The 70,203-nt window shown below is 49.9% G+C and overlaps 2 protein-coding genes and 1 pseudogene across 3 annotated transcripts; 1 reads left to right on the top strand and 2 right to left on the bottom strand.

Moving 5' to 3' along the window:
• Nucleotides 1-6,817: 6,817 nt before the first annotated feature.
• On the bottom strand, nt 6,818-16,999 carry LOC309890251 (adenylate cyclase type 10-like). The gene is made up of 16 exons (XM_082783937.1): nt 16,930-16,999; nt 15,824-16,013; nt 14,822-14,874; nt 13,972-14,125; nt 13,549-13,741; nt 13,155-13,241; nt 12,415-12,698; nt 11,611-11,747; nt 10,825-10,956; nt 10,002-10,256; nt 9,519-9,857; nt 9,250-9,301; nt 8,780-9,002; nt 8,302-8,409; nt 7,983-8,164; nt 6,818-7,322 (listed from the first exon to the last, which is right to left on the bottom strand). Exons 1-16 carry the CDS (start codon nt 16,973-16,975, stop codon nt 7,142-7,144), a joined length of 2,616 nt encoding a protein of 871 aa, XP_082640063.1. The 5' UTR covers nt 16,976-16,999; the 3' UTR covers nt 6,818-7,141.
• A 1,763-nt stretch (nt 17,000-18,762) lies between these two features.
• Nucleotides 18,763-22,796, bottom strand: LOC309890252 (adenylate cyclase type 10-like; the record flags this gene model as incomplete). The annotated part of the gene is made up of 6 exons (XM_082783938.1): nt 22,608-22,796; nt 20,420-20,458; nt 19,910-20,053; nt 19,594-19,799; nt 19,038-19,131; nt 18,763-18,899 (listed from the first exon to the last, which is right to left on the bottom strand). The coding sequence occupies exons 1-6, from the start codon at nt 22,624-22,626 to the stop codon at nt 18,763-18,765; spliced, it is 639 nt and encodes a 212-aa protein (XP_082640064.1). The 5' UTR covers nt 22,627-22,796.
• Nucleotides 22,742-50,219, top strand: LOC309890253 (delta-1-pyrroline-5-carboxylate synthase-like; annotated as a pseudogene). Its single transcript has 13 exons — nt 22,742-23,116; nt 30,364-30,501; nt 30,585-30,635; nt 32,878-33,022; nt 35,274-35,347; nt 35,575-35,683; nt 36,785-37,011; nt 44,985-45,122; nt 45,232-45,427; nt 45,676-45,797; nt 47,581-47,767; nt 49,313-49,399; nt 50,017-50,219. The product of its transcript is annotated as a delta-1-pyrroline-5-carboxylate synthase-like (transcript).
• The last annotated feature ends 19,984 nt before the right edge of the window (nt 50,220-70,203 follow it).

Below are 70,203 nucleotides of genomic sequence, written 5' to 3' on the forward strand. Positions count from 1 at the left end.
GAGCAAAGGGGCTTGGAAAAAGCAGAGCGAGGTGTGTATAAGGGTAGTAGAAAGTGAAACAGGGCCAACACGCAAAGAAAACATTACACTGGGAACAATGACTAGGCCATCCTGGGCAGATCAGAATCTTCCCAAACAACCTGAGGGTCTACTTCTTTGCATTTCAGACAAAACAAAACAAAACAAAACAAAACAAGAAACACTTCCAAAAAGGTACAGATGCTACCCCTACCAACCACCCATATTCCCTCCCCACCATCCCTCACCTACCAGTAATTCCAGGTCATTAGCACCAAGGTCCAACTGTTCTAACTTGACAAGGAATGAGAGTGAACTGCAAGATACAAGGAATATAAAGGGGAAAAGAGAGGAAGAGGAAGAGGAAGAGGAAGAGAGAATGAGAGAGAGAGAGAGAGAGGAAGGAAGGAAGGAAGGAAGGAAGGAAGGAAGGAAGGAAGGAAGGAAGAGAGGAAGAAGGAAGGAAAGAAGGAAGGAAAGGAAAGGAAAGGAAAGGAAAGGAAAGGAAAGGAAAGGAAAGGAAAGGAAAGGAAAGGAAAGGAAAGGAAAGGAAAGGAAAGGAAAGGAAAGGAAAACTAATAATACTGTGTACAAACAAGTGATGTACAATGCACCCGCTGACTGATGCCCAGGCTATCCCTAAGCAGCCAGACCCCCCACCCTGTCCAGCCCCCCATATAATTGTTCAGCATGATGCCATATGGTGTGGATTAGCCCTTTGGCCAATTTGGGTCAGCTGTCCTGGGTTTGTCCCCTCCCAGCTTCTTCTTCACCCCAGCCTGCCTGCTGGCAGGACGGAGCAAGAACCTGAGAAGTCCTTGGCTTAGTGTAAGAACTGCTCTGCAACAATTAAAACATCAGGGTGATACCAACGTTAGTCTCATACTAAATCCCAAACACAGCTCTGTAACCTGCCCTGATACTGACATCAGGCTGACGGGCCTGTAATTCCCTGCAAAGTCCTTCCAGCCCTTCCTGTTGCCTGGAGGCACGTCTGCCAGCCTGCAGTCCACTGGGGCCTCCCTCATCCCAGTGGGCAGCAGAAGAGACCTGCTGCGCTCCTCTCTTGCCACGGGAGCCCCACGGCTCCCACTGTCCCCCCAGGCCACAGTGAGCTCCACAGCCCTTCCAAGGAGGCAGGAGCAGCTGGTGCAGCAAGGCTGCCTCTGCCCTCCGCAAGCAACCTCAGGGCCCCATATACAACAGCCTGGCAGCATGGCTCTTACCCTCCAAACCGTCACACAGGTAGTCATTGTGGGCTTACATATGATGTTACAAGCACCCTGAAGTCCATAGCACTAATATCTACCTCTCTGTGAATATAACAGGCCATCAAATTATGGTCCCTTCATTTCGTATTTCATGTTAACAGTTAGTATGTCACTCAGTAGTCATGTAACCTATTTCTCTTGAGACCTAAGACAATATTAAATTACATCTCATGCTTCTTCTATATTTGTCAAGGTGGGTGATTTATGGACTAATGAACACATTTCATGTGAACTTTTACAATATTCACCTCAGTTTCATTTCCATACTCAATATGATGTTCATGAAGGTGCATGACTACATGATTGCTTTTCTCCAGTTAATTAGAATTCAGAGCATTTCTCTAGGTTAAAAGCAAAGAGTATGCAGCCACTTATGTTAAAATTGTTGCCCTGATTTTCACTGCTAGTGGTTTCAAACTCTTTTCAGGCTAATTGGTCTGCTTTTCACATTACTTAGCTTTCATCATCCCTTTGCACTTCATTTGTAACATATTCATTTTTTATATATCAGAATCCTACTCACTGCACTTTAGAAAACAGTCTTCCTGGCAGGGGAGAAGGAACAGAGGTCTATGAAATAGGATATAGCTAATGATGTAATTAGCAGTATACCAAGCTAGTACCAGACCCAAAGGATTATAAAGTTTATAAATGTTTATAAATCTAGTTATCTGATTAATTTTATATTTTGGCTTTTGGTTTTGGTTGGATGGTTTATTGGTTGGTTTGGTTTGGTTTAGCTTGGTTTTGTTGTTGTTTTGTTTTGTTTTTGAGAAAGCCTGAGAAAGTCATAATTTTGATGAGGCTGAAACTCATGAGTGGTATATGGATAACTTTTCAGCCCAGGGAGGTTTGCATCTCTTTTTCCAGTGAGCTATTCATTCAAGAATAGCTCTAGAATAGTTGAGCTATTGATCAGCGTCCAGGTGATTTTTTATATTGTTTTTGCAGATGTGGAGGGATGAGGCATGTGCTACAGGGTAATGGATGCAGTGGAGTTCTCTGTAAAGGTGATCTAGTGTATAGTGTTGGAGAGAAGGCACTACAGTTGGTGACTACATGAAAATAGTTTTTGCTTGTTTGGAAGCTCTCTACAGGTACCTCAAAGGAGGCTGTAGCAAGGTGGGGGTTGGCCTGTTCTCCCACGTGCCTGGTGACAGGATGAGGGGGAATGGGCTAAAGTTGCGCCAGGGGAGTTTTAGGTTGGATCTTAGGAAGAACTTCTTTACTGAAAGGGTTGCTAGACATTGGAACAGGCTGCCCAGGGAAGTGGTGGAATCACCATCCCTGGAAGTCTTGAAAAGACGTTTAGATGTAGAGCTTAGGGATATGGTTTAGTGGGAACTGTTAGTGTTAGGTCAGAGGTTGGACTCGATGATCTTGAGGTCTCTTCCAACCTAGAAATTCTGTGATTCTGTGTGATTCTGTGAAGATGCAAAGCAGGGCATGAAGTGGAATGTCAGCACCAGAGCCTACCTGAGCAAGTTAAGTGATGACCATCATGTTGAAACAGAGGTTATTTATTTGAGGGACTGGTGTGGCAGTTGTAAGTATTTCCCGTTTGGGTATTACAGGTGATGCCCAGTCCTCAGTGTGGGAGAATTATCCTTGGGGCAGGTGAATGGTTTGGGTAAAGGAGTGGGAGAGAGGAATCGCGGGAGTTAGATGCAGAGAATAGTCAGACTTGCTAGTGTCTCTGATAAGCACTGGCCTTGGGCAAGGTGGGAGTTGAGCAGCCTGCTTCCACTTCTCTCTTATACAGATGTTGTGGATGGAGGTCTGTAGGCTTGGTATGAGAGGCTACTGAGGGACGGTGTCTTGCCATATGAGGATGGTCCTTATCTGGCAGCAGAAGAGAATCTTGAAGGCCATGGTGCCTGGAGTGAAACCTTTCATTTGATTATTTGTAAAATGAATCTTAATGAAATACATGCTAAACATACATATCTTTACTATTTGACTCTCCACACAAATCATGCTAGACATCACTCCAGGGAAGGGAACAGATAATGTAAGGATATAAAGGAAATGGTTTTAGTGTTAGGAAAAAGCGTTGGTGTTAGCATTAGTTGATAAAGTGAGAGGAATGTCATAAAAGAGCTGGGGGGAGAAAGAAGAGATTGGAAAGCTGGAAGAGGTAGGTGAAAGGCTGGGCTCCTTCGTCTCCACCAAGACAGGGATGCCTTGTTGGTAAGCTCTGCACCTTCATCTTTTGGAGAGGAATACCTGAGATAGCATTTTGCTAGCACTGTTATCAGATATGAGCGCTATTGCAGAAAGGGTGTTTATCAAAAACAATTCCAAATCTCATATAGAAAATAGAATCATAGAATCATCCAGGTTGGAAAACACCTCTAAGATCATCTAGTCCAGTCCCATCTGTCACCTTATTAGAAGTTTTCAACTTTGTGAAACTGTCTCAGTGAAAGTTGTTGGCAGGGCTCTTAAACAGAATCACAGAATCACAGAATTTTCTAGGTTGGAAGAGACCTCAAGGTCATCGAGTCCAACCTCCAACCTAACGCTAACAGCCCTCCACTAAACCATATCCCTAAGCTCTACATCTAAGTGTCTTTTGAAGACTTCCAGGGATGGTGACTCCACCACTTCCCTGGGCAGCCTGTTCCAATGCCTCACAACCCTTTCAGTGAAGAAGTTCTTCCTAACATCTAACCTAAAACTCCCCTGGCTCAACTTAAGCCCATTCCCCCTCGTCCTGTCACCAGGCACGTGGGAGAACAGGCCAACCCCCACCTCGCTACAGCCTCCGTTGAGGTACCTAAAAAGAGCGATAAGGTCACCCCTGAGCCTCCTCTTCTCCAGGCTGAACAAGCCCAGCTCCCTCAGCCGCTCCTCGTAGGACTTGTTCTCCAGGCCCCTCACCAGCTTTGTCGCCCTTCTCTGCACCCGCTCAAGCACCTCCATGTCCTTCTTGTAGTGAGGGGCCCAAAACTGAACACAGTACTCGAGGTGCGGCCTCACCAGAGCTGAGTACAGGGGGACGATCACCTCCCTAGCCCTGCTGGTCACGCTGTTCCTGATACAAGCCAGGATGCCGTTGGCCTTCTTGGCCACCTGAGCACACTGCTGGCTCATATTCAGCCGACTATCCACCATTACTCCCAGGTCCTTCTCTGCCTGGCAGCTTTCCAACCATTCCTCTCCCAGCCTGTAGCTCTGCTTGGGGTTATTGCGCCCCAGGTGCAGGACCCGGCACTTGGCCTTGTTGAACTTCATGCAGTTGACCTCAGCCCATCGGTGCAGCCTATCCAGATCCTCCTGCAGAGCCTTCCTACCCTCAAGCAGATCGACACACGCACCTAACTTGGTGTCATCTGCGAACTTACTGAGGGTGCACTCGATGCCCTCGTCCAGATCATCGATGAAGATATTAAAGAGGACCGGCCCCAGCACCGAGCCCTGGGGGACACCACCAGTGACCAGCCTCCAACTGGACTTGGCTCCATTCACCACGACTCTTTGGGCCCGGCTATCCAGCCAGTTTCTAACCCAACGAAGCGTGCGCCAGTCCAAGCCAAGAGCAGCCAGTTTCTTGAGGAGAATGCTGTGGGAGACGGTGTCAAAAGCCTTAGGCAAGTGTTTGACTTTGATAGGCACCTTTTAATGTGACACAGATCCTACTCCCACTCCACCTAGGTCTCCCACAAAAAGTTATTTACAACAGAAGCCATTTTATATCTCATGGTATATCTCTACTTCCTTTGGCAGTGTGAGAAAAATCTCAATTAATTTTCTTCAGACAGGATCTTCTGCAAAGCTATTTTATTTGTGATTGGAATGGCGGAAGTCCTGTCAATTAAGAGTGCATTTTAGTAAACAAATCATAACCTTTTATTCCCTATTACCCGACGCCTGATCACCTCCCCTGTTTCCTCATTGACTGAGTACTACAGGTTCACAAGCTACTCAACACTCCTCTATAGCATATATGTACAATTTTCCTTCCTTTCTTTTTTTTTTCTTTTTTTTTTTTTTCCAACCCTTTAATTTCTCCTTTCTTATGTTTTGAGAATTTGTGATCTTTGTTTTACTATTCTCACACTGCTCATCCTATTTTTCTCAAGCTTCTACCTTGTTCTGGAACAGTGAGGGGCCTTCTACTGTCCACTTACCTACTTTGCATTTCTCCTTGTTATGACTCCACAACTACCTTTGAATACAGAAAACTAGTTCTCTACTGCAAAAACACAACTTAGTTTCTCACAGCAGCCTTTTCACACACTCACTCACAACGGAAGTCTGTACTCTCTCTATCTCCAAATCCTAACCCTAACTCTGAACTTTCTGTGAAACAAAACAATTTGTGGACTTTGACTGATTCCAAAGTGCTGCCCATACAGCAGGGCCCCACGTGCCCCAAGGCTCCAAGAGCCCTGCTGGCATATCATAGTGGGACTGGCTCTGGTCTGCACTCAGCTCACAACTACAAGATGTGTGCTGCTGTGTCCCCAACCCCAAAGGCACATCCTTTGAAAGTCCCTTCACAGTCACACTAACAATGGGAGTCTGTGTTTTCTCTCTCTCCAAACCCTAAGCCTAACTCTAGACAGTGCCCAGGTCCAACACACACCACACACAGCACTTCCATGAAATGCTGCTTGCAGTGGAAGCAATTTATTTAGTAGCCCTTGATTTCCTTTGGCAGCCTTTTAATGAAATTGCTCACAATGGGAGTCTGGACTTTCTCTGTCTCTCTCTAAACCCTAACCCTAGCCCTAGACATTGCCTAGATCCAAGAAACATTTCACCTAGTGCTCCCAAGAAAAATTGCTCGCAACAGAATCTTTTGGTAGCCCTCCACTTGCTTTGGCAGCACTCTCACAACTTCAGTCTCAAGGGGAGTCTGTGCTTCCTTTCTTTCCAAACATAAGGACAGGGCTAAGACAGCTCCCAGGTCAAACATTCGTCCTAGCAAGAGCTCCCATGAAAAAGTGTTCACATCTGAAGCATTTGGTAGCCCTCAACTTCCTTTGGCAGCCCTTTCACAACCTTAGTCCTAGAGAGAGTTTGACCTTTCTCTCTCAAAACCTTAATCCTAACCCTAGGCAGTGCCCTAGTCAACACCCTCTTCCAATACCCACCCCACCTAGGCTCCCATAAAATAGTGCTCACAACAGAAACCTCTTGATAGTCCTTGACCTTCTTTGGCAGAATTTTCACAAACCCACTCAAAAAGGGAATCTAGCTTAGAGCTTGGGGATATGATTTAGCGGAGGACTGTTAGTGTTAGCTCAGAGGTTGGACTCGATGATCTTGAGGTCTCTTCCAACCTAGAAATTCTGCGATTCTGTAAATATTAATTCGGAGAAGTTTTAGCATCTTCCCCATCTCAGTAGCACATATGAAGCAAGGAGTGTTGCCTACATATTCATTCTTAATCCATCGCTCTCTAATTTCTAATCCCATGTTTCACAACGAGGAGCAGCCCAACGATCAAGCGCAGCAAGGACCTGGGCCAGCACCCCGGAGCCCATGTGGGCACGCCTCGGGACGGAGCAGCCCACCTGACGCTCCCCCACCGTGGCCCTCCCCTCCTCTGCTCGCTCTGCACTATGGCAGCTTCCACCGTCCCAAACTGCCCATGCTGTCTCTCTCCAGGTGCCCACACAGGTTCCGAGGGAGCCTTCAGACCGCCTCCCTGGTAAGGCAGCTTGTGCTGACGGGCCTGCTTCAGTGCCCCGCGTCTCTTGCTGGGGGAGCAAGCTCTCCTTTTCTGAGAAGAACTTGCTTCTTATTTCCAACCTGAACCTTCCCTGGCAAGGCCTGACAACCACCACCATAAGAAAACAGATGTTTTACTAAGACACACTGAGAAAAGCAGGGATGGAAAGTCAGTTGTCGGGGTGGGAGTCTTCTTCCTGAGAGGAGTCCATTCTCCTGTCCACGTTGGCTTTCATGCGAGCTGCCAGGCGGGAGAACCTCCGTCCTGCTGATGTGCCCTCCAGGCTGTAGAGGTGCCCCAGTAAGGAGAGGCAGCGGGTCTGCTGAAGCATCCAGGCTAGCTTCTTCCTCCTGACACACAAGAGAAACTGCTGAGCCCAGAGGCGCGGCTGTAGAGCACCAAACCAGACTGGGCAGGGGAAAGTGGGGTGGCAGCTGAGACACGTACACCTCCTCAGAGGAAGGGAGCTGGTGCTGGAAGGGCTGCAGGCACGGAAGTGGGCAAATGAAGAAGTGCTGCCAGGGGCAGCCAACCGCTACAGAGGGTGTGCTGGCACTACAGCACGGGGGGGGGGAAGTGATGCCAGGCACCAGCAGGAGAAGGACTATCGCAACTCTGAGCCTTCTCCTCATCACGCCCTTCCCCCCCCCCAACCTTAACCCAACCCCATCCCATCCCTTGAGGTCACTGCCTTCCTTCCCCTGTTAAGCCCGTCCTCCCTGTTCACATCTCTTCTCTGTTCCCAGCCACCCCAGCCTCATCCGAAACGTGCCAGCAGGTGCATCCCTCGGCACAAGCTGCTTTCTACGCAAAGGCCCAGGGACTGCACAGGGGGGCAGCGTGAGGCTGCACTGGCCCCTGTTTGACCCACATGTCGTGCTTTAATGCCTCGGTCTTGCTAATGAGCTATGGCACAGCTTAGGCGTGGCCTGAAGTCCAGGCAGGCCTGGGCCTGAATGCCTGGCACCAGAATACTCTTCCTTTCCCACGCTCTCCCTTCTGCTGCTTACCGAGCCTCTAGCAGAAGAGAGGGTGTTCTTCTGTTTGTGGCACAAAGAGCACCCTGAAACCTTTCCCACAGAGACTTGACAAAGGCTCCGGCGCGTGTCTGAGGGAATCGCTTTTTCAGAAGGCTCAGCGCCTGCCTGGTCGTTTTCTTGGCCAGCCCCACGCGTCCTAGATTACAGCAGACCTGCACAGGAAGAGGAAGCCATGCAGACATGGACCGCTTTCCCAAGCCTCTCCTCCTGCAGAGGCTGCAGAAATGTATAAGGGGCTGGCCATAGCAGGGACACCCCCTGCAAGAAGGGCGTCACCCTGCCGCTTTACCTCCGCTTTGAGGCTGAAGAAGGTCGCCTCCTCAAAGCAGTCTAACACAGTTGCTGTCTTCCCCATGGAGTTCCTCAGGACCTCCGCTTCGTTGAGCTTCATAAGGGCCTTTGAGCAAGCACACAGGCAGCAGGTGAGCATCGGTGCAGAGCCCCCAGCTAGCTCCACCCTTCCCTCTTGCCTCCTGTGGCACCTGCCTTAGGAGGGCCCGCATCTCCCCATGTGATCCCTGCCCTAGCACAGTGCCCTGTGGGCTCAGAGCTCAGGCACCAAGGGAGCCTTCAGACTGCCTCCCAGGTACTGCAGCTTGTGCTGACGGGCCTGCTTCAGTGCCCCGCGTCTCTTGCTGTGGGAGAGGCAAAGCGCAGGAAACAGTCCGGCTCTGCCCCCACTGTTTCTTTTGGGAGGCCCCTCAGCGGGCGTGTCCTGTTGCAGTGGACTCCAGGTGCAATGTGTGCTGGCAAGCAGGGTCACTCACCATGTAGCTGTTGGAGACGTGCAGGTAGGCAGCCGCACACTCCAGCAGGTAGTAGAAGGCTCGGGAAGCATTGCCTGTTGCCACATAGTGGCGAGCCAAAGGCATAAGCACTGATTCAATGACGGCTTCGCATTTGCAGGAACACTCGCCACCGTCCTTCTCTTTGGTCCTGCTGGGCTGCACACTTGTCCATTTGCCCTCTGGTGGAAACCGCTCTGACGCTCTGGTCAGAGGCAGGTTGCCAGGAAAAGAAGAGAGCAAAGAGCAGATGAGCATCACCTGAGATGACCCTGCTCTCCCTACGGGTAGCAACAAACCCCTATTTCCTGCTGTCTCATCCCAGCTCCCACCCCACAGCCAGCCTCCTCCTCCCAAAGCTGGAGTCCCAGCCAGCAGCCAAATGGCAGAGCTCCATCTGTCTCCTCTGGAGCTCGCTCGTTTCCACAATCATCAGAACCTTGTCTCCTCACCTGAACTCCTCCTCCGAGAAAGCCTGCTGCGGCTGCAGGGCATTTGCACTACCTGGGAAGAAGAGAGCGTGTCAAGGGACTCCCCACATAGCCCGGGCTAAGAGCTGCAGGCTTGCAAGGGTCCTGTCGAGCAGACCCAGGGCACAAGAGCTGTGGTGATCGTCCTTGTCCCCTGGCTTATCCCTGGTGTTGGGGACCCGGTGGGCCCCAGCCTGCATGGGCCTGGACTTCCAGAGGGAGGGGGCTCCGCTGCACGGCACACAGCCTACCTTCAGGGGTGTGAGTCCTGTCCTTCTTCAGGTGTTCTCCAGCGAGCACCAAGGCCTCCCAGCTGTGCCAGTCATCCTCGTCAGCAGAGCCCCGGCAGTTTTCCCCATCCTGGGGACTGGGGACAGCGAAGCGGTGGAAGGCCACAAAGTCCCCTCCGTGGCAGCTCCGGCATTTGTGCGCGTGCTTCTCCAGGAAGGCAGCACACTTGCGCTGCGTGCTGGCCCTCTGTCTCTTGGGCCACAGCTCGTAGGCTGCCTCCTGCAGCAGCGGGGCACAGAAGGCCAGAACGCCAGCCTGCTGCTCCGTGGTCTCCTTGCTTGTAGACGGCCTCTCCACCCCTGCAAGGCAATGGATGGTGGCCTCAGCCAGAGTGGTAGAGACATTCCCAACAGCCGCTGGGAATTTCCCTCTGCACAAAGCTGGTGGGGGAAGGCCTCCTTCAGCTACAGCGCTCCTGGGTCTACGTTACTGCCACCACTTACCGCTCCCTGCCTGCTGAGAGGTGGCCGGCCCCTCTCGAGCATCTTGGATGTCTCTGGGCACCCCTGTGTCCTTCAGCCACTTAAGGATGTTGTCGCTCACCAGCATGTCCAACAAATAATTCATCTGCTGCCTGGTGCAACTGGGAAGGATGTGAGCCAGCAGCTGGGTGGTAAACACTGGCCCTATGATGGCTGCAAACTTCAAAACCATCTGCTTCTGCAGCGTGATCCGGTCCAGCTCAGCCAGTGCAATATCTGTCAAGAAGAAGCAAATCGTCTCTCTCTTTTGTGTCCCGGAGCCTGAGCTTGGAGAGGCTGGACGGTTCCACCACAGGAAACAGGGTAGACTTTGGCCTCTCTTCCTCAGGATGGCACCTGGTGGGCAATTGGAGCCCAGGGGAATGTCTTCAAGATGGCTCCACTCCTCTTGCAACCACAGGCCACAAGGCCCAGGGATAAGAGCTCCTCCACCACGGATGGGGAGGGCACGATCCTGCGGGTACATGCGACCCGTGATGCGACCTACCGGAGCTGAACTAGGCTGATGCCCAGCAGCGCACACAGAGAGCAGAGAGCGCTTTCACCACCTCAGAGCTGGACTTGGAGCTCCCCACAACTGCTGTGGGCCTCACAGCCGGCCCACAGCCCGGAGGGGGACATCTGTGTCCTTAAGCACAGAGCTCTGTCTGCTCAGACCAGAGTCGCCTTCCTGGCAGGGCCCCCCAGGCTGAGAGGGTGCTTCTGCAGCATGCTGATGCCCAGCCCCTCTCTCACATGCACCCCAGGAAAGGACCCCAGCACAGCCACGAACTCAGCCCCTCACCTTTCAAGGCAGCCGGCAGCACGGTGGTCTCCAGGCTGACATCTGCTCTGACGGTGCAGACCCTGCCACTGTTATTCCCAGCACTGGAGCTTGAGGTGGCTGAGACAATGGGTGAAGCCTCGACTGCAGAAGCTGGGAAGAGAGAGAGAGAGAGCATGAACAAGGTGGGGCAAGTCCAACCTGTCACGGTTGGGTGCGCTTCATGGCCCGCACCGAATGCGGTCAGTGAGCAGGGCAAACCGGTTTCCACCGCAATGGTTTTGTCTGCATTGCCCTTGCAACTCTTTTTCTGCCTTTGGACCAGCTGCCCAGCTGTACTGAACGAATATCCCGCAACAGAACGCAGCGGTTGCTACCTTTGACAGCGCTCCCTCCCACAGCCAGGGAAATTGCCAGTGATAATCCAAAAGGCAAAGCCCATGCAGGCTGTCCCCAGGGCAACAGCACTCTGCTTGGCATTGCTCTTGCAATTACTGCTCTTGCGTTACTGCCAAGCTCCTCAGTTCCCAGCGCCTTTGCGGGCATTTCTGGTTTTGGATTACACTTTCCCAGGTCTGACCCTCTCCTGCAGAAGGGCTTTCTTCTCGAGGGAGCTGGTGGCTTGCCAAGGTGACAGCAAGGTGTGCAGGAGCCCACACCTCAGCCAGATCAAGTTCTGTCCTGCTGCCAGATCGGACTCTGCCCAGACTCACTGGAAAGCCACAGGACACGGTCGTGTGTGTGTGTGTGTGGGGGGGGGGGGTGACGTGCAACAGCATCTAGCCAGTCCGCAACAAGAGTGCTTACCGATCAAGCCCTCCCAGTTGTCCTCTACTATTTTGTCCTGCCTCCCAGTGCTGAACAAGAGCATGTTGTTGCGACGCAGGCAGCGCAGCAGTTCCTCACAGTAATATGGGATGCCAGAGCTTCTTTGGATCAGGAACCTGGGCAGGAGCAGACCCAGCAGTGACCAACACCAGGGAAGTATGGTGCAACACAGTTCTGATGGGCGGGTGGCGAGTCACTCAGGCCTCACAGGGTAACCAGCCTCTTTGTCACAGCTACGGCTCACTTCAGAAGGGGGCGGTCCTCCCACTGGCTTGGGCGTTTGGGACCCCTGACCCTACACTGTTTGCTGGAGTCCATGGGGAAATGGTCGTGGGCAATGTCCAAAGCACAACACAGCAAGCCTGATCTTCCCTGTCCTCAGGAGCCCAGATCTGCTCTGGCAGCTGGCTGGACCCCTGCTCCTGGGAATCCCTACTGCAGCCTGGCTACATTGGTCAAAGCCTTTTTCACACCTCAGCCACGCTGAGGCTTGGGTACCCATCTCCCTCTGCTCTCCTCTCTCCTCTTCTCTCCCTTTTCCTCCCTGCCTTGCCCTCCCTCCTCTGCAACAGCAAAGGGCTGTCACTGCCCACGTGCTGCGTCCTGGGAGCTGCCTATTTTTAGCTCACACCTGCTGTGGCGAGTCTTAAGGAGAAACCCAGGTCCTTCCTGGAGTCAAGGATGCTGCCAGAAGGCCCCGTGCTTCCTTTCCTGCGGGGCGACTTCCTTCCGTGGCAGCATAGGTCCAACCCCTCCGGAAGAGCTCCGTGGCCTGCAACATACCTTGCTAGATCCCTGGGGATGCTGACCACTCCAAGGTCCTGGCAGACTTTCTGCACCACAGCTGCAGGTTTCAGCTCTTCCAGATGAAGACAGCTGATTCTCTGGGACGTTGTGCTGTCTGCTGCAGCTTTGAAAAAGCTCTCCGTTCTCTCGTGGCCAGGAGCTAAGCTCATCACCATAAAGAGCGTGACGCTTTGGAGCACGGGCCACATTACAGTCCAGGAGGCAGGGTCGATGAAGTGGGCGTTGTCGATGACAAATATGCCAAATTCTCCTCCAAGGGTCTGAAAAAAGCAGATGGATCTGTTTGGAGTCTGGCGGATTCTCAAGCATCCTCTAGGGGAGGAGATGCAGCCTCTCTCTCCGGAGACGGAGAATACTCAGAAGTCTCTCCCCAGCCGCTTCCCTCTTCAGAAGCTTACTGGCTTTTCATTTCTGCGAGACTTTAAGGCCTCCTGGAACATCACTTGCCCTTCTGAAGAAGGGAGCTTGGGCAAAGGAATGCAGAAGGCGTCAATCCTCCTCCAGGGCACATACCCTCCAACTTAACAGGAGGCGAGCTACGACGAGGCATATGGGGAGGGTGTGAGAGGGGCTTCTGGGAGGAGGGGCTCCTGGGCCCTGAAGGGCGGTGACCCTGGCACATCGTCCTGCTGCCCACTCAGGCTGTTCTGATGTGGAGCCTGCAGCGGGCAGGGTTGTTTTCTTTCTCTGACCCAGGTAGAAGGAGGAACGCTCACCTTCTGTAGCACTTTCCTACAAGTCTTCTGCAACTCCCTTTTCCTTTGAAGGTCATGCATCTTGCAAACCTCGTCTGAGATGGCAAACTGGACAGGAAAGCAGAGTCAGAAAGAAACATCATCCTGGGACCAGGCATGCCTATCCACCAAGCTAGACGGCAGAGCAAAGCGCCTCTGCTTTTGCATGAGGTCAGCGCAAGCCTCTCTTCACTGGCCTTTCCAGGGCGCTGACCAAGACACCTGGCACATGCACAGGACATGAAGTCACCACAGACAAGGAGCCTCCCTGGACCCACGAATCAGAACGGGGTGCTATGAGCACTGCAACTCCCAGCCCAGCAGAACACCCAAACAACCACCAGACTACCTCAGGAGGCCTCCCTCTCGCTCTCACCTCGACGAGGAAAATGTTGTTGAGGAGGCAGTAACTGCTCTCTTCTATCGCCCCTTGGAGCTTGGCCTGCAGGGTGCGCTGCCGGTCCTTGCACGTTTCACCCGCCTGCAGTCCCAGGGCCCTGGCCACCAGCATACAGACGGCAGAGAAGGGCTGCCTCATGTTGGCCTTGGTCAGTTCCATGGTGACAACCCTGCGGTGCAAAAGCAAAAGGCAGTTGAGCTGCAGAAAAGGCCCCCAGTAGCCCACGCCTGCCAAGACAGGAGAGTTAGAGACTCACTCTGCCTGGTTCTTACTGCAAAGGAACGCAGGGTGCACAGTCCTGGGGGTGTGGGCGGAGGGCCAGGCACAGGGCAGAGGCATCGCAGTCTTCCACGAGCGTCAGGGGACGGGCATGGGAAGGGGCTCAAAAAACCCACTTACCTGTGCCCAGTGGCCTGGCCCAGAAAGGCCAGCTCAGTAAGTAAGTGGCTCTTTCCAGAGCCCAGAATGCCTGCGTACGCCAGGATGCGCGGCTGTCCCAAAGTCTCATAGGCCTTCAAGCTGCGTTCAAAGAGGTCAATCTCCACCTCCCGACCTGTGAAGACCAACCAGGAAACAAGCTGTTGCAGCATGCTGAAAAGCAGGGCAGCATTCCCTTTTGCTGGCACGGCGGCTTCCCTCCACCACGTCAGCAAGCCTGCCTACACCCAGGCCTCCTTCCAAGCCCCTCATCTCAGAGCCGCCTGCCTGCTGGCCACACGGCGCAGCTCCTAGGAGCTCTTTCCCCTCCGCTTCTCCTCCCACAGGCAATGAGATTCAGCCAGCTGGACGCAGCTCCCCACACTGATCCAGCCCAAGACTGGAGGGCACACTTTGAGGCACTGCAGGCAGCTGCGCCCAAAAGGCATGCCAAACATCTCACTGCACCCTGAGCCCCAGAGCTCTTGCCAGCACCCTGTAGCTAAGGTGGCGTCTTCGGGCCTGTTGTGGTTTTGGCTGCGATACAGCTCCTTGTCTTCACAGGAGCTTGGAGTGTGCTGTGATGTGGTGGACTTGCCACCAAAGGAACGCCGAGAACACACTGAACTCTTGCCGAGCAGTGCTGGCACAGTGTCAAGGCCTCTGCAGTTTCTCATGCTGCCCCACCAGCCAGCAGGCTAGAGGAGGGAGGAAGGGAGCGAGCGGCTGTGTGGGGCTCAGCTGCCTACCGGGGTTAACCTCCCGCAAGGTGCACTGCTTTGGGCAAAGGGAAGCAGCTGGGGTTCTGAAGAGCGAGGACTTCTCTACCTACCCAGCAAGGGGCCATAGTCCGACCTCTTCTTGGTAAGACCCATGTCAAAGATGCTAGAAGCGGGAGAAGACAAAACATGAGTTTCACTTAGTTGTTCAGAAGCCAGGGAATATAGAGCCTGCTGTGTTAGGGGAGGAGACCCGCCGCAGGTAACTGCTTTTCTTTCCAGCAGCATGCTGTCCGGAGCATGCTCCCCGGCCAACGTTCGAGTGGACATGCCAGGACAGCTTCAAGCACGAAGAAGGCCAGCAGCCATGGCGGGACAGCAGAAGGTGTTGGGAGTCCCTCGCCAGAGGCCAAAACCAAAGAAAGCCCAGATGCGGCAAAGAAGCCAGGGTGTGCTGTTGGCTAGTAGACTGCTCTGCCACCCTGGACAAGCAAAAGAAGCCTCTTGGAAAGGAGGACCTGTGTCACTTAGTGGCTCAGGACACCAAGCACCTGGCACCTTTGGCTCAAGTCTTTTGATAGTTTTCAAGAGACAGCAACGTTAACATCCAAAAGGTCCTCCAACCCTGGCCCGGAGGGACAGCTGAGAACTGAGCAGGCAGACAGGAGGAAGAGTGGCCCAGTGGCCCACCTTTCCCCAAGGCGACATGACTGACCCAAAGCTTCCTGCGCAGAAGGAGCTGGGAAAAAATTCCTCCTTGCATCAGAATGACCTCTGCCTTAGCCTTGCACATAGTGGAGCAAACACAGGGCAGGGAGGGAGCCCAGCGGAAAGCCGCTTGGACAAAGCCTGCATGGCTAGCGTGCGTCTCCAAAGCCAGGACAACCTTCTGCACCCCACTGGCGTCACTCGCAGCTCTCTTAGCAGCAGGAGACACAAGGGCAGAAAGGCACAAAGCAGACCCATGCCAGGCCTTTGGATCTTCTTGGCCACAGGGAAGGGATGTCTGTGGGAGGCCAGGCTGGTCTCTTGCTGCACAGCTCCTCTTTACCGGTCAAGGTTGCACCCCTGGCTTCCCCTTGTGGCCCCATCCAGATGGCTCGGAAGACACTCACCACTTGTCGGTGATCCCCACATATTGATAGATAGCGCCGGGATCTGTAACACCTTTCAACTTTGTCTTCGGCAACTCCTTGAAGAGGTAACTGGGCAGGCGAGAGGCCTTGTAGGTGTCTTCATCACAGGACACCAGCCTGGGGTAGTGCACCATCAAGCGGGCACCCAAATTCACCTTATGGCCAATCACTGCCATGGAGAGAGAACACATTGACATGGTTAGGAAAGCAGCCTTGCCCCACCCTTTAAGGCCAAGGGCTACTTCCCCTTGTTGTCCATAGGTGCATGCCTAGTGCACTGCACCAATGAGCACACACAGCAAAGATCTTTTAATTAATTCATTATATAAATATATATATATTATATAATTAAATATTTTATTATATAACTCTGCAGAGTCAGGTGCTTGGCGATCTTCCGCAAAGCCAGCACACCTCTGACTTGAATCACCGTTACTTGTACACAGCAAACTTGTGAAAGCTATCTCTTTGGGTACTTCTGATTGGCTATTACAGCTCACCTAACTTATGTCTCCTGAGTTTGCACATTACAGAGAAAGGCTGGGGAAGTGGGGACACATCAAATCCCACATTAGCATACGTTAGCATTTTGATGGGTACGATTTTTAATACGTTTATGACCCTTAATGAGCAAAAGGTTACTACAGATTAGTCTGGAGCTGTTGTTCTCCTCCTTGTTTTCACCTTTTGTCCCTTATCTCCCTGGCTGCTGCTAGCTCAAGGCTACCTGTCTCTCTGTTCCCTTATTCTCTCACCTAAAAGACTATACAAGCTATAGAAATACTACACAAGCTACAGGACTCTCTATATTCTTCAAGGTTTCCTTGTTTTTCCCAGCTTTGGGACTACACCCTCAGGCACAGGTCAACCCCGCAGCAGGGCAAGCTGACCCAGCGGGAACCGCAAGTCTCTGAGCCCATTCTCCCACCTCAGGTCGAGACCTGTGACATCTGGGCCGCTCTCGGCAGGCTGTAGCATATGTGCTTGCCCCAGCCTTCCCATCTCTTCATGACTGATGTGTGTGTGACAGGTGTGCTTAAGCACACCCACGCCAGCCTCCCACTCTTCAGACTAAGGTGCGGTACCTGTATGTTCAGCCCTCTCCGGATGGCCACAGAGGCCGTAGAACATCGTCCCGCTGGTGACCCCAATAGACATTGCCCTGGCACACAGGGAGAGAAGTGCAAATTCAGTGGTGCCCCAGGCGCAGTCCTGCTCGCCCCGCTCTGCCACTTCCCACGTCTCCCCTTGGCACCAACCAGGGACACCTGCTGTCCCACAGCCGGTGTGTGCCTCGGGGACTTGGAGAGCTTGGGGCACCACACACAAGGGACGTGGGGAGGGTGCACGCAAGACGGCTTGGACCCTTCCCCTGAGGCCCGATGGCTGTGACCTGCAGCAGGCCACAGCTCCTCTCACTAGTGGAGGAAAGCAGGTGCTACCCACAGAGCACCTACAATGCCAGCGACTTTGAGATTAGGCCAGAGCCCTGTTCCTGGCAGGCTGTGCTTGGAGGGACTGCGCCTGGCTGCCGTGAGCTAAGCCCAGGGGCCACCTGCTGCCTCTCAGGGTGCTGCCTCAATCCTGCCAGGGACAAAGGAGGCCAAGCCAGGAGGCCACGTCTCTTGCTGGTCAGCCCCCTTGCGCTGTCCCAGGCAGCACGCATGCCCTGCAACACCGCCACACACTCACTCAAGTTTCCTCAATGATCTGGAGCACATGCTGAAGATCTGAAGAGCGCTGTCCAAGGCACGGGTGCTCTCGTCATGCAGCTTTGCTCCAGACATTCCGAACACACAGAGGAATGTACAGCCCTGCAGAGGACAGATGCAACACATCTGGTTACAGTGCCTATGGCCAGCAGCTAATGCCGTTCCATTGCAGTCGCCAGGGAGACCAGTAGAGCTGCAGGTCAACACAAAGCCACAGAGGACTGATCCCACCAGCAAGGCAGAGCTGCTCCTCAGTCCCTCTCCACTAAACAGACACAGGCCACCCTCTGGGGGTGGGATTGCTCCCCCACGCTCACCTTATCAAACAGAAGGCTTTTGTTGATTTCACCCTTGTGAGGACTGATGATTGTTGAAATCATCCTGTTGGCATCACGGAGGCCCCTCTGAAGATCCAGTAACCTGGCCTCTGCAGAAAACTGCAGCTGGATAAAGAGGCTGGTGACTGGCCGTAGCTCAGACCACAGGTGCAGCGGCATATCCACGTCTAGCTGGAAGTGAAGAGCACGACAGCTTTGCCAGCCTGTTCTCCCGGCGGTTCCTCTGGGCCCGTGCCACGTACCGAGGGAGAGCAGGCATGTTGGCAATACCAGGTACTACTGGAGGAAGGGTAAGTCCCCTGCTCGGTGCCAATCGCAGGCCAGCCTGCGGCAGGCAGGTCATAGCAGAGTCATAGCACAAACGACAGAGGGGAATGTTCCAGCAACACTGCATCTTGTGGCAAGTACGGATGCGAGGGGCGACCCTCTGGCACATCCCAGGGACTTGAGCAGACTCGCCCCCTTGTCCTCGCCTCGTGCCCACAGCACGTCCAGAGCAAGAGTCATGGAAAAGACAGAGGCAAGTCCACCTCCTGCCACCCGTGCCTCTTTGAGGAGCAGCACAAAATGGGCAGTTGCCTGGCACGTGCAGCACCAGTAAGCCTGGCATCAGGTCCCCTGGGTTCCCGCCCCAGGGTGCTTTTTCTTCCATTTGTCTGTTTTCACGAGAGCTCCACCCATGCAATGCACACCTTCTTCTGCCCTCCCAAAATGCAGCCTCCAGCAGCAGCGGCCTTACCTTCCTGAGAGGAGCTGCTGGTATGTACTTCTGCATCTCTGCTGCCACTTTAGGACCATTGGACACGAGAAAAGCTGGCCTTAGGTGCCCTAAGGGAAGCAAACGCAGGCCTTCACTGGCAGGACGGGACTACAAGGGGGTTGAAAGACGGGGCTGGCACTGGGCAAAGCAGAGCAAAGATTCTTTGGCGTTTCCTCCTGCTCCCCTCTGCAGCTGCTTGGCCAGAGCCATCCCCTGGAAGGAGGGGATGGCAGCGACAGCCTCAGCTGAAGCACAGGAGGGACAAAGGCACGAATGCTGACTGAAAGGTGGAAGAGGGCAGGGGGAGTTCCTCCCTGGAACTCTGAAGCAGGCAGGCCCCATTTTTCCAGCCAGTCTCAGAACACGGTGAAGCAGGGACTCACCTATCCTTTCCAAACGCTGCATCTTCGCGTGTTGCTCAAACTGGCCTGCAGCATCTTGGCGTTCTGATCCAGACATGTGCTCCATCCTCTGAACCTGCAGACACGCAGAACAAAAGTACTGCCGCTGGCCTCCCCAAGGAGCCCCGGGAGACACAGCCCGCCCCTCCACTCTCACTTTCCAGAGAAGGGCAGAACCTCTTGGTGCAGCAAGCCCACCTCTCTGGATTTTCAGCTGGGACAGAAGTGCCTCTTCAGAAGGACCAGAGCCACGCAGGCATCACCCAAGCATGCCCCAGCTCTCCAGGACAGCTGCGCGACCCACGGGGGACATTGCTGGTGGGGCCCACACCCTTCCTGTGCTTCCCTTGGCCAGTCACACCAAGCAAGCACTACCCAGAGCTACCCCTGAGGTGGAAGGGCAACTGCTTCAGCTCTCTACCAACCCTTACAGCTACAACTCTCTCCACGTCCAGCGCCTCAGCCTTCTGGCATCTGCCTCCTTCCCTCTCAGGTGCAGGTCTTCAGAGAGGCTCTAGAGGCCAACCTGTCCACCTACCTTCAGAACCCGTTTGCCACCAAGAAGCCTGGTCTGGATCTTTTCCTGCTCACACAGCTTCCAGCAGGTGGGCGAGACAATCACTTCACTTTTAACCGCAAGGTTTTGGGCGTTCATAACTTCCTCCAGGGCCTGGCTGCAGATGAAGTACTGCTGATGGTACCTGTCTCCAGCAGCCAGTACGGTCATTTGCCCTGCGGAGATCCCTGGGGAGAGAGCAAGAAGCAGCATTGACACCGGGGAGCAGAAGCAGTCAGCAGCACTGGAGAGTGCCAGGGCTGTGCACGTGGCACAGCTGACCCTGCAGCGCCCATACCTATCTTCAGGTGGAGCTTCTGACCCACGTGTGTGTCACGACTGCCATGCTTCTTCTGGATTTGTTGGCAACACTGCAGCACCAGGCTGATGGTCTGAGGCAGCTGAGCTTCTGATGCTCTCCACAGCACCAGCACAGCATCCCCTGGGGAAAGTGAGGGGAAGGGGAAGGCTCTCCTGAGGGACAGCAGCAAGTGGCCAGCCGGCGTGCAGAGGAGGACGGGCTTGTGGGAGGGCATCCTCCTGAAGGACAGCACCCTGGCCACAGGGACCCCTCCCCTCTGCCAGACCAGCCACAGCACCAGCCAGGGCAGCAGGGCAAGAGGGTGGGTGGCGGGGGGACCCTCTGCCCAGCACTCCTCCGCAGCTGCAGCAGCCCAGGGACACCACCGGAGGGACTGCTGCGTGGCCAGAGAGCTGCTCCATCAGGCCAGAGCACAGAGCAAGCGGCTCCCGCGGGAAACACTGCACAGCAGCAGGACATGGAAGCAGCCTCCTCCTAAGGACATACCTCCAAACTTCAGGATGTCTCCTCCGAAATCCAGCACAACTGTGGAGAAAGAAGGGAAGGCAGAGTTATGGGGCGCCTTCTTCCGGAATCCGTGGGGCAAGCCACCTGTAGCCACAGCCCTGGCCCCTGTACAGCGAGTTGGGAGGCCACACAAGCACAGTACGGTGCAAGCTGGAAGGCACCTCTGGAGAGTATCTGCTCCAGTCCCGCACCCCGTCTCCACTCAAGCCGAGCCACTCAGAGCCACCTGCCCGGGGCCACGTCCAGACGCCTGGTGAAGATCTCTGAGCGGGGACACTTGCAAATGCTGCCAAAGTGGTGGCCACCACATGCTCACGGTCAGAGACGTCCCCCAGGATAAGGGGCTCAGGAGGGCCACACACAGATGTCAGTGCGAGCCTCCCTAGGTCACTGGCACGCTGGCACTCACTGGATGCCCCCAGCCTGCCTGCGGTCCTAATGGCACCAAAGCGGTGTTCCATCGTGGAACTGCAACGGTCTCTCTGCAAGCACAGAGACAGATGCTGAGAAAGCAGGTGTCCCCTTGCTCATACGATCAGAGAATGATCTAGGCTGGAAAAGGCCTTCGAGATCATCAAGTCTGACCATCCACCTAGCCTACTGAGTCCCCATCACTAAACCATCTACCTTAGTGCCACGTCCACACATCTCTTAAATAGCTGCAGGGACTGGGACTCCATCGCTTAACTGGGCAGGCTGCTCCAGTGCTCAACCACAACCTCCTTGAAGAAATTCTTCCCAGTACCCAACCCAAGCACAGCCTGCCCCAAATCGAGAGCCTTTCCTCATGGCCTCTCTCTTGTCACCTGAGAAAAGAGACCGACTGCCTCTGCGCTGCAGCCTCCTTGCAGGGAGGTGGGAAGCGCAATGAGGTCTCCCCTCAGCCTCCTCTTCTCCAGACTAAACAACCACAATGCCCTCAGCTGCTCCTCGTAACTCTTGTTTTCTAAACCCTTCAGCAGCTTTGATGATCTTCTCTGTACACACGCAAGCAACTCAGACATCCTTCTCGTGGTCAGGGGCCCCGAACTGAATGCAATATTCGAGGTGTGGGCTCACCACTGCCGTGTCCAAGAGCTATCACTTCCCTAGCCCTGCTGGCCACACTAGTTCTCATGCAGGCCAGAATGCCATCGGCCTTTCTAGAGACCTGGGCACGCTGCTTGCACATGTTCAGCTGGCCGCCAAGCAGCAACCCCACATCCTTTTCTACTGGGCACATTTCCAGCCACTCTTCCCCCAGGCCTATGTGGCTGCATTAGGTTGCTGTGTGCCAAGCGCAGGACCCACCACTTAGCCTGGTTCAGTGGCATGTGACTGGACTTGGCCCAGCCTACCTCAGCAAAGCCTTCCCACCCTCAAGCCAGTCAACCGTCCCGCCTAACTTGGAATTGTCTGCAAACTTACTGATGGAGGGTGCATTCAATCCCCTCCTCCCTCCTGGTCACTGATGAAAATGTTAAACAAAAAAGGCCCTGGTAGAGTGCCCTGGAGAAGGCCACTGGTGTCCAGACACCAACTGGATTGAACCTGGATTGAACTCCGCTTGCTAGGACTCCTTAAGCCCAGCCGTCCAGCCACTTCTTTACCCAGCAAACAGTATGTCTGCCCAAGCCCTGAGCAGCCAGTCTCTCTGGGAGAATACTGTGGGCAGCAGTGTCAAACGCTTTATAAAAAGCCAGGCAGACAATGACCAGAGCCTCTCCCTCCTCTACCAAGTGGGTCACCTTGTCGTAGGAGATCAGGGTAGTCAGGAGGCACCTAGCCTTCAAAATCCCGCGCCAGCTGCTTCTGATCCCTCCATTGGAGGCATGTGCCATGTCACAGCACTCAGGATCACCTGCTCCGTAACCTGCCCTGATACTGACATCAGGCTGATGGGCCTGTAATTCCCTGCAAAGTCCTTCCAGCCCTTCCTGTTGCCTGGAGGCACGTCTGCCAGCCTGCAGTCCACTGGGGCCTCCCTCATCACAGTGGGCAGCAGAAGAGACCTGCTGCGCTCCTCCCTTGCCACGGGAGCCCCACGGCTCCCACTGTCCCCCCAGGCCACAGTGAGCTCCACAGCCCTTCCAAGGAGGCAGGAGCAGCTGGTGCAGCAAGGCTGCCTCTGCCCTCCGCAAGCAACCTCAGGGCCCCATATACAACAGCCTGGCAGCATGGCTCTTACCCTCCAAAACGTCGCTCATGTAGTCATTGAGTGTTTGTGCCAGCTCGTCAGCACCTCTGTCTGTGCCGCTCTGCTGGACACACTTCTCTGACAAAGAAGTGAAACCTGCAGGAAGAACAGGCAGAAATCAGGACATGTCTACGTGGGCCACAGGGCCTGGCAGCCAGTCCCATGCTGCCAAGCCTAAGCGCCTGTCAGTCGCTGCATCGCAAGAGAAGCCAATCCGTGCTCTCTTTAGCCATCACAGCAGGAGTCCTCAAGAGCGACAAGATAGCTGTGCCATCTACGGGCCAGGGCCCCCGAGGGCCTGGTGTGTCCCAATGGCTCGTTTCCGGGGAGGCTCTACCGTGCCCAACCCACCTGAAAAATCCGCTAAGAACAGCACTCCCACGATAAGCCTGGGGATCTGGCTGTCCCAGGTGAAGTCCTCAGAAAGAAGATCGGGGAGGAGCACGCTCCCGTTCTCCATCTCAGAGTACGGGTACTTCCCCTCCCAGGCAGATGCTATGGTCAGTGCCCTGTGGTACCGGGGTACCTCAGCAGAAGACAACCATGCCCAGCTGGGAGGGAGGAGATGAAGACCCCTCAGCACCGGACGGTGCAGTGAGCCTGGGGCCTTCTTGAAGGACAGTTCGGTCTCTGCCACCATGGGTCATCACAATCACCTGGTTGTGATGCCATTCATAGGTCATCGCTTAGTGGCTGCCCTCCAGCAACACGGTGGGCTAACAGTGCCATCCTCCATAGATCAATGCCTGCTGAGCAGCAGCCGCTGTGACCCCGTACAAATGTATAGAGCTACTTCTTCCAATGAGGTTATTAAAAAAAAAGGAAAAAAAGTACAAATAGGATTAAGACTGGAAGAGGGTAAAGAACATTCATATATTCATGACAACATTCACCACCAGAACCTTCCAGAATGGTTGCTCAGTTCTTCTGTTCTGGGGGGGTGGTTAGGGGCTGGTGGCAGGGAATGCAGGCTGCTGGTCAGTTAAGTCAGCGGACCACTGACACAACCAGAATGAAGAATGCTAACATATAAATAAAATTCAGAAATTATTCTATTCTGGCTAGAAAAGTTGTTTCATGTTGCTCCATCCATCCAAGAGGAAAGGTTGAAAACAACAGTGGCAACGTGAAGTTTAAGAGAAGAAGAGATAAGGAGTGAAGGATGGAGGATGAGGATGGTAACATAAGCAGCAAACGGTGGTTAGTAATTAACCTCTTAGAAGATCACTAGAAAAGAGATATTTAAGTAGGAGATTTGTTTTGTTTTGAAAACACTGGCTTGTGCTTTTAAGGGTCACCGATTACCTGAACTGTTTGCAAGGTCACTGCTTGAAAACTGGAAAACTTGTTCAATAAAATTAACAATTCTGTATTTTGAAAATGGTATGGTTTAAATATTAAACTTCATAAATGTTCTCATTTGTGTATTACATTTATGAATCCAGTAGTTCTTAACTGAAAACAACCAAATGTTTTCAGTAAGGTTTAATAGCAAATAAATGCATTTCAACTTTCCAAACTCGTTTTTCAGCAATTTTAGCCTACTGTAATTCCAATTACTTGATTCAAATCATGCTTCAGTCTGGTGTAACAACAAAATCAAGTTTAACTTTCATTATTCCATTATTGCCTAACATTTTCCCAGAGTAAACGTAATTTAGATGGATATAAAAGACACCGCATGTAACCAGCACAAAAACAGTCACTTCATTTTAAATGTGCATAAAAAAAAAAAAAAAAAAAACAACAACAAACCACACAGAAACCCAAACACATGAATGGTTAACTTTTTGTTCCCTTTTTCTCAGACAAAACCTTTGCCTTACTTCGGAGAGCAATGTCTTGATATCTGAAGGAGCTCCCTCCTTGAAGTCATCCATTCCTAGAGTCAAAACGATCAGTAATTCATCTACTCACAAGCATCTTTTCTGCTCTGCTTCCACAAATTATGTCTCATCTCAGAGCAGAGCCATGCTACTCTACCATGTTATTATACCTTCAGCTGGGATTTACATGGCTGGGATTGGTGTGCTTTTAGACCAGCAAAGATCATTCAATACATTTGTTTGACCTCCTGCGTGCTACAAACCACAGAGTTTCACCTCAACATTCCCACATCAACCCTGCAGCTCCCAGTTCAGCTATTTTATGGTTTATGATTATATATATTGTAACTATATATAGTTACAATTCCAAGGACAGCTTGCAACATAATTATTCAATTCAAATTACAAATAGGTTCTCGGGCCCCCATACTACCTCATTCAGGTTCCAGGTAGCTGGTCCATAATGCTGTATGATTCTTTCAGGAGGCCATTCATTCTCTCCCCATTCTTGGGCACTACGCCCAGCTAAGGAAGCATCAATAGATCGTTTTACTCTATTCAGATAAAAACAAACAAACAAAAAACTCTTTTCAGCTGGAATTAGCTCAAACCTTTCTTTACATAGAAAGAAAAATCTAGGAGCGTAACAGAATGACACCAGGCAGAATGACAACTCCCAGAGGGAAGCCCTACAGTGACAGCGAGTCAGAACAGATGATCTGTGGCCACCCCAGGGACAGACTCAAATGCCATGACCTGCGACTGAAAGTGACCGCCAGAACTGGGATGATGGACGCATAGAATGCTTGCCTTTAAGACAAGAGACCGGAAGGATGGGCAGTGCAAACCCCTTAAGAATAACGCTTCAGAAATGAATTCCCCAGCCTGAGCTCCTGGTGAAGCCCAGATGACTTCCACAACAGTGACGATGGAAACAGACACAATCTGAAACCAAATATGCACAAGACCCAAAACGCATCTGCTCTTTAAGCTGTGACTGCAAGACAAGAAGTGCTTGGATCAGCCCTGTGATCACAGAATCACAGAATTGATGACGAAACAAGCATTTAGGACCTTTAGTGTGGCTACCAAGTTGCCCATCTAATCTGTCCAGTGGAAGAAGGCGATGAGGATATCAAAACCTGAGGAGCGCGTAACACATAATGATCATATCAGGAAACATTCGATACAAAATAAAAGTTACACGCACGGAAGAAGTGATCCCTTTAAGCTCCTACTGCAAGACAAGAGGTGCTCAGCTCCCAGTTGAACATCAGCGTTATTCCGATGAGGTCAAGTGTTCAATACCCTCAGGATGGCTTCCCCAGGGCCTGCCGAGCACCAAGAGCAACAGCACAGCACAGACAACAAGCTGGGACTGCCCTGCCTGGCACGTGTTCACGCTGTACGTGACAGAACTCCCCACACATCATCTCTGCCTGACCTGATCAATCCTGAAAGGCCCCATCCGCTGCAATGACTTACAAGCACAGACCCTTGCCCTATGGGTCCATTCACAACCCCAACTCAAACATAGCACTTGCCCCCCCAGCTTAGCTTGGGAATGCTGGGAGGCAGGTTCCATCCTCATCAAGGAACACAAAGGCTAGCCAGGACACTGCTTCAAGCCTAAGGCTCCTCTTCACCTGCAGAAATAAAGTGCCATCAGGCACCAGCACGCCAGCCAAACTTCTTCCAGGGAAGCACCCTCCTCAGAAACAAAACAGTAGTCAACTGACCTGCTCTGCTACTGAAATCAGATAGACACCCCCTAGACAACTCCCTGCCTCCCCCTGCCAACACACAAGATTTGCCCCTGAACTTAATTCTCAGGGCTCAGAATCCATCCTCAGTGTGGACCACAGAGACCAGCTAGGATGTTCCCAGTACCTTCTTCATCCCTGGAAAAGAGGAGTCACCCAGAGGTGGACCAATAGACTACCAAACCAAAAACAATGCCCGTTTTCCAACTTTTCTCCACTCACCTTCCCAACCCACACCCAGCGCTTCCATTCACTGTGCCAAGCCAAGCCCACGGGGCTTAGATCAAGGAGAAAGAACAGACAAACGTGACAATCCATAAAACGGTCTATACCCACTCCTCTTCTTTCATCCCCTACCGCAAGAGCCAAGAAGCCCCAGACCCGTGTTCCCCAGCCCAGTATCACCGCTTCGCCCACCTAACACCCCAAAGAGATGCATCTCCAGCATTTCAGGAACTAGAACTGCTGACGTCTGGCGCGCCTCAGAAACGTGGCAGGAGACGTACTCTGCTGTCGCAAGGTAGTTTGCCCAACAGGCAAAGCAGACTAACACAGTCCACTGACCAACTCAGGGCCCACACTGCTGTCCACTCACCCTCGTGCTTCGTTCAAGTTTCCGTGCCCATGCCCTGGGCTACAAGAAACAAAGAGAGAAGGTCATGCCCACGATGGACACGCAAACAGTACAGCTTCTTGCAGAGGACTCAAACACAGAGACCAGAGCCAGAAAAAAAAAAACACACCCTTGAGTCCACAAATGCCAAAAAGCCATGAATGCACAGCAGTCCCAGCAGGGGTAATTACAGACTTATCCTTTACAGATGAAAAAGGTGACCCTGCTCAGTCTCTTCGTACTACTGCGCTTATGCAGTCGAGCCCCTTGCAATGCGTGCTGAAGCTCTTTGTGAATCCTCTGGACAGTGACACAAATGGCTTGATATACCTAAAGATTGAAATGTAACGCCAAAAAAAGGAACCGTACCCCATGATTTCCCAAAAACAAGTTAGCCAGCAACCCCTCCTAAGCATCCCTCTTCTAAGTGAATTCCAAGCTCTTAAAATCTAGAAGGATGCAAGGTCTAAAGACTCAACAGCCAGCAAAACCACAGGCAAAAGCTGCAGAAATATAACAAACTGTCCCTAACCCTGAACAAGATTACACCTTACATGCCTACTGCTGCTGGTTTCAGATACATGCTTACACAGGGAGCTTCGACAATACCTTTCTCCTAAACCCTGCTCCCTCACTTTGCCACCAAGGTTGTAACTTTGATAGTATTTGACATACAGGCAAAGACTCACAGTAAGCCCCGTAATCCTGCAAAAATCCTGAGGGACCCAGAACCACTAAGCAAACACACAAACTAACATTATTGTCCTATCCATGAACATGCCATAACAATGACTCACCTGAGAAAGAACTGCATGCAATAAAGGCACCTACTACAGTGCAAGTCACGAGTATCACTCTATACTTGTTCTATTCTGCTAAGATCACAGATCTTTGGTCTGACTTTCTGCGGCCCTTGTTACATTGTCACAGCAACACACAGGCAGGAAAACATTGCTACATACAGTAACAAAAGACTGAGTCATAAGAAGAACCTAGGATAAAAAATGAAACCGCACACTATCTTAGTTCAGCACTACATTCTATATGCATGCTTTCAGCCTGAAATCATCAATAAGAGACGATAACCTCTAAGACTGAAAACAAGACAAATTCTACTTAGTTCTCTGAATGCAAGGCTGATGCAGCAAGTCATCAGCTGGAAGGAACCCAAGCAGAGGATTCAAGATGTTCCATTCCAACATTGAAACTTACCTTTCCAAAGCCGCTTGTCAAGCAGAGCATAGTTTCCCATTTGTTGAACAGGCAGGCCTAGCCAAATTTCAACCCTAAACTTCCAGGGAATCTCTACTGCTCCCAGCGTACATATTACTTCCGTACTCACCTGCAGGTCTTACCTGTGAAAAAAAAGTTCCAACTTTCTTCCCTTCTACAATATCTGTGATGACATGACCCGAGATTTTCGGGTGGACTCCATTTGCAATCACTACAGAGGTGCCTCCTCGCAGGGCCCACAAAGCTGCTGTCACCTACAGTGAAGGAGAGAGCCAGTTCCCAAAAATGCACTTGTTAGTTGAATCCCCATCCTCAACAAGAATTCTTATGTTGGAAGAAGCCCTTAAGACCATCAAGTCCAAGCATCAACCTAATGCTACCACTAAATCATATCCCTAAGTGCTATGTCCACACGTCTCTTGAATACTTCTAAGGATGGGGACTCTACCACTTCCCCGGGCAGCCTGTTCTAATGCCTAACCACCCCTTCCATGAAGAAATGCTTATTTAGTACCCAGATATCTAGTGCTGCTCAATAGAGTTGTTCCTCCCTAGGGGTAGGGCTTGGCATTTCCCTCTCCTGAACTTCAAAAGGTTCCTGCCTGCCCCTATCTGCAGCCTGTCAAGGTTCCTCTGAATGCACCGCCCCCACCCCGCACAAGGGCCATTTCCACAGAAGCCACCAACCACCCGCCGCCTCGCCCCCTCCCTATCCAGCCCACCGTGGCGCGCCACCGACCACCAACCTCGTTGCGCCACCCCTCCTCGGCGTCCCGGCCTGCCCCGACAGCTTCTGCCCATGGCGCCGGCAAGCCCTGCATGCTGCTTCTGCCCTGGCTTCCTCCAAGCCAATCACACAGTGCTTCCGCCCTGATTGAAGACAGGCCCTGACATCACTTCCGCCCCAGGTTCCCAGCCAAGCACGGCGTGTCCCCACAGACACAGCAGAGCAAACACACAAACTAACATTGACATCCTACCCGTAAACATGCCGTAACAGTGACTCACCTGAGAAAGAACTGCATGCAATAAAGGCACCTAGTACTACATTAGTTTATTCTAACAGATCCTACTAGCTGTCACCTCAAAAAGACGTGCGTACCGCTCTCTACTTGGAAACGCATCAGTCCGTCCGTAGACTCTGACCCACCTAAAGAGCCCTGCAACTGACTGAAGGAAAAACAAAGCACTTACCCCAAAGAGCAGCCCAGGCAGAAGGAGCTCTCTGATGGCATACCTGGGGCTCATATACCGTTTGGCCGCGCCCAGCACCCAAGCCCAATCACCTGGGAAAGGGAAGGGGCAAAGCACAAGAAAGTAGAAGGAGAGCAGAAGGAGCAGCAGCTGTTGTCCTGTGGGCCTTTTTTTTTTTTTTTTTAAGTCTGATGGCACAATTTTGTGCAGCGCTGCCTGGGCACACATTTCAGATAGAGCTAATGAGCAGCTGAGGTAAAGGAGCTGGGAAGAGAGAGGTGTTGCAGCAGGTATGCTGTGGCTGTGAGGTGCCTCAGGGTGTGCTTTTTCTCTTGTTTCTACAGGTGCTTCTTTAGGCAGCTTGGAGTCTATGGATTTCTAGATTTTAAGTGCTTGGAATTCACTTAATAGAGGGATATTTAGCAGAGGTTGCTGGATCACTGGTTTTAGGGATGGTGGGATACACTTCTGGTTTTGAGTTATATTTTAATCACTTGTGTAACTCTCCAGAGAACTAAAAACAGCTTGATTACATGCTCCAAGAGGCTTGTCCATGTAGGCACAGTATTACTAAGAGACTGAGCAGGGTCGTATCAGAGTTACCTTTTTTCATCTGTAAAGGGTCTGTGATTACCCCTGCCGGGCTGCTGTGTGTGCGTGGCTTTTTGGCATCTGTGGAGCTCAGTCACTTTTGTGTGTGTATGTTCTTACTTTTTGTGGGTTTTTGTTTGTTTGTTTGTTTGTTTGTTTGTTGTTGTTGTTTTTGAGAGGCAAATAGTGCGTGTGCTGAGCGTGGTTGGCAGGAGGAGGTGGGGAGCTGTCTGGCAGGGAAGCTGTTCAGGACTGGTAGGTTTGGTTTCTAGGAGCATGCGGCATCCTTCCTGTGTGATGCGACTGATTCTTGGGCAGGAACGTTCCAGCTCGTGTGTCTTAAATAACGTAGCTTGTGTAGTGTGTGTTGTGTGGCCTGGGCAGAGTTTGCTTTGGCGCTGTGAGCCAAGAATCTCAGTTAAAGCTGGTGAGCAGCTGGAGTAACAGAGCTGGGAAGAGAGAGTATTGCAGCAGGTACACTCTGGCTGTGAGGTGCCTCAGGGTGTGCTTCTCTCTTGTCTCTGCAGGTGCTTCGTGCAGTCTTGGACAGGGAAGGGAAATCCCCATGTCACGGAGCAGTGAGGGAAGGTGAGAGTGTTTTCAGCCTGGTCATCCCTTATCCAAAGCGAACGGAAGACACTCAGGTGTTTCCCTCAGGGTCTGAGGTGAGGCTGTTTGGGATAGAGGAGCAGTGTGGCAGGTGGTTGTTTGCAAGCACAGTGGTCATTTTGTCCTTTTGTGTTCCCAGGTGGCATGGGTGATGCTGTCTACTCCTTCTGAGCTTGGACTTAATTTCCAGGTACAGAGGCAAGTGGACCGCTGTTTTGAAAGGATACAATTAAAGATGGAGTCGCTTGTGTTGATGAGGGATGGGTGCTAACGCTGGCAGCTGAAAGTTTATCTTCTGGCTGTGTTTTCCTTTGTTCAGGCTGAAACTCAGTGTGCAGTCCAGGACGTCATGACCTGAGCTGCCTCTGGAGTGACTCTGGTGAGTGATGAACAGAGGTAGCAGTTGTTTTTGGGGTGCGGTTGTCACTGCAGTTATTTTCCTACATCCAATAGAGTAAAATTCCAGTTTGCCTTTTAGAGGTGCTTTAAGTGGCTTAAGAGAACAGGTGGAAGCATCTGCCACGTGGGGCAGGTAAGAGGCTGAGGTTAAGGAGGGGATGAGAGTAACTGTCCAAAGGCTGCTGTGGGTTTTGCTGCTGTGGTTGATTTCTCCTCTGTTTATCAGGTGCCACAGGCAAGGTGATAGCCCTTAGAACAGGAGCAAAGCAGGTCTCTGGAATGCTGCGTTGTTCCTGAGAAAGGTGTTGTAGAGGAAAAAGGTTGTCTTGCGTGGCGGTTCCTGATGGCGGTCTTCTTCCGTAGGGGAAGAGGTGCCTGAAGCCCCATGCTGTGTAGCCTGAGCACACCTCATTGAGGATGAAGCCTGCTTTCCAGCAGTTCCCAAAACTGTGTTGAGGCTGAAATGCTGTGTCTGTGTTTGGGTTGGGTTTCAAGTTTTCATGCTGTGTTAGGGATGGGTTTCAAGTCAGTGCAGCGGAGGGCCAGGACCCAGTGTCCTGTAGCGTGTTTTGACCCGTCAGCATGGCCTTTTGGCTCTCAGATAGCCTACTCAAGTATGTGATTTTTCCTGCAAGTGATAAAGTGATATTATTACATTGAATTGTTTTTCTTTGGCATGTTGTGCTTTTTTTTTTTTTTCTTTTTTCTTTTTTTTTTAATGCTCCTGGATTTTTCTTTCTATGTAAAGAAAGGTTTGAGCTAATTTCAGTTGAAAAAAATCCAGTTACTTGCTTGGTCATATTGTCCTTTCAAGATTAAAAGCTGCAGCCTAAGCATGCGGAACGTTGCTTCTAGAAACAGCCCGATTCTCTTGTCTGCACTCTGCTTGCTGTTGAGCTAAATCAGATTAAAAACAAACAAACAAACAAAAACACGCCAGCTGCTGCTTCTCCTTCTGCTCTCTTTCTACTTTCTTGTGCTTTGCCCCTTCCCTTTCCCAGGTGATTGGGCTTGGGTGCTGGGCGCGGCCAAACGGTATATGAGCCCCAGGTATGCCATCAGAGAGCTCCTTCTGCCTGGGCTGCTCTTTGGGGTAAGTGCTTTGTTTTTCCTTCAGTCAGTTGCAGGGCTCTTTAGGTGGGTCAGAGTCTACGGACGGACTGATGCGTTTCCAAGTAGAGAGCGGTACGCACGTCTTTTTGAGGTGACAGCTAGTAGGATCTGTTAGAATAAACTAATGTAGTACTAGGTGCCTTTATTGCATGCAGTTCTTTCTCAGGTGAGTCACTGTTACGGCATGTTTACGGGTAGGATGTCAATGTTAGTTTGTGTGTTTGCTCTGCTGTGTCTGTGGGGACACGCCGTGCTTGGCTGGGAACCTGGGGCGGAAGTGATGTCAGGGCCTGTCTTCAATCAGGGCGGAAGCACTGTGTGATTGGCTTGGAGGAAGCCAGGGCAGAAGCAGCATGCAGGGCTTGCCGGCGCCATGGGCAGAAGCTGTCGGGGCAGGCCGGGACGCCGAGGAGGGGTGGCGCAACGAGGTTGGTGGTCGGTGGCGCGCCACGGTGGGCTGGATAGGGAGGGGGCGAGGCGGCGGGTGGTTGGTGGCTTCTGTGGAAATGGCCCTTGTGCGGGGTGGGGGCGGTGCATTCAGAGGAACCTTGACAGGCTGCAGATAGGGGCAGGCAGGAACCTTTTGAAGTTCAGGAGAGGGAAATGCCAAGCCCTACCTCTAGGGAGGAACAACTCTATTGAGCAGCACTAGATATCTGGGTACTAAATAAGCATTTCTTCATGGAAGGGGTGGTTAGGCATTAGAACAGGCTGCCCGGGGAAGTGGTAGAGTCCCCATCCTTAGAAGTATTCAAGAGACGTGTGGACATAGCACTTAGGGATATGATTTAGTGGTAGCATTAGGTTGATGCTTGGACTTGATGGTCTTAAGGGCTTCTTCCAACATAAGAATTCTTGTTGAGGATGGGGATTCAACTAACAAGTGCATTTTTGGGAACTGGCTCTCTCCTTCACTGTAGGTGACAGCAGCTTTGTGGGCCCTGCGAGGAGGCACCTCTGTAGTGATTGCAAATGGAGTCCACCCGAAAATCTCGGGTCATGTCATCACAGATATTGTAGAAGGGAAGAAAGTTGGAACTTTTTTTTCACAGGTAAGACCTGCAGGTGAGTACGGAAGTAATATGTACGCTGGGAGCAGTAGAGATTCCCTGGAAGTTTAGGGTTGAAATTTGGCTAGGCCTGCCTGTTCAACAAATGGGAAACTATGCTCTGCTTGACAAGCGGCTTTGGAAAGGTAAGTTTCAATGTTGGAATGGAACATCTTGAATCCTCTGCTTGGGTTCCTTCCAGCTGATGACTTGCTGCATCAGCCTTGCATTCAGAGAACTAAGTAGAATTTGTCTTGTTTTCAGTCTTAGAGGTTATCGTCTCTTATTGATGATTTCAGGCTGAAAGCATGCATATAGAATGTAGTGCTGAACTAAGATAGTGTGCGGTTTCATTTTTTATCCTAGGTTCTTCTTATGACTCAGTCTTTTGTTACTGTATGTAGCAATGTTTTCCTGCCTGTGTGTTGCTGTGACAATGTAACAAGGGCCGCAGAAAGTCAGACCAAAGATCTGTGATCTTAGCAGAATAGAACAAGTATAGAGTGATACTCGTGACTTGCACTGTAAGACAAGCAAATGCCTTGGAGTATAAAAATGCTAAATGGATTTCTTGTAAAAATTGGCCATATCCTTTGGACCGAGGTAAACACTTAGCATCCATGGGTCACAGGAGTCACGAGCCTTAACCAGGTATTGTGTGTAAACTCTGGAGCTAGCACTATGTGAAGAACTGCTTGCTTTACTTTGTGTGTGCTTGTGGGCAGGAGGAGTGAAAGTTGCTTCCTGCTAGCTTTTGATGCCCCCACCTTCTGTATGGAAAGAGAACGTGGGTGATCGATCTCTGTTCAACTTCTATGATGAGACATTGTCTTTTCCCTCATTGCTTTTTCACATGAAAAAGGTGTTTTCTTAGTCCTTTTCTACAGAAACTGTTCCAAAGATCTGTCGATCCCTGTTTCTCTTGGCTGAAACGGTTTTTATTCTACTGTGACCTTTTCAAGGTGAGCGAAAATAAAAGTTTGTGTAGCGTCCGAGATGCAAGTGAACCTTCAGTTTATGAGATAGCAAGGCTAACTTTGAGTTTTGATTAGATTGTGGATGGTTTTTGTTGCCTTTCCTAGGCCTTCTCCAAAAGCTTAAACAGGGAAGTTGCTGTTCAACGCTGATGAGCATTGAAGTGATGTTTTCGTAGGATTATGTGCACTACCAAGGCCTGATTTCCCCTTTTGTCTCTGCGTTGCTTCATGTTTATCTGCTGTGAATTGTACTTGCTATTTTGTTGCATAGTGGCTGCAAAGGAATCACAGGCTGGTTGAGGTTGAAAGGACCTCCAGAGGTCACGTGGTCCAACACCCCTTTTGTGTTCAAAGAACACAAAAATACACGCCACATTATAAAGTATGACCTTGCTTTAAAAAGCTGTTTTAACAGTCCTTCATTAAGTCTTATTAATCAAGTGTCCCCTAGTTCTTTTCTTACGCTTCCCACTATACCTCCTGTTATTTTCCTTACCGTGGGAATTCCTGCTCTGGCAATTTCTGTAGGACACTTCTTGAATAGAAGTCCGGGCATATTAGTCACATGCCAAGTCATCTGTTCTACAGACAATTTCAAGAGTTAAAAGTGAAAACGTAGCTTATCCAGGAGCTCCTTGAGAACTCCTTAGTGAAATGCTGCCTGAGCCTTTTGACTTGTTACTTCAGTTTCTGTTTCAAAACTTGTTCTGTATCATTTCAGTTTGAGATGGATTCTTTGACATCCGTGCCAAGAAAAAAACCTCTCCTCTGTAGGAGCCCTTCAACGTACACAGAGCAGAGAGAGAGCAGCTATTGTGCAAGCTGTTGCTGAGGCTGGTTTTGGCTTCCTGTATTGTTCGCACATTCCCAGGTTGTTTTGCAATCTTTTCTCTTTTCAGTAGTTATGTAATTAAACTTTTTCAAAGGATGCCTTCCTTTTTTTGCAGTAGCCTCCCACTCCCTGAGATGTAGCTGTCCTTGTATTCTTTTGCTCTTTGTCAAGTCTTCTTGATACAGGTTGTATACTTGTTTGTCCCCTACGACATGGATGATCTTACTGAATCTCTGTGATGCCTTGAAAAGGGCTATGCTCGGGGACCGTGGCAGCATTTTGGTATCTGATACAAATTTTCCTGTTGTGGCATACAGTAAACTTCTTTGATATGTCTCTTAAGACCGTACCTGTTTTTCTGCTTTGAGTAAGGAGTTGAAAGTTGAAAGGTTAGTGTTCATTTCCTTCCACCTTTGTCTGCATGTCTTGTGGGTGTGTGTGTGTGTGTGTTTTGGCAGGCCCTACAGTAGAGCAGCAGGGTGGAATGTCTCGAGCCGGTAGCAGGACGCTGGCAGCTCTGCAGCCTGAGCAGGTGAGAGAACAGTATGTTCTCGCTCTTTAAGGCTGTGAACATGTGGCAAGTTTTAAAATACAGGTTTATAACACAAATGGGTCCTGGAAAAAATCAGCTGGCTCCAAGTATTCAGGGCATCAAGCCAGTGAGAAGATGTGTCAGTAGGAATGAGCTGAAGTGAGCCAGATGTCAAACACCATGGAGTTCGTGTAAGAATGCAGTTCAGACACTTTTCTCTTTCAGAGAGCAGAGATTTATTTATTTTTTTTTATCATCTCGGTGACTTACTAACTGATCAGTGAGAAGAAATTCTCTTGGCAAACAAAAAGGACTTAGAAGAAGCTGAAAATAAAGGTAATATTACGGAACATATTTCATGGAACACCTGTTGTCATGAGCTTTTCTGGGCCTCAAAGGAAAGGAGCAGAACAAGAGTAGTCTGTCACCTGCAATTGGATATTATGGCCGTCACAGATTAGGGAACCCAGGACTTTGAGAGCTTGTCAGTGTAAGCAGCTGCAGCTTCCGTAAGAGCTGTCTCTATCAGAGAAGATGGAGAGAGAGGCCTTTGAAAGCAGCAACCCACAGCATTGTTTAAAAAACTAAAAATAGAACAGTGTTTTCTTTTGCCAAAGGAGGCTCACTTTAGAAATTAAATCTAGCAAGTATCTTCCCTGTTATCATCATGCATGAAATAGCATGAATATTCTCCTGGGCTGGTTAACGTAATGTTTGGCCCCTGTGGGGAAGGTTGTTACTTAAAAATGATGCTTTCCAGAAAGAACCACCTTACCTTCTGACTGAGGAAAGTACAGTTCAGGCAGCACAGACTAAATCCATTCTTTTGTGTAAGAGTGGTGCGTGAGGAAGCTGGTCTTGGGTTAGAAAATGTGTGGAACTGGCGCATCACAAATTGTGAAGTTCAGTAAAAGGCATACGGCAACCATTTTGTACTGAGGAGAATGCCTGGAGGGACATTTCTGAGTAAACTTCCTACCTGAACGTGTTCAGACTAGAAAACTCCGGCAGCTCTTGCCCAATCTGAAATGCTATGCGTTCCTTTGCTCTTTGGGATTTCTATCTGTGAAATAGAAAGAGGCAATTACTGCGCAAACCTTCCAGGAATATTGCAAGGGTAGAAATTGGTAAGAAATTCAGGTACACGGTTGTGTAACGGTACTAGAAATAGGACAAACTTTGTCTTTGCGGATGTTACTTCATATACAAATCATTCATATCGTATTAGGTGTATATGTGATGGTAGGTGAAAGCGTTGTCAAATTGGAGCAGTTTGATTGTAGCTACTAAACTTAATGCTTTACATTGTTCATCTTAGGTAGGTTTCTTGCTGCGGCGTGGGAAACAGCGGCTTTTTTTCCTGGTTTGACCATTAGGTCACTTTCTTGAAACTAGCCAGATAAATCTATCTTGAGCGCAATTTTTTCTTTCTTCTAGGAAGATTGGCACTTCCTTTGTTGAAACGTCTCAGTCTGTCTACATCAAAGCTGAACAGCTTGGCTGTTGGGCTCTGTCAGATTGCAGCATCTTCACAGGACAGCGTCGGCAGCATAGTTCAGAGAGCACGCATAGCAAAAGATCTAGAGTTGGAGCAGGTGACAGTGCCTGTTGGGGTCTTTCTTGCGATTTTTTTGAGTCCCGTCCAGACTGACTGTCTTCCACAGGTATGTGAGGAGGGCAGAGAGATCTTTGATAACAAAAGTGTATTTCTACTGGTGAGTTATTGGAAGGCTGCAAGAAGTCTTGCCTCAAAAGACTTCTGCTTGTATTCTTCTGAAATGAATTCTGCTGTCATCCCATTTTTTTTTTTCTACAGAAAACTACAGTCTTCCTGGGACTTGCTTCTGCAATGCTGAGAGTTATTCAGCGTTGGTTTTTGATACCCAATGTAGAGAAGGAGTTAGCTTACATTCAGGTGGTGCAATTTCTGCCTGTGTCTTATCACATAGCTTCCCTGCTTAACTTGCAACTTACAAGGCTCCTACCAATGAGCACTTTTCTGTCCATGCTGACTACAGCTGAATTGCAGGCTACGATTAAACATCAAATGTTTAATATAGGTCGTTAATAACAAACTGCAACTGTTAAGAATATATGCTGAAAAAGATCAGCACGAAGTAGAAGTTCTAGGCTCTGAGTGGTCTGTCCCATACTGATACTGCATGTTTGCACTGAGGCAGAATGATATCTTTCCACAAGCGTGTAAAAGCTAAGTCTAGGCTCTTACTGCCGGTATCTTTAGCAAGACTGATTGAGCATTTCTCTAACATATGAGCAAGTATTTGAGGAGCAAGGGATGGGTATGGGCACTTAAAAAGAGACTCCTCGTTTCATACTGAAGGGGAGTCTGCTCTAGGCAAAGTTCATGTGAAAGGAAAAGGCAGTAGTCTCCCTTTCTGCCATTATTGCTTCCTTGCTGCTCGCTCTGTTCTTCACAGAAAACCAGTATGTTTCCTTGCCAAATTCTAGTCTGCCTTCCTAGACTCTAGCCTTTGCCTCCTGGGTGTCTTGCCTTGCCTAGCCAAACTCTCCCATTCTCCTCTTCTTTATCTCATTTGTTTTATCAGGCTGATTCTTACTGGCTTCCCACCCTCAACCCCCCCCCCCCCCCCCCCCAACCTTTCTTTTTTTTTTTTTTCTTTTTTTACAGACTTAGGATGACTTGTCTTGTTACTTTTCTTCCTGCCAGCCCCCATCCTCAAGTTCTCCGATGTAACTTCAGAGGATCATCTTTGATACCTCTGCATCTGAATAATATGGTTTCTCTCCCATGCTGTAGCTGATAGTAGGATGGACTCTGAGTGCAGAGGAGAGGTTGCTTCCTCCATAGTTTACTATTGCATCTCATACTGGTTTGGGTAAGCAATTACCGAGGAAATTTGACTTCTCCATGGAGTAGTGTGTGCCTGATAGCTAGCTGGAGATAGCATACACGGAATTGAGTCAGTGCTCAGAGTTCAGTCTTGAGTTGCAGTAAAGGTGAAACAATTGCAGACTAACAGTTTACCTTCTAGTGAGCTGCGAAGCGAGTGCGGAGTTCCGATCCGCGGTTCCGTATTCTCCATGAGGGGAGCGGCCGGAGACGAACGAAGTGCGTGACAGACCAAAAAGAAGTGCTGTTTTCACCAAGTTTTGATTGGTGGTGCCCAATATGTGGGCCTGGCAGTGTATCTTGTGATCCTATTTTTGCTCTTAAATGCTTTGAGTGTGACAAGAAAAAAGGCGGGAGCATTATCTAAGTAACTAACAGTTTAGAAGTGTTGGTGTATTTGCTGTGGCGTTTGGTCAGTTTGCCAAGTACTGGAGAGGTGGAGGGGGCTGACTGATTATCAAAGCGGTAGAACGGAGAGAGTCCTTTCTGTGGTGGTTTGGGCTTGAGCCCTGGCAATTTGGTAAGAAGGGGGAGAGTGAATTTATTTAGGTGTCAATGCCTTTTTAAATGGTATTTATTGACGGATACACAGGAGTGATTCCTTGTTTTGTATGGGCTTATTAACAAAGTGCATGAGAAAACTTGGCATTTGGCTCGAAATTCGGTCCTGTTGAAATGTAAATTTTGTGGAAAAGGTGGTAATGTTTGTCTAGAAGATGAAAGGCTGAGTGCTTCAGCTCTTTTCCTGAAGTTCCATGGATTTATGATTGGAACATGGAACGGGGCTCCTTAATAACCTGAAATAGTAAAGTTTGTATGCGGGAAGAGGCATTTAATCCCAGAGAACTGGGACATTTGGGAAGAAGATTAGGAAAAGATAGTAAAAACCCACAGTAAAAAGGTTTGCGTGGAAATTGAAACAAAGGACAGTAACTAATAAGGAATAGTAATAAATAAATAAAAGGGAATGGAAAATCAAAGGAATGAGTAATATCCAAAACAAAGATGTTTTAAAGAAAGCCTCCTTGGGTGCACACTGGCACATTCAAAGGATATTGTTAGAACTGGGAGCGCAGAAAGGAAGAGGACTTTCACTAAGTATTGCAATCAGTGGTGGCCACTATATAAGCTAAATGGCCACTTTATGGATCAGTCGACTATAACACTATCTGGCAATTCATGTTTTGGAGGAGAGAAGGAAAATAGGATGAAGTGTAGTATACTGATACGTTGTTTCAGCATCTTGGAGAGAAAAGGAGTGGAATTAATTGGCTCTTGACTGAGCCTTTGGTGTTGGCGTGAGAAAAGTACAGGCTGGAGAAAAATAAAGGAAGCGTTAAAAGAGTTGTCCCTGGTGTTAAAGGTGTGGCATGTAGTATTTAACAGAGCCATTTGAAGTTGAATGAGCAGGGAAGGAGGATGTAGGAATGTTAATAGTTCTGCCTCAGCAGGAAGCTGTGTGGTTTTTTTTTTTTTTTTAATAGCAAAACAAATTACACAACGTTGCTTAACTTGTCAGAAGATAAATAAGAAAGTGTTTTGACAAGCAGCCACGGGAGGGAGAAAAACAGCTTACAGGCCTTTTGAGAAAGTACAAGTTGATTTCACTGAATTGCCCAAGGTAGGGAGGATAAAATATCTATGGGAAATAGCAGATCATTTAACACAATGGGTAGAAGCTTATCCCGTAGCTCGAGCTATGGCACAAATGGTGGTAAAAGCTCTATTAGAACACCTGATACCTAAATATGGGATAATCCAGTACATTGATTTTGATCAGGGCACACACTTTGCTTCTAAAATAATAAAATTATTATGTCAATCATTAGGTATTCAGTGGGAATACCATACTCCGTGGCACCCACAAAGCTCAGGGAAAGTAGAAAGATTGAATCAAACACTAAAACAACACTTGGCTAAATTAATGATCGAGACACAAATGCCCTGGATGAAATGCTTACCATTGGCACTTTTAAACATAAGAACTAAACCACACAGTGAGAGCGGATTATCGCCATATGAAATGTTATATGGTATGCCTTATTCTCAAGGGATGCCTCTAGGAAAAATGTAGTTGAGGAGCGTAGCATCCAGAAATACGTAATTACCGTTGGAAGGAGGTTACAAGAGCTAAGAGAAATTGGAATGATGGCTCAAACACCACCTTTAGGATTTGCTATTCATAAGATACAACCAGGAGACAAGGTCTTAATAAAAACCTGGAGGGAAGAATCATTGAGCCCCCGATGGGAGGGACTGTAAGTAGTAAGTTTTACTTACTACTGAAACAGCTGTGAGAACAGCAGAAAGGGGTTGGATCCACAGATCCAGAATAAAAGGACCAGTAACTACCGAAACCTGGAGGGTTGAGTCCACTCCTGGGGAACTGAAACTAAAGCTAAAGAAAAACTCATATTCTGGCAATGAGGCTCTGCATGAATTAAGGACGCCAAATAAAGGGGACAAGCCTAAAGGGAGGAAAGGGAGAAGGCAAGACCGGGGCAGGACCCTCCACTGCAGTGTGTATGGTCTACCGAGGGAGGCGATGGGTATTGACTGCCGAGTGAGAGGGCCTCGACCGGACTTCTCCCACACTAAGGTGAGGTTGTCCCGAGAAAATAACGTAAGAACTTTTCTTTTTAAACCCATATAAAATTGTGATTCGTTTTCCAGGAGCTGGATCACCCCGGCAGGCTGAACGGTATCACAAGCCCAAATTGACCCTGAAAGTGGGCCCAACCCCTTGATTGAAGGCGTCTTGCCTATTATGATCCAGCTACATGGGCAGAAGACGGATCCTGGGGCTATAGGACCCCAATATATATGCTTAATAGAATAACTAGGTTACAAGCTGTAATGGAAATAGTTGTAAATAAAACCGGAGGTGCACTTGGCTTAATTGCAAAGCAAAATACCAAGATAAGGACTACTTATCTACTTATGTATCAAAATCGCTTAGCTTTGGATTATTTACTAGCACAAGAAGAAGTCTGTGGAAAATCTAACCTTAGTAATTGCTGTTTAGAGATTAATGATGAAGGTGTTTCTTCCTAGTAGCTGGTAGAATGCTACGTTTTGGTTTAGGATGAGAAGAGCGCTGATAACATGCTGATGTTTTAATTGTTGCAGAGCCATGCTTACACCAAGCCAAGGATGTTTCAGCTTCTCACTGTCCTGCCAGCGAGCAGGCTGGGGGTGCAGCAAGAGCTGGGAGGAGGGCTGGACTGCTCGGGGTTAGGCTGGGCATCAGACAGCTGGGCATCAGCGGTGGTGAGCAATTGCATTGTGCATCACTTGTTTCATACACATGAGTAGTAGTAGAACTATCATCATTATTGTCATTGTCATTATTATTATTTATGATTATTTATTATTATTTTCTTGTCTTTATCTCACCTCACAGGCTTCACTTTCCCATTTCTCTCTCCCATCCCAGAGAGGGAGGGGGTGAGGTGAGTGAATGGCCGTGTGGTGTTTAGCTGCCAGCTGGGTTAAACCACAACAGAAAGAAAAGCTGTAAATGAACTTGTAAAAGAAATGAAGAAGATTGCACACGTCCCAGTTCAAACTTGGAATGGAATCGATCTAAGAAGATTATGGGAGGGGGCTTTACGGGCAGTGATTGTTTTGCTAAAATGAGGATGGTTGTATTGGGGATATGTGGAGAATTGTTAATAATTCCATGTTTAATACCTTCTATTACCAGGCTGATACACTCCAGTTATACAAGGAATGCAAATATCTGCAGTACCTGTTGTGGGAATAGGAATGTTGTTTTTGCAGAGTTACGTTGTTTAGAGGGCAGGAATGTGGTACTGAGATATGCTTACAGTGATAAGAAAGCTTAGCAGGCGACCTTGTAAAATGCAGACAACCAGACTTCTTAGGACAATTAGGTGAAAATCACGGTGTCAAGTCAGACAAGCGAAGAAACATTACCTCTCCAAGCAGTAAAAATGTCAAAAGAAATTTGAAATTTAACAGGCCGGCAAGTGAAGGCCATGCATTGTTTGTGAAGCATCGGATAGATGGTGAACCTGGATTACCCAGTCAGTGGGGAAACAGGGGAGGGTCCTGTCATCAAAAAGTATATAAACTGTGTTTTGGAACTAGTAGGTGTGCTCTCCTGCTTGTGGGGCGCCCGCCATTGCAATCGCGAACAAATTACTTCTTCACTGAGATCCTCGCCTGAGCCTAAGTTACTGGCTACGGAGTTTCTCACACTGTTGACCCAGAACCAGGGAGAAGAGAAAACCCATTGCCTGACGATAATAAAAAGAAAAGAATATCCAAAATTGATACCAATTTGGCAAGTATTGACTCGATTGGAAAGGAAAACACGAATCAATACCATGAAAAAGGAGATGGGGGACTGTGAAATATGTTCATCTGATTCGTGTCAATATGGAACAATGCTAGGGCCTCATAATGAAATGTGACCTTCTGTCTTACATCCCCTTGTATAAATAACCACAAGTCCAAGAGAAACAGAGTGGTTAGTGTATATAGTTCTTGTATCTTGCAAAAGAATGGTCTAGCAGTTCGTGTTGATAGAGGGTTTGAAGGGTAAACCTTGAGACTTGGGTCTGGGAGATAAGAGAATAGGGGGGAGTTTTTTGAGATAACTGCTGACTATTGCATGAGACACGACTTTCTGGCATCTGGCCCAGAGACTACTAAATAAGGGGAGGGTGGGGGGGAAGCTGAAGAACGACCGAAGGACAAAACTTGTGAGGAAGACTACGAGCCTTCAGTATGAGCGACCCTCAGAGGGACCACTGGAGACTGATACGCATGCATCCGTGGGATGGTTCGGGTTCTGGGAAACTAATTATAATACCCCTGCCTTTTCCAAAAGTGGTGATGAATATGTATTAGCCTAGGAGCATAAAAACCAGTCGCCTGATGTAACCGGTGTGCGTCTTCGTGGACGCAGAGACTCCCAGCGCACCCAGTGCTGTTTGCTTACCTCTGTTCCTTTAATAAATTGTAAACTTTGATTGTAACCCTATTCGGGACTCAGTCATTTATAACAATATACAATAGCATGTTTGTCTCTAGTACTTACAAGGCGAAGTTCTGAGATCATATTTCACAGACTGCTTCTTACAGATTTCAAGAAATCCAATTGTTCTGAAGTACAGCCGTGCTCTATTACTATCTAAAGGGAACAAACTGTTTTCAAACCCATTACAGATTGGATGTTTTTTATTTATTTAAATAAGCTTGTCTCTGCAGCTTTCCTTCGTGATGCTGATCTTCGGAGAGGCAGATTGTTAACAAGATACAATCAAATTGCATTTTAATGTCTAGTTTTGTATGTTAAAGACACACAGTATCTGGGTACAGCAAGGTTCCACTAAATGACAAGGATCTTTCTGAAGTCTTCCTTATTTTTTCAGTATTCTTTTCAAATTGTGGACAGCAGGATGAGGTAGAATATCAAACACGGTGACTGTTTTTTACCCAGAGGACACTAGTAGGGAAAAGGAGTTGGTCTGAGTTGACCTTGACATGCTTAAGGGGTTGGTACATGAGAACCTCGTGAAGTTCAAGAAGGCTAAGTGCAAGGTTCACCACCGTCATCAAGGCACTCCCAAGAATGAATGCAGGCTGGTTGATGAGTGGATTGGGAGCAGCCCTGCAGAGAAGGACTTGGGAGTGTTGATGGATGAAAAGCTCTACATGAGCCAGCGATGTGCAGTTGCAAACCAGAAAGCCAGCCGTATCGTGAGCCACATCAAAAGTATGACCAGAAGGTCCAGGGAGGTGATTCTCGCTCTCTACTCCACTCCTGTGAGGCCCCACCTGCAGTGCTGCATTCAGCTCTGGGGACTCCAACATAAGAAATAAATGTGTTAGAGCAGGTCCAGAGCAGGGCCACGAAGTTGATGAGGGCTGGAGGACCTCTCCTATGAAGACAGGCTGAGAGAACTGGGGTTGCTTAGCCTAGAGAAGAGAGGGCTCTGAGGAGACCTTATAGTGGCCCTCTAGTACCTGAAGCAGGCTTTGGGTAAGCTGGGGAGGGACTTTTTGTCAGGGAGTGTAATGACAGGACAAGGAGTAATGGCTTTAAACTAAAAGGGTAGATGTAGATTAGAATAAAGGAAGAAATTCTTTACTATGGGTGGTGAGGCACTGGAACAGGCTGCTTGGGGAAGTTGTGAATGCCCCATCCCTGGAAGTATTTAAGGCCAAGTTGGATGGGGCTTTGAGCAATCTGGTCTAGTGGGAGGTGTCATAGAATCATAGAATGATTTGTGCTGGAAGGGAACTTGAAGGTCATCTACTCCCCCCTGCCATAGGCAAGGACACCTTCTGGTTATAAACGTAAAATCAGCGTGATAAAACAAAAGGCTTCTGTATAAGAGAGCACAAGTAAAATGTTCGTCGTAGGAAGAGCTCATTAGCTACTTCCAGCCAGAATGATTAGGGATAAGAGTTCTTGCATCTGAAATAGTTTTATACAACTAGCGAATTTGTGCCAGAGCCTATGTTCAGGGTTTCCTTTGACTTACTGCAGTCTCCCTTTGCCAGTAGTACCCTGAAGCTCAAGTTTGTTTCTGAAACGTTAAGATACTTCATTTCTGGAGTTACACGTTCTGACTCGGAAAAAATTCTTGGTGCTGTATATTAATATTGAGTAAGTCAGCAGAATGCAAAATCCTGTTCTTACTCTATTTTGCAGATGTTATTCTCCCAGAGGAGTCAGATCACTTTGTTGTTGTTGTTGTTGTTGTTGTTGTTTTAATTCCCTTCTGACAGGTGTCTTCTTTGGCCATAGCTAGCGGAAATGGCTTGCTAATAAAAGGAGGGAAAGAGGCAGCATACAGCAATCAAATCCTTCATCATCTGACTCAAGAAGCACTCTCCATTCATGGAGTCAAAGATGCAGTGCAAGTAGTAAGTGTCTAGAATTAAAGCAACAACTTTTGTGCTGTAGCATGTAGAAAAAGCACAGGCAGAGCTTGAGAATTCAGGCCATTGACTATTTGTGTCACAACTTTCACGTGTGAATACAAGCAAGGAAGTGGAAGATGTCTGCCATTTGGAGAAGCTGGTAGATCTAATCATTCCACATGGGTCATCCCAGCTAGTCAGGAATATCCAGAAAGCTGCTAAGGGAATTCCAGTGATGGGACATGGTGAATGGATCTGTCATGTGTATGTGGACACAGATGCCAGCGTGGAGAAGGCCACATGAATAAGTAAGCTGTGAGAGGGTGACTTGGATACCATGAGTGTAACTGAACTACACATTTGGAATATGTGGTATGGTTATATTATTATTATTATTATTATTATTATTATTATTATTATTATATTATATTAATATATTATTATATTAATATATATATTAATATATTATTATAACCATACGTAATAATAATTCACATGCTCTTCAAATTCTTTGTCATAAATGTTACGTAACCAATTGTTTACTCTTAAACCTCAGTCAGAGGCTCGAAGTGTGAATATACTGCTGCCTGTGATGCTCGGGAAACACTCCTAATTCACTGAGACCTGCTGAGAACCCCGTTGTTTGATCAGATCATAGACACGTTGAGAGTAGAACAGGTTAGTCATTTATACTTGTGTTGGCTTTTGTTTTGTTTTATTTACTTGTTGTTCATTTTAGGAGCCCTTGGTCTTGCTGACATAGCCCTATGTAGTTTTATGATAACATAACACTTACGTTACCCACATGTCTCTTTGTACACCTTTGTACTCTTTTCGGAGAGCTTTCTTGGCTTCTCCATGCAACCCCAAGCTTTTCCATAGAAACGATCTGCAAGCAGCTTCTTTGGGGTGGCTGCATGCCATTGCTGGGATACAACTACTTCCTTTTACATAGAAAAAAATCATTCTCTGCCTTGGAAGAGCATTTCCCCAACCCTTTCTCTACTACTCTTAATTCTGACTTACTGGCTGGCAACCTCCCGGACCCAAATACTATTCTGATTAAATCTATTAACTTACCTTCTTACCTCAGTCGTTTCCCATTTTATGTTTCTCCTCCTCTAATCTGCTTCATCCACATATTTTGAACATTTTGTCTCACTTGCCTTTATTCCCACCCATTTTCCCGCCCATTATTTCCCCCTCCCACTGTTCCACAGGAACAGTGAAAGGCCACTGTCCTACATAATTGCTTTGACATGCGTAATGTTTTGTAGCAGAGATGCATCACGAGAGAAATATTTGTGAAGTACTTAAATTACACTCAAAACATGGATTTTTCACATAGCATTTCCATTTGGCAAATAGTGTATACAAGCAGTGATTGATGCAGGAAAACATGGTAAAATAGGTCATGTTCTGATAATGTTAAAGTCATATTAAGAGAAGCTTGCCAGATAGCTAGTCAGGAGCAAGTCCTCACTCGCTTGTGTTTTCTTTTTGTCTTTTTTTTTTTTTAATGTCTGGTTTGGTTGTGTTTTGTTTTGTGTTTTTTTTTTTTTTTTTCATAGAATACCCTGAGTTGCAAAGGACCCATGAGGACTACCAAGTTCAACCCCTAGCTCCACACAGGACCACCCAGAAATCAGACCATGCATCTTGGAGCGTTGCCCAAACACTTCTTGAATTCCAGCAGGCTCAGTGCTGTGACCACTGTCCTGGGAGCCTGTTCCAGTGCCCTGCCACCTCTTGGTGCAGAACCTTTCTCTAACGTCCAGCCTGACCCTCCCCTGTCACAGCTCTATGCCATTCCCTTGGGTCCTGTCGCTGTCACCTGAGAGAAGAGATCAGCACCTGCTCCTCCACTCCTCCCTCTCATTGTTAAGGTGTCTTAGCTGCTACGATTAAATTCAGAGATTGACGATGCATTAGATCTTCTTCATCAGGATCGTAAAATAACTGAAAGTCCTTGCCTTGTTTTGGGCCCAGTAACTCTTTTGTGTCTGAAACATACACTTTGGAGAGGGCTGGTGTCAGTTTACAAAAGAAAGGGATAAAAACAGGTAAAGTCTTTTGTAGGGAGACTTGCAAACCTGGAAATATCTGCCTTCCTCGAAACTCCCCTCCCCTCATTTTATATTGCTGACTTTGACATTATATGGCATAGGCTATCCCTTTGGTTAAGTTTGAATCGGTTGTGGGTATGTGCTCTCCTAACTTTTAGCAGACCCTCGACCTTCTCACTGTGGGGGGAGAAGAGAAAGCCTTGGAACTGTGTGAGCACTGTTTAGCAACAGCCAAAACAGTGGTTTGTTTAAGGCAAAAATCCAAAATGTAGCAGTAAAGGGACTGCTATGAAAAAAATTAACTCTATCCTAGCTATACCCAGAACAACAAGCTGCACTTTTCACCTGTTACGCACTGGTACAATCTACAGCACAAAATACTTCTGGTATTGCAGGTGAAGATTCATGCTGGCCCAAAGTTTGCCTCTTACTTGATGTTCAACCCCTCAGAAGTGAAATCTCTCCACGACGAATATGGGGATCTGGAGAGCTGCATTGAGGTTGTGGACAGTGTACAAGAGGGTGTCGAACATATCCACAAGTATGGAAGTTCTCACCTGGATGTTACCGTCACGGAGAATGGTTTGTGACCAATCTGTTCCCTTAAGCTTCTGCTTTGGTTTCACTGTGGGATCTTGTTATTAGCATAACTACTTACATTGCAGTAGTTTCTCTTATCTTGGTTCTGTAGTGAGCATAATCAGCTGGAACCCTATGAGCTAAATCTATCTGTAGTTGTGTTTAATTCAAGGAAAACATGTTGTGTGCCCTTATTCCAGGAGGTGAAGGCATGTGTTTGAGCAACTGGCCAACGACAAGTCAACGCATGCTCTTGTCAGGCAGATTGCTTTGTGTTCCTGTATTGTACAGACTTACCACATCAGACAGTTTTGCAGAAACATCTCCTGAATCCTGGAGACGTCTTTAGGCCTCCGAAGGAGGAAGAGGTGAGCTTCTATAGAGGGAATATGGGCTGTAGGAAAGATCAGACTATATACGTTTTGTCTTCCCAGGTTGCTTTTAAGCCTTGCAAACAAGGACCACAAGTGTTTTTCTCCATCTCTCCCAGTCCTTTATTTCCCAGTTCCGCATCTGTAGCGTAAAAGCTGCATGTATCTCAGTTCCCAGTTTCTTGCTCCATTGATGCCGCGAACTTCTGTTCCTATGCGCCACTCTGTGCTTCTTCCACTCCTCTGCATGTGGTTTGAACACTCTGCCACTTCAAAACGTAGCTAGAACTGCTCCCAGCCAAAGGATGACTCTCCATACAAGGCTAAAACTTCTGAGAGTCAGCTACAGTAAGGTCATTTTGATTTGTGGCTCATCAGTGTGAGATTCAAGCAGGCATCTGTTTCTGTACCTTCTGCAGAAATTAAACGAGTAGCACCGAAAGGCATGCATTTGATACTGTAAGCCACTACCTGGTGCACTAGTGATTTACTTGGGTGTGTACTGGAGATAGAGTTCATCTTTAGCATTCGTCCCATTGCTCTGGGCAACTGACTTGCAGCTTACAGCCTTACAGAGAAAGGCATCCTTCAGAGTACTAAGGCTCGTACAACTCTGCTTGAGGTTGCTCCAGTCTCGCATGTTCTGTGTTGAACTGGGTTAGTTAGCTGACTTCATGTGGTGTTTCTGCATTCTCTTTCCCAAATACTGTTTTCAGTATAAACTTAATATAGGACTTTCCATTAATTTCCATTAATTCCATTATGATAGGACTTTCCATGTTCTTTATAGAACAGTTCCATGTATCCATTGAGATAATGTAGAGCTGAACATGTAGTTTAACTGTCTGACTGCAAAATGTAGCTCGGGGCTGCTGTCACTTTTTCCCAGTCATACAACTATCCCTGTTTGCGAGGTCTAGGCTGTAGTAAGAATTAGACATCTTTTCACTTCTTGTCTTTGCAAGCTTCTTGTAATATTTACAGTTGTGTCTATGTGATAAACATATTACAAAGAAGGTGTGTATGAACATGCTTTAATCCAGGCTGTTAAATACTGTCTGATAATGTTGCAGGTGAAAGTTCTGTTCTTGTATCTCTTCACGGTATGAGGCTGTGCCTATTGGACTGCATGATCACTCTGTACTGTATCCTATTTTCTTCTCTGCCTCTTTTTCAGAGAAAACAGTGGAGTTCTTCCTCCAGCATGTGGACAGTGCTTGGAATGCCAGTAACCGATTCTCTGATGGATAGAGATTTGTACTCTGTATGTGCCTGTGGTGTGCAGGCAGCTAAGCACCACAAAGCCGTTTGCTCCCTCAGCAGTGTGGGAGGAAGGAAAGACTGGAACAAAACTGAGTATCAGTTACCTAAGTAAACAGGTGCACATACTAGGAAGTGCAGAAGACAAGGGAAACATTAATTCCTGAGGTAGAAACTACTAGAAATCGCTGTAGCAGGCTTGAACATGCAGTGCTCTGTGTGTTAAAAAATTGTGTTTAGGGTTTTATAAGATCACGCAATAGTCTGTTTAAGAAGAGGAAAAAGAAAAACAAAAAAGGATATAAGAATGGAATCCTGACTAATTTAGTTCTTATTGTTCAAAGGGTAAACCCTCAAACAAATGTACGATGTATGTAAGACACACGTAGCTTTCTGGCTTCTTTCTCTCTAAAAGTGAAGCTGAAACTGACAGAAGTATAAACATTCCAATTTAGAATAAAGCTCCTCTGATCAGAACAGGTAAAAATAACTTCTGACACTTGGGGAGGAGTGAAGGAAGGGAGGTGAATGACTGCTTCTACATAAAGATGCAGGGCTATATAGTACAAAGTTGAATATCTTCTGAGGATCAACTACCTTTACCTTGTGTGTTTTCTACAGGTGATGAAGTTGGAATTAGTACTTCTCGTATCCATGCACGCGAACCAGTGGGAATTGAAGGACTCTGAACTACAAAGTGGTTACTGACAGGGGACAATCATGTTGTTTCTGACTTCTCAGAGCACGGGAGCATGAAGTAGCCCCATGAGAGCCTACCTCTCCCTCAGAGAAATACCGAGTACATTGAGAAAACTCATCAATAAAATGTTTATTGAAGACGTTCAGGCTTCAGGGTACTCTTTGGGGAAAGAGATTTGCTTTTCAGCTCTGAGATCATTGTTCTTGGTCATTGTGCAGTACAATGAATATGAAGTGATCCCATCCGTGACACGCATTATTTGTTGCTGTCTCTTACTGTTTCCTTAGATAGTATCTGCAAACTGACCTTGCTTTTGCCAGAGAGGTTTCTTTAAAACATACAGATACCGTAAGGAAAAGTTGAAATATCTGCTGCGTTCTGTTCATGCCCTTGCTCCCCTCCAGCAAAGATGCCTGGTGGTAGAGTGTAATTTTTTTTCCCTGTCTTTAATCTGAACACCTGTCTTGGTGAACAAACTCGGTAGCTTTCCTTTAGTCACGTGACCACAGCAGCTCTTGAAAGCTCTAAAGCTTTAAGACACTTACTGTCTTTGTTTGATCACTCTGTGATTCCTATGCGTTTGGAACGTATATTTCATTAATGTTTTGACCAAGCAACCTTTTTTATCTAATTTCTTTGTATTTTTGACAACTGTAGATAAATAGCGCAACTGTATACGGTGTGAATTTTGTTACCTCTGTCCACCAGACATTTATTTCTCATGGGTTTTCTGTGAAATGTAATCCCTCCAAACCCGTCATCCAGATGCAATACTACCTTGAAGTTTAAAAGAAGCTCTGAATAAATGCTGCCTTTTGCGTACTGGAACAAAGGAACTCACGTGTGCATGCTGCAGCCAGGGCTCAGGGAAGCCCTCCATAGGTCAGGGTGGTTGGAGTGTCAAGGTGCATGGGGAGGGAGTGGAATGGTGCCACACTGCAAATGCTGGCAGGGCAGGGAGTGGGATGGGTGCAGCCTGCACAGGGACATTCTCTCCTGTGCATCCGTTTCTTGCTGCTAACTTGCCTCTGCATGCTTTGTTGACTGCTGGCGTGTGGGTGGTACTCAGGAGCCAACATAGTGGCACACAGGACCTATCCGGGCATCTGGGTGTCTGCTGGGTAGCCATGTTACCGCACTCACCCATTTAGGACCATTGCACTCTACTCTGCAACCCTGAGAAAGCCATTATGCCCCACGCTCCTCTTGTGCTTCTATGCTCTCCTGAGACTTTGTGACAACTGCTTGCACTGCAACCACAACTGGTACTGCCCATCAATGATAAAAGCACTGATACTGCAGCACCCAGTACTGCACGCCTGCAGTAGCGTTCCCTGCAATTCCTCTGTCCAGCTACCGCTGTTACTCCTTCCTCTGTCCCACTCGTCTCTTGATCTTTTTTGATTCCTCTGCCCTTCTCAGTGTCTGTCTTCCTCTATCCTTTCCCCTGGTCTCATAACATCTAATCTAACTCCCCTCTTTCTCTTTTAGTTTGGAAACTTCCTTGCCCTGTCATTATCTGTCTGAGCAAAAAGTTGCTCTCCAACTTTTTTTATAAGCCACCTTTAGGCACTGAAAGGCGGCAATTAGCTCTCCCTGGAGCTTTTTCTTCTCCGTGATGAACAACTCCAGCTCTCTTGGCCTGTGTTTAGAGGGGAGAATCCCCATCATTTGTTCTAACTTTCGTTGGGTTAACCATTTCCATTAATGAGGGAACAGTTAAGGCAATTACTCCACAACTACCCAAAGCAGCGATAGTGAGAAGCCCACTTCCAGCATCCATTTCCCATGCAGGGACAGATGGACACCGCTTGATGTCTTGCCCCGCATGAGAAGGGGAGTCGCCACCTGTCCGTGTTGTTTTTTGTTTTTTTTTTTTTTTCTTTTTTCTGCGAGTGATATTATTACATTGTTTATTTACATGTTTTTGTTTTTGGTGTGTAATCTGTTATGCTCCTAGATTTTTCTTCCTGTGTAAAAGAAAGGTTGAGCTACTTCCAGCTGAAAAAGTTTCGGTTACTTGCTTGATCATATTGTTCTTTCAATATTCAAAGCTGAAGCAAAAGCATGGGGATTGCTGCTTGTAGAGAAACACCAGTTCTCTCACTAGAGTACAACGCTTTCTCAAAAACATGACAGGCCATTAGCTCAGGGTAGCGATCATGCAGCTTATCGGTCACAGTGCGCACAAGAGCATCAGGTCCCCTTCTCGTCACAGAGCCTGTCCGTGGTGTCTCCACTCCACTCTGTGCCCCATCCCGTTCCTTAGAGTCAGCACTTGGAGATCCCCTACTGCGACAGCATGTAATGTTGGAGGCGTTGGAAGTCCTGATCCATCCATTCGGAGCAGGAGACCGTGTTTTGATGCAAATGTGGAAAGAATCGAAGCTGCAACGTGAGTGGGAAGGACTGTTCCAAGTGCTCCCGACTCCTGAGATGGCAAGAAGAACGACTGAGAAAAGTGCCTGTTCCTGTCCTGGTCTCCATTCTGCCAACCTGCTCCTTTTCATTCCTTCTTTCTGCTTCTTTATTGATGACATAACTTCGTCACATCGTGTTGCCTTCCTTTTTGTTTTTTTTTTTTTTATCTTGAGGGCAGGCTCCCCTCCTATACCCTTCTCTCCACAGCAGTTCTTTTCAAAACAACTTTTCATTGGTCAAACAACTTTGCAAATAACAGTAACAGTAAACACCCAGAAACTTCCATGCCTCAATGGCTGGAGAACAAGAAACCCGAGACTGCATGCAGTCTCCTGAATCACCCTTCTCTGTTCCCTCTAAAGTCATTTACATTCCTGATGGCCTCATCGAGAAGAGTCTAGTGTTAGGGTGGTGTTAGTGTCTAGTGTGGGGCTTTCCAACCCCCATGGCCACCCTCCCAAATCTTCCCCTTCTTTATTAATATCAACCATTTTCTTGACATGAATTACCACTCCATATATAATACTTCCAATTAGGTGGTAAATTCTTCCTTGCCCTCCCATCACCACATAGCTACCAATACCCTATACCTAATTTTCACCCACTTTCCAAAGATCCATCCACTCCAGACACCTTATCAGGCTCGTATGCTACTTGGATAGTAATATTACAAAATGACCTTAAATTAGCTAGATTATATCCCCCTGCATTTACCGTTTTTGAACAGTCAGGTTCCCGACCAAAACTAAGCCCCAGATCACGCAAGATCTTTTGTTCGCTGCCATCATTGACCCCCATACACCGACTTTTAACAGTAACGTTTCCCGTGCTTGTAAAGCAAATTTCGGTCCCTCAGGGAAGGTATAATTTACCCTTTCCATTCCCCAACATTGAGCGGACCACGTCTGATTAGTCTATATAATGCATTGTTCCAATTTCTGGAGGGTATCCCATATAGCGGGATTTCCATATTGCCCCTCGGAAGTGCAGTACATATCCAACAGTCAGATAAATTTAAAGATCGGGCGACTCTTTCAGGTATGTTTACATACGAGTTTTCCTTCCATGCTTGAGCTGATACAATAGTTACAAGCAATGTCCAAAGTCCATACGTGTTGCCTTTTCAATTTCAACTTATTGGGTCCCATTGTTTCAAGTGTCCATGGACCTTGCGTTGACTTCTTGATTCTCATGTGGTGAATCCAAGCAGGTTGTTCTTTAATTTTTACTGCGGTGTATGATGTAAGCAGCACCTGAAAGGGTCCTTCCCATTGGGGTTCCAAAGTTTCTTCTGCAAGAGACTTTACATATATACATGTATAATCTCCAGGTTGTACATTGTGTATAGGTCTATCCAAAACGCTACTCCGGGTTCCAGCTACGTATTTTCCAATTTTGTCTAATTGTTTCCCTAATGCCACCATATAGGATGTCATAATTTTGTCTCCTGCTTGTGCGGACATCCCCTTCTGTATTCCATAGGGTTGTCCACACAGGATTTCAAAAGGGCTCAGTCCCTCCTTTGCTCTTGGCCTTGTTCGTATGCATAAGAGAGCCAAAGGAAGAGACTGAGGCCAGGCCAGATTCGCTTCCTGTCCCAACTTTACAATCTGTTGTTTGATCAAGTGGTTCGTCTTTTCTACCTGGCCACTTGACTGAGGGCGATATGGGGTATGAAGTTGTCAATCTACACCTAGATGGCGGCTGATTTGTTGCACTATTCTTGAAATAAAAGGCGGTCCCCTGTCAGAGGATATAGTAGCTGGTACCCCAAAACGTGGTATTATTTCCTGTATTAGTATTCTTACCACCTCCCTAGCCTTGGCTGTTCTGGTAGGAAACGCCTCTGGCCAACCTGAAAAGGTGTCAGTTAATACCAACATGTATCGGTACCCCCCTTTTCTTGGCAGTTCCAAAAACTCAATCTGCCATTGTTGTCCAGGCCCATTACCTTTTCCAATTTGGCCTGTCCCTAATTTTGGAGTATTTTTGGGATTAGTCTGGAGGCAAAGGTCACACTGCTGAGTCAGTTGTCTCGCAGTGGTTCCTTGCTACAATTTCTCTGATCCAATGTTTATATAAGGCTTCAGTCCCCCAGTGCCTCTTTCTATGTTCCTCTCTTATCAAGGGCCATATCATATAAGAGGGAATAATCATTTTCCCTTGGGGTAAGAGCCCACCCTTCCTCGTTATAGGAACCTGCTAGATCAGTAATTAATTTCTGATCTTCCTTGGTATATTTGGGCTTACCTTCTAGGGAGATTTGCCCACTGGGGATCAGGGCCCCTTCTGTTTTTACCTCCCTTTTGGCTGCATGTTTTGCCTCTCTGTCTGCTGTCGTGGTTCAGCTCGAGTGGGCAGCCGAGCTCCACCACAGCCGCTCTCTCACTCCCCCTCCTCAAAGAGGAATGGGGAGAAAACATGTGAAAATGGCTCAAGGATTGAGATAAGGACGAGAAAATCACGCAGTAATTATTGTAGCGGGCAAAACAGACTCGGCATAAGGAGATAGTAAGATTTATTGCCTATTACTAACAAGCGAGAGAAGTGAGAAAACAAAGGAAAAAGCAAACCAAAAGCACCTTCCCCCCCATCCACCCTCTTCCACCTCCTCCCCCCGAGCGGCACAGGGGAACGGGGGAATGGGGGTTATGGTCAGTCTACAGCACTTCTTCTCTGCCGCTCCTTCTTGGTCACTCTCGTCCCCTGTGCTGTGGGGTCCCACCCACGGGATGCAGTCCTTGATGAACTGATCCGGCATGGGCTTCCCACAGGCAGCAGCTCTTCCAGAACTGCTCCAGATATGGGTCCGTACCGCGGGGTCCATCCCTCAGGAGAAAACTGCTCCAACCTGGCTCCCCTATGGGCAGCAGCTCCTGCTGGGTCACCTGCTCCTGCGTGGGCTCCTCTCCACGGGCTACAGGTCCGGCCCGGAATCTGCTCCGGCAGGGGTCTTCCACAGGCGGCAGCCTCCGTCGGTGCAGGGCCACCTACTCCACCGTGGTCTCCTCCACGGGCTGCAGCGTGGAACCCTGCTCCACTGTGGTACTCCATGGGCTGCAGGGGGACATCCTGCTTCACCATGCTCCTCACCACAGGCCGCAGGGGACTTCTGCTCCGGCGCCTGGAGCACCTCTCCCCCTCCCTCTACACTGACCTTGGCACGTGCAAGGCTGTTCTCTCACTCCCTTGACTCTCCCGGCTGCTGTGTGGCGCAGCGTTTTTTCCCTGTCTTAAATATGCTCTCACAGAGGCGCAAAACAACATCGCTTATTGGCTTGGATCTGGAAAACAATGGGGCCCTTCCCGAACATGGGGCAGCTTCTAGATCTTTTTCACAGAAACCACACCTATGGCTCCCTGCTACCAAAACCTTGCCACGTAAACCCACTACATCTGCCAGCTCATTTCCTTTTTCCAATTCTGAGTTTGCTTTTTGGTGTGCTCTGATGTGCACGATTGCCACTTTCTCAGGGAGTTGAAGTGCTTCCAACAACTTCAAGATTACTTTTGCATGCTTGATATTTTTGCCATGCAAATTCAGTAATCCCCTCTCCTTCCAGATCACTCAATACGCATGTACAACCCCAAAGGCATATTTTGAGTCTGTATAGACGTTTTTGATTTTGTCTTGGGCCAATTCCAAGGCTCGGGTCAGATCAATTATTTCCACCTTTTGTGCAGAGGTGTTCGCAGGTAAAGGCCCGGATTCTACTGCCTCTTTACAAGTGGTAGCTGCATAACCATTGTGTCGTTTACCACTTACGACTTAGCTGCTCCCATAAGTGAACCAGTTTTCTGTGTCTTCCATAGGATTGTCTTTCAGATCTGGACGGCACGAATATACTGCTTTGATGGTTTCCAGACAGTTGTGATGCACTGGGTCCCTTGTGTTCCCACTGAGAAAAGAAGCTGGATTGACAATGTTGGTGACTACAATTTCCACATCATCCTGTTCCACCACTGTAGCCTGATATTTCAAAACTCTTTGTGGGGAGAGCTAATGTCCACCTTCTGCTTCCAGTACTGCAGATACCCTATGGGATGCTAACACGGTTATTTTCTGGCCCAAGGTAAATTTTTGGGCCTCCTGGATGTTTAGTACTATGGCCGCAACCGCTCACAAACATCCAGACCATCCCTTTGCAGTTGTGTCCAATCGTTTGGAGAAATAAGCAACTGCCCTACGGTATGGGCCCAGGTCTTGTGCTAATATTCCCAGGGCAATCCCCTGCTTCTCGTGGGAAAAAAGGTAAAATGGCGTACTCACATCTGGGAGTCCCAAAGTTGGAGCTGACGTCAGGGCCTTCTTCAGTAGCTTGAAAGCTTGTATTGCTTCCTTGTTCCATTGAAGGCATTTCTGTTCAGTAGTCGTGAGTGCATACAGGGGTTTAACAAGCAGTCCGTAATTCTAAATCCATAGATGGCACCACCCGCTCATACCCAAAAAGGTCCATAGTTCCTTCACTGTTTGTGGTCTTGGAGTTTGGAATATTGCCTCTTTTCGAGCCTGTCTCAAGGTCCTTTCCCCAGCACTGATTTCATATCCCAAATAGGTTACCTGTTGTTGTACTACTCGGGCCTTTCTCTTAGATACCCTGTACCCTTGGAGTCCGAGAAAGTCTGGCAGATTCACCGCCCAAGTCAGGCAGGTGTCCCTTGTTCTAGCAGCAGTCAGAATATCATCAACATATTGCAGCAATTTCCCTTCTCCTGGTGGGGCCTCCCAGGATTCAAGATCTTTCGCTAACCAATTTCCAACTATTGTGGGGCTATTCTTGAAGCCTTGGAGTAACACCGTCCAGGTGAGTTGGGTCCTACGCCCACTCTTGGGGTTTTCCCATTCAAATGCAAATCTTTTCTGGCTGGCTTCATGGAGAGGGAGGCAAAAGAAGGCATCCTTTAAGTCAAAAACTGTAAACCAGGCTAGTTCTGGTGTTAATACAGTTATTTATTGCCCGTAGATCCTGGACCACCCTATATGACTCATCCGGCTTGTGGACAGGTAATATAGGGGTATTAAAATTGGATTCACATTCCCTCAACAATCCTACTTACACTTTTATTATTGGTCGAATTCCTTCCCTATCTTCCTGCTTTAGAGCGTACTGCTCGATCCTCACTGGCTGCTTTCCCTCCTTGAGCCGAATCCCAACACGTGGGGCATTTTTAGCTCTCCCAGGTTCATCAGTAGCCCATACGCCTGGGTATACCTGGTTTACGACTTCTTCATTAACTTGTCCTTCCATTGGCAGGTTGACTAGGGCTAAACTCATTACCTGTATATATTGTTGATCCTTTACCTCCAGAGTAATCTCCCCTTTTTCAAATTTTATTACTGCTCCTAATTGCTCTAATAAATCTCTACCTAAGAGTGCCCTTGGGGAGTTAGGCATATATAAAAATCTGTGTATGCCCCATTGTTTCCCTAACTTGTACTTCAAAGGTTGACAAAAATAAGCCTTTTCAGGTTGATCGGTTGCACCTTTTACCCTAACATAATCATTCCCTAAAGCCATTAATGCTTGATTTAGAACTGAATATGTTGCCCCCATACCAATAAGAAATTTCACTTCCGTTTCTCCCCTATCTTCATTATAACCAGTGGAGGATCCGTTAGGGTAGATTCCCCAGGTCCCCGTTATTTCTGCCAAAATCAGGGGCTGATTACCCTAGGAAAAGGCTAGTCAGTTTGTTCTCTGAATCCGAGAGATCTGGGTCCGAATATTTTTCATTTATTTTTTTTTCCATTACATTTCAAAGTTGGTCCAAAAATTCCATGGGGGTTTCTTTTGGACCTTGTTGGAAGCATATTCTCAATTCCCAATTCAAACAGATTTGAGTATTAACTTAACTTCATAATTTTCGGGATGATTAGGGTCTCAGTGGGGTCGGTCAGGGGAATGCAATTGTCAACAGTTCCCTGAGCGGTCCCATTGGCAATCTGAGCTTGCACATGAACTCAGGTTGTTTTAAGAGTTAACTGCTTTTCTGTTTCCATAACAACTCTCTCTGGGACCCATCATGATCCCTTTGCCCCAGAGGGCTAACACCTGTGATTTTGAGATCTCAGCCTGGGGCTGAGACAGAGCTTTTAAAATTCCTACATCCTCTTTCCCTGCTCATTCAACTTTAAACACCTTTAACACCTTCAACAACCCTTTTATCACTTCCTTTATCTTTCTCCAGCCTGTACTTTTCTAATGCCAACACCAAAGGCTCAGTCAAGGGCCAATTAACTCCGCTCCTTTTCTCTCTAAGATGCTGAAACAACATATCTGTATACTACATTTCATCTTATTTTCCTTCTCTCCTCAAAGGACTTTATTGACTGTAATAAAGGACATATTGACCGTAATACGGTGTTATGATTAATAGTTCCATTGTGGGGCCACTCCTCTCCATCCTCTAGTTTATAAAGTGGCCACCACTGATTACAATATTTGATAACAGTTCTTTTACTCTCTGTCCCCCCTCTTCCCATTATATCCCTCCAATGTGTTAGTATACATTCTAGGGGGCTTTTCCACGGGATTTCTTTGCTTTGACCTTTTCCCATTCTAATCTATAGCAGTTAATATTCCACCATTTTCCTAGGAGCTCTTTACTAGTCAATCCCAATCCCTCCAAAATCCACAATATATAGAGATACACAAGTAAAATCAGACCACTGTAAATTAACTGCCTGTAGACAATTACACTGAGGACATTTAAACCCGACGAGCAGATAATATGCCTGGGCAAATTTTGTTCCCTTAGGCATACACCTCAATGGCAGTTCTTATATTATATTTACATATTCACATATTAACATATGTTTAAAAGAACACTTTAACAAAAATGCCCGGGCCTTTACATATACAACAACATACAGTTATTATTCCAATTAGAATTATTCCCCAGCAGCTGCAAACATTATGCCAGTTACCATTAAAGCTCGCCTACCCTCCTCCCGTCTCTTCTATGATCTTCAGGATGTTCCTTGTGGTTCCTAGAACCAGGGTATGGCAGCTTCTACTCAAAACCCCTTTTGGCCGCTCTATCGGCCACCTCCGTTTGGCCACTCTACCGGCCACCTCCCAAGACGCCTTCAGGGTTCGTGTTGCACGCTAGACATCTCTATGCGGCTTATCGACCTCCCCGGCCAATTGGCTTACCTTAATTAAGGTGTACCGTTTGCCCGCAACCACAGGAACTTCCTGTATCCCTGCAGTGAGCGGCTGGGAGAGGAGCTCCTCTGAGAGAGAAAAAGGGGCTCGGGGCGCGCCTAGGAGGTCTGCTCCACAGTCGATCCTGCAGCCAAACAGAGTCCTCCTGCCTGGCTCGCCAAACTCATGCGCAGAAAAGACTCCACAACCATAGGGTTGCGATCCTGGGGTGTCATGGCATACCGCTACTTGTGTTTGGGGAGCTGGTCAGAGCACCCACCTCCATTTCTGTTTATGGTGGCTGAGTTTGTTCAAGTAATCCCTGACTTGATACCTGTCCCCTGCTGGTGGTTCTGCGGAGTCCTGCCTTTAGGCACAAAGACCCAGGACCAGCCCTTCAGAAACCCACACTGGCTACTTCTGATCCCTCCGTTTTCTCGCATGTCAGCTGCAGCGCCTTCCCTGGCCCAGGCTCAGTGCTCATCACAGCAATGGCTGACATCCCAGCAGAAGCCAGCCCGCTCTCTTTGGGCGCTACCTCAATGCATGACTTTGCTCACTTTGGCCCCTCCAGCTCTCTCCCCACTCCCGGTGCAAGGATGGAGTGAGAGAGCAGCTGTGTGGTGCTCAGCTGCCCACTGGGCAGCCAGCATGGGGCACGAAGGATTTGAGATAACAGCATCACTGGCGATCACCTGATTTTCACCTACGTAGAAGCAAGCAGCTCCAACGCAGCCGTGTACCTACTGCTCCATGGGATGCTACTATGCAGTCTAACCCCTCATGGTTCTGAACTACCCCTGCTGATAAGGATGTGACCTCCTGTAGCGCTGAGGTGATAGAATCTGCCGGAACATTAGTAATTTGCTCCACTGTAGCGGACGTTTAGTAAAGCATATTGTGTTAAAGGATAAGGAAGTTTGGCAGGACCTAAACCCCCTTGCGTTCCAACTTGTCCTCAGATATCAGAGGGGCTGGGGGTGGCTGGGTTTGGATTCTGAGCGATGCCCTGTTTGGAACTATAAATCCGGTTGTATTCAATAGACTAAATTATCGTGATCATGGATGCACATATCGTGTAATACACTTTCAGTCTAGTAAATGACTGGTGTAGTTTATTGGAGCAACACGAGCACAGGTTCTTTTGGATTGCTGGTGATGAAGACTCTGTCTGCAAAGCACGTGCAAATACCAAGAATATGACTAACACAACCAGCTACATATACGTTAACTTGTGGAACAACTCTATAGAGAATGTTAGGTTTCCCAGGGAAGCACTCGCTGTAACTGAGGGTTCAGACCTCACCCTGTAGGCATCCCTGTAGGGGGGAAGAGAGGTTCAGCACGGCAGCCTTCGGCTGATGCCAGGAGTCAGCGACGTCCTCCCTACTTGTCTGTGGTGGTGTCTTCCCCAACATTTTCCTCTCTTGAGCCCTTTTTTTACTATGTTCCTGCTTTTAGGTAGTGAGCGACTCAAGTCATATGCGCCTTTGTTGTGACTGGTATACATTTTCCTGGCTTTTGTTTTTGCTCAGGGAAATTCAGAGCGTGTGCTCAGTGAGAGGTAGTTGCACCTTGGAGGCGGGTAGCCTTGGGGATGGAGGTGTATTTTGGCACTGTAGTGAGATTATAATGAGCAAAGTTCATCCAGAGGACATGAGTAGGTTGTCAGTTAGACTCAGGGCTGGCCATGTAATCTATCAGTTCCGTACCATCTGGCTCACTCTAAAATCGTGCTGTTCCTAGCAAAATGGCCCGACGCCCAGGAAGGACGAGGCAGTGGGTTGCTCTAACACGCTGTGGCCAGGGAAGCAAAAGCTTTCCTTCCTCTTGGTTTCACAGCCTAGCAGAGCAGCTTGGTGCCGTGGAGTTTTCTAACCATTCAGTTTTCACACAAAAAAATGACACGTTCAAGCAGTGAAGAAAGAAGGCTGTTTCTTTGGGGAAAGTCCAGCAGAGAGGTTACTCGGCGGGGCCCGAGGGCTGGAGCTGGGCTCAGCACTGAGCACAGCTGCAGCAGCATAGCCAGCCAGCTCTCGGGACACGGGGCCTCCTCTCCCACACCCTCCGGAGCCGGTAACGTAGTGCTTGCAGGCTGAATGTGGAGGAAGTTCTCAGGACCAGGATGGTTTCAGTCACCAGGGAGGAGACCGAAGGGCTGCTGTAGCCCTCCATGCTTCTCAGGGCTGACATGGAAAGGAACAGAGGGCAGCTCAGAGCCTGTATCACTGGGAAGCACGCCCAGGAACCCCTCCTGCCAAGCCCACCCCACCTCCTCAGCTGGGGCAGGGGTCGCAGCTCACTGCCCAGGGTCTTTTCTCCTCCCAGCAAGTTCGTGCTGATACCCCACTGCCCTCACTCACCCTCAATGATGTTCTCTAGCTTCTCCTTGCGCCCATCCACCAAGTGCTGCCCGGCAAGCCCTAGGTACACACAGCCCATCACAGATCCCGCTGGCCAGCTCGCCCCAGACACAGTCCCCCCCTCAACATCCCTGCCGGCTTGGCCATGTGTGCCCAAGTGTGACACCACCCAAGGAGGCTGCGAGGCACTCGCTAAGCTTCCCACCAGCAACCACTGCATGGGCAGGGGGTGGCCGAGGGCAGCAGGGAGCCCTCTCAGGCACTCCAGGCCCACTCTGAGCCGGCAGTGCTCTGCAGCCACGTGGCTGATTCAGCAGCAGCTGGGGCTGCGGCCAAGCTGCTGTGGGGCACAGAGGGCCCATGGGGTTGTGACTCACCAATGAACCTGATGGCCGCCTCTTGCAGGGGCTCCTGGGGGCTCCACAGGTATGGCAGGCTCTGGCACAGGTAGTCATCCACTCTGCTGCTGTGCCCCACCAGCTGGAAGAGAATAGTACATGTGGATGGGTCTGGTGCAGCCTTGCCCCTTGGCCAGGCCAGCCCTGTACGTGGGACTGGCTTCCCCTGCTGGGATAGCCTGATGCAGTGGCTAGAGGCAAGGGTAGCCACCCTGCACCCTGGGCCAGGGCTGGCAGGCCTTGTCTGGGCCAGGTTTTGGGAGCCCTCGGGCAGTTGTCCTTACCAGGCACTTGCCAATCCTCTGTGGCTGCGCTGTCTCCAGCAGGTTCCTGAGCTGCTTCCACTTCAGGAGCTTGGCAGCACCAAGGAGGGCTTCCCGAGAGGCCTGCAGAGCAGCAGAGAGTGGGAGATGAAACCACTGCGCATTGGACAGGCCCTGGTTGTCCTGCACCTTGGCGAGGCTTGGGGGCTTTTCTGGCCCTTGCTGGGGAGGTGCAGCAGCTGGGGAAGGCATCTGCCAGAGGGTTCAGTGCTCGGGCAGAGGTGTGGGGCAACCACCAGCTCTGGCACTTCATGCTGCTGGGGCTGCAGGACAGAAGTCCCCCAGAGCTGCTCATCTGCAGCCAAGGCCAGCAGGCAGGTGAAGCGCTGCAGTCACTGAGGCACCAGGGCAGGAGGCAGCCAGGGACGCCACGCACGGGGACCCCAGCAGGCTGTTCCCTAAGGCCTGGGCTCCAGAGCCCGCCACCGCGGACACAGGGCCAGACCCCTGCCCTGGCTGCGGCTCCCTTCCCAGGCTGGCAGCCATGCTGGCTCCTGCAACCCCTGGCAGGGGCTGCACCCTTCTGCGTGGCCCAGGGCAGCCTGCAGGCCAGGGTTTCTGCAGTGAGCACGCTGGCGGCTCCAGGGTGCTCATGCCCAAGAGAGCAAAGGAGCATTCAGCCTAGGCATCTGGCGGGTCCCTGTGCATAACATGGGGTCGACAACTGTTGGGCACCTCACCACTGGCCTCAGACACCTGCAGGCACAGCTGGGATGCCCGTGAAAACTCTAGTGCCTAGGTATCTGTGGCTACGCAGCACTGCTGAGCACAGCTGGGAGCAGGCAGGGCAGGTCTGGAAAATGTCCGTGCCCACCTTCTTGGCCCCTGACAGCTCTGGGGCTGCAGGAAGCCTCCCAGTGGGCTTTTCTGTGGAGGGCTGCATGCGGGGCTGGATGTGGGGCAGGGAGAGGCCCCTCCGCTCTGGCCCTCTGTGCAGGCGGAGGTGTAGTAGGGGCAAAATGGCTGTGGTGGGCCTGGTGCAGGCACAGAGGGGCTCTGCACCTTTCTTTTGGATTCGGGAGCTTTGGCCCTGAGGTGAGGCACATTCAGAGGGAGCCTTGCTAACAGCCCATGCCCCTAATGCTCAGGCCCTCCTGAGGGGTGTTGCCCCCTCAAGTGAATGCTCAGCTTAGTGTCCCCACCTCAGCCACACGCTGGTCCTGGTCATGCAGGTGGAAGAAGAGGGGGAGGATGGTGCTCTGCACTTGCTTCTTCATCTCCATCTTATGGGTGCCCTCTGCAACCTCCATGGCATCCTTGCAGAGAAGGATGGAGAGCTCTCTCATGCAGCTGGACTCCTGGTGAGACAGAACAAGGGAGGACCTCAGTCCAGGCTCTTCCGAGCTCACAGTGAGCAAGGGGTCGGTGTGGCAGACAGGGAGACACACGCTCCTGGCTCTCACTCTGCAGTGAGCTGTGGCAGGTAGGCCAAGTGTGTGGGCAGTGCAAAATGGCTCAAGACACAGGAAGGGCAAGGCAGTGGGTTGCAGATGGTCCACCCTGGGGCTGGCAAGGGGACACATGGCAAGGGGAGAAGCGGCCATGGGCAGCAAGGGGCCGAGGAGAAGTTGCCATTGTGGAGCACACATCTGCAGGGCTCTGCACAGGGAGGGGCTGCCCCAGCAGGAGAGCCCAAGAAGCACCAAGCAAAACGTTTCCAGCACGTGCCCAGGGATCATGGTGGGCGAAGAATTCGCAGGCCAGTGAGACACGCGGAGAGGGACGCACCACCCCCAGGCCACATTCACGTGCCCCGTGGCCACGCTAGCCAAACCTCCTGCTTGCCCACCAGACTTACGTTTTCAAAGAGGGGCAGGAGCCTGTCAGGCAGCTGCAGAGCGATGGGGCCAGCCACTTGCCCATCTGCTAGGCGCAGAGTGTTGCGGAGGACAGTCACGGCCTTCATACTGATGTCGCTGTTGGCATCCTGCAGTTGCTGCACGACCTCTGGCAGCAGGTCTTGCAGAGTTACTGCCTACATGAAACACAGCAGTTCTGTTTCAGAAACACCGAAGACCATCCTGGCAGAAGCCCTTTGCTTACAGCAGGCACAGCCCAGAGCAGAGGTCTGTCTCCAGGAGCATGCTGAGGCCCCTTCAGACAGAAGGCTGCTGCCTTGGGTTGCAGAAGTAGCCACTTGTGTCAGCCTGGCGCCGTGCGGGGCCTCATCTTCCCAACCTCAGCAGGATGACTGCTCTGGGTAGAGTGCTCCTGCAGCTGAGGCAGCCCTGCGCTGGCTGGCCTGGGGCCTGGCATTGACCTCTTTCTGGCACAGCAGGAGGTGCCTTTGAGCGGACACTGGTGCCGCTCTCCTTGTGCTGCACAGTCCAAGCAGGGGCTGCCCAGAAGCGCTCAGGGGCTGATGAAGAAGGCAGTGAGAGCAGTGGAGCCACTACCGCCCCTCCCGATTCTTGGCAAAGTCCAAGCAAGCCTCTGCGGGCAACAGCACCTGCAGCCCAGCCCCAGGCGGATGCCGCCACTTGGCCCAGATGCCCCCACTCACCATCTTGGGTCTCGTAGACAGCGTGACGAGGCTTGTAACCGCCATCCTACGCAGCACCGAGGACTGACTGCGCAGGTGTGAATGAAGAATGTCTGGGATGCAGGCATTGACAAGCTGCTCAAAGTCTACGCAGTCCAGCAACTGAAAGACACCCAGCAGCCCAGTGAGAGCCTGGCCCAGCCGGCAGGACTCCTGGCAGCACGCTGAATCTGCCAGAGAGCCCAGAGTTTCAAGGCACCTTGGAGAGGCACCGCTTGCTGCTAGGCCCTACCTCCATGAAGACAGCCATGGCGGTGATCTCCTTGTGCTTCTGTCTCTGGCGGAGACATATGACTGCCTCTTCAAACGCCGAGGCACCGAAGAGCGGTGCTTTGCTTCGCAGAGCCCTGGCCAGGGGAAGAACGCATTGGTACTACCAAGCTGGGCAAACAAACCTCCTTGGGACTGTGCTTTCAGCGCTAGCTGTTATCCCATGGGCCAGACCAGGGCAAGGCTTGCATTTCTGCACTCTGCTTCAGCAGCTGGTGCCATCCACTTGAGGAGAGGCCGCCCGCCCTTCACCACATACCTTGCCTTTGCAAACATGGAGGGTGACGAGCACAGATGTGCTCGATTCACTGAGGGATGCCCTGCCTACACACAAGTTGTGGCCTTCCAACAGATGCCATTTCCTGACCACTTTGGATCCCCAGGCCACTGAGCCTTCCCGCGCTCTCTGGCCACCCTTCCGGCTGCTCTGCCACACAGCTCCAGTGCAGGCTGTGGCATTGCCTGCAGAGCCAGCCCCAGCACTCTCCTGCACCACTGGTCCCCGAGGAAGGAGTGCATTGGAAGGTGACAGGTCCTGCGAGTCCTCCTCTTGCACTGGGCAAGAGCAGCCCTTCACCAAGGAGCTCTCAGAGGCAGCAGCATGGAAATCATAGAATGAATCGTAGAATGGCTCGGGTTGGAAGGGACCTTAAAGATCAAAGAGGCCACTTCCCCTGCCGGTCTCTCCTGAGATCCCTCAGTCACCAGCACTGAGGGTCAACGCTGTCCCTCGGATCCCTGGGGACACCTCACCAGCCACGAGGAAGGGGATCACGTGGGGCCCTCCACCTCTGGGGGAAGAGTGCCAGGGGAGACAAGGACAACTGATGAGGCGCTCACCTAGTCAGCACAGCAACACCTGTGTGGAAGGTCTCATGTCTTAAAAGCATGTCCCAGCCACCCTGCGTCTGGATGTCTTCAACCAAAGTGGCACCCCCCACGTGTTGGAAAAGAGCTCTCATGGTCATCACCGCAGTCCTGCATGCAGAGCACAATGCGCGTCACATGTGGCGCCCCAGCGCTGGCTCCGGCCTGGGGCACAGACCTGGCAGAGGGGATGGAGCACCTGAGAAAGATGCCTGGAGGCCACATGCACTCCCCCATCTGACTGCTGCTCCTGCTGAAGTCCTGCAGTGTGCACTCATGGATGAAGGAGATCTGGAAGAGCACGGCAATGTAGAGCTTGTGGAAAAGTGAGTGCGCAATGTTTTTGCTGGAGGGCAGCTGGAAGATCTTGTTCATGGCACTGGTTACCTGCAGAAAACAGTCAGGTGCAGCTCTCAGTGCACAGGTGTCCCTGCAGCACTGCCAGAGCTTGCGGGTTGGGGGGTGAGGGAGGTGGGGGTGAGGCGTCGCTCTGAGCTGATGGAGGCACCGGGCCAGAGCCCGCTGCCTGGCTGCCTGGCCTGGGGCCCAGCCCCAGCGGCTCCCTGGGTTCGTCTCTGCTTTGTGGCATGGGCAAGCCAGCTTTTCGTGTCCAGAGCAAAGGGCCCAGCAGGCCCCGGGGGTCTTGCCAGCTGTCCTCAGCTCCCTGGGCCAAACCTTGCAGCCTGCTTGGGCCAGGCAGCCGCCCTGCCCGGGGCTGCCCAGCAAGGCAGGAGCAGGCGGGGAGGGAGGAGGACAGAGAGCGGCAGGGCAGGGGTGGGCTGCGTGCCTGTGCGCAGTGGGGCCCCAGCAGTGCATGTGGCCCTGCTGGGCTCTGGCTCCCAGCCCCCCTGACTGGGGAGCCCCAGGGAAGGCTGTCGTTTGGGGACAGAGGAAGAGGGGAGGAGGAGATGGGGAGGGGAGTGCAGCCCCACTGGGGGTGAGCGAGGCCTGGTCCAGGAACTCACAGCCCAGGAACGGACACAGTTGTGGTGTGGGCCAAAGCCATCGTGCCCAGGCCCTATGCGTTGCATCAGCAGCTTTCTCAGCACGTCCTCTGCAACGCAGGGCTCGGAGACCATCGTCTGCCACATGGCCGTGGCAACCCTGCAGAGACAAAGCATGCTGTCGATGGGGCCACCCCAGCCACTGCCCCTTGGCCTGTGCCGGCCCTGAGGGTCCTGAGCTGTGCCAGAGGTGGGTGGGGGGGCCCTGTACCTATCGCACCACGGGAAGACCTCCAGCAGGCCCTGGACCGCGTGCTCAGGGTGCAAGGAGGTGATCTGGAAAAGGGTCCTCTTCAGGATGTCCAGGAGTGATTCCTTGCTGACCGACGCCAGGCGGTCATGGATGATCTGCATGACCCGTGGCACCTGGAGGAGAGACGAGGGAGAATGGAGCGGAGCACAGACATGGCCCCAGCTGCCACCAGCAAATGCTTCCCTCCTGTGGCTCTTTGCCAGCCCGAATGGCTGTCGGGGACTCCCAAGCCCTGGACCCGGGCCAGGGAGAACGGCCCCCGAGAGGGCAACAGCACAGGGCAATCTGTCTGCAAACTGCTAACCTCCTCCATCTGTGAGTCTGTGATCATATCCAACACGCGGGCAACCACCTTTGTGTCAGAGACCCTGGGGTGTGTCATGCCCTCCAAGATGGTGAGGATGAAGTCCGTCCTCTCGACAGGGAAGAGGAAGCTGCCAAATACCTGCGAGAGGGAAGACATGTCACACAGCCTGCCTTGGTGGCGGGCTGCAGCTGAGCAGCGAGGGCAGCTCTGGAGAGAGAGCCAGGGCAGTGCTGGCGCTGTGCCCCCAGCACAGGCAGGAGCAAGAGCTGGCGTGGGCTTGCAAGGGCTGGCCTGGGCTGGGATGACTGTAGCCTCAGTGGCTGCGGAAAGGGAACTGCCCCGCAGGGTGAAGGCAGGTGGTGGAGGTCAGGGTCAGGGCACACTTGGTGGTGTGTAGGCAGCCAGGCCTTGTGGGTGGCCAGGACAGCTGGACCTGCAGTGCTGACGCTGGCCACTGACATTAGCCTTTGGCTGCTCCCTGCTGAGATATGGTGGGACCCTGCAGCCGGCTTGCTGGGAGGCCGTGACGGACCCTGCCTCCTGCCCGCAGTTCTTGGGGCACTGGTTCATCCAGGTCTCCTGTCAACCTCACAGCCAAGAATCCCAGGAAGGGAGGGGCTCATTACCGTTGGTTCGTTAGCAGCGTCCTTGGGCAGGAAGGTGCTTGGGCATTCCCGCTCCAGCAAGAGATACGGATAGGTAGGTGTCATCAGGTGGCCTGGGCAGCAAGGCAAACAGAGAGTGGGTGAGTGGTAGGAATGATGCAGAAGCTGCTGCTTGGAGAAGACAGCTGAGAACACCAAGCAGAGCTCTGATTGTGGCAGGGCGCTGTGTCTGTCAAAGAGGGGCACTCTGTGTTGGGTGGAGGGTAGGGGGTGGGGACAGGAGACATGCCAGGGAGGAAATGGGTCTTCTGTTGCAAGGGGGAGGAGGGCAAACCGCCTCGCAGTCTGCAGAAAGGCCAGAGAGTTTGGTCCGGCTTTCTGCTCTGAAGCAGGAGAGAAGCCCCACGATGCTGCTACTGCTACAGGCTCTCCAGTCCACTGGTTCTCAGGAGTGCTACTAAGCCACTGCCCCAGGGGACATCCTGCTGCTCCAATAGGGGCTGGGGGAGCCCCCTAGGGTTGGTGCAGCACGGCTGCTCCCCTGCTCCACCCTTGGAGGAATGTGCTGCTCTTTCCTCTAGCTGGGGAGGGCGGACAAAGCGGCGTATCACCATGCCTGGTCTTGACTGGGCCCTCGTGTCTGGAAGGTGCTAGCCCACCCCAGCCTCTCTTACTCTGTCGCACCATCACGATCCTGTGGATGGCGTGAAGAGCCTCTGCAGACCCACAGCTGATGTTCTCGTCCTCCTCGGCACAGCACAGGGTGAGGCACCCCATCAGCTGCCCCAGGAGTGGCACAGGCTTCGTCTGGAAGGTGCGAACGCTGACCGTGCCCACTCTGTTTGTGAACGAGTCCTGGGGTTGAGAGGATGGACAGTGGCAGCTTGGCTGAGCTAGTGCACTTGAGACAGCAGGAAGGGGTGAGGGAGTGCTTAGAGGTTGCCTGAACCACCAGCTCCTTACCTGCATCAGAGAAGTGGGGATCAGGGCCTCGCTCAGACTGGCAATCCTCCCCACGGCATACCGACGCTTTGCCACTTTCTCGGATCTTGTGAGGGGCAGCAGGGCCTGAGAAGAGAAAAGCTGCTGGTTTGCCTTGGGATGCAGTGGCAGCTCCCGTAGCGGCAGCTCTGCCAAGCGCCGGGCAGGGTTTACGCAGCGTGCCCAGGCTTCTCCTGAACAAGAGAAGAGCCTGGAAAGGGGGTATAGCCCGTCGCGGCCTTGGGGACAGACCTGCAAGATGATCTCCAGCGTAGTGGCAGTGTAGTCCGATGAAGTACACACCAGCACTTCCAGCACACTGTCCAGAGATTTCAGAATCTGTAAGGAAGACAGAGCGGGTGGTGCTTTTTTGTTGGTCCTTCCTCATGGGAAGCTGGCTTGAATGCCTGCTGCCTGAGGCAGGCCTCAGCTGCCCAGTGGTGCCAGCAACCTGCCCAGTGGTGTCTCAGGATCTCCGTTGTCTTTCTGTTTCTCCCGTGGTCTTTCAGCAGCCAAAGCTAACTAGGAAAAAGTGCGCAGGAACTGACTGGCAGCAGGCTCTCTGTAGCTCACTCGCTGCTTACCTCAGCATAAAGTGAAGCATCCAACTTGCCCCTCTCCGTCTC

Source organism: Aythya marila (genome assembly GCF_965140915.1).
Source record: "Aythya marila genome assembly, chromosome: Z".
Lineage (NCBI taxonomy): Eukaryota > Metazoa > Chordata > Aves > Anseriformes > Anatidae > Aythya > Aythya marila.

Coding starts and splice junctions, on each gene's coding strand:
- LOC309890251 (XM_082783937.1), bottom strand. CDS start 16,975: ATGTTCTACGGCCTCTGTGGCCATCCGGAGAGGGCTGAACATACAG. Junction 16,014..16,929: donor GGAGAGGGCTGAACATACAG/GTACCGCACCTT, acceptor TCTCCATGGCAG/TGATTGGCCATAAGGTGAAT. Junction 10,957..11,610: donor CAACTGGGAGGGCTTGATCG/GTAAGCACTCTT, acceptor CTCTCTTCCCAG/CTTCTGCAGTCGAGGCTTCA.